The following is a 64085-nucleotide window of genomic DNA, read 5'->3' on the forward strand; positions in this document are numbered from 1 at the left end:
AAATTTTTGTTTTACTAGATATGTATATTCTAATGTTTTCTCATTTGTGCATATATAGATGATGTCGAATAAAATTAATATTATTATTAAAATATATCGTTGTGAAAGAAAAACTGCAAAATATTACACTACTGAATTACTTTACATTATTAAATATTGATTCTATTTTTTTTTTTAAATTATATATATCTAAGTAATCTCAAATAAAGTAGTATTCTCTATAAATAGACAAAGTATCAAAGTTAATTTTATTGTCAAAATGTAAAACATATATAGTATTATATTGTACCATAGGAAAAAAACTATTAAACACACAACGAGTAAAAATGGAAGTTATTTTATATTATTAAATATCGATCATAACTTCATTAAAAATATTTATTTTATCCGAGAAAGATAATTTTAATTAAGAAAATATTTTAATTTCCACGAATGGTAAGTATCCAGATTAATTTCATTAACAAAATATAGAAATACAATATTACACGTGGAAAAACCGTTAAACACGGACTAAAAAGTATTTTTTAGTATTAAATATCCATCATAACTTCTTTAAAAAAAGTATTTCTAACTAATAGGAATATCATAAAGAAATTTTTTGTATTTTCTACAACTAATAAATATTAAAATTTAATACCATCATCAAATTAAAAATTACTAAAAAAGTAAAAATTACTTTAAAATTTATGACTAAAAAAGTAAAAATTACTTTAAAATAATTAATTATCATGACTTTTATTTAGATCACTCTAGTCTAATCTTAAAGAAACAGTACCGGAGGTTGGGGTTTTGTCTAGCGTCACCGATCCACGAGAGTATCGAACACGAAATCTGAACCGTTCAACATATCCGACGTGGCAATTAACTGTATTTAAAATCCGGTTTTGCGTCCGAATCCCTTATAGAAATCGGAGCGTTGGTCTCTTTTTTTATATTCTGATTCGAAAAAAAAAGAAAAAAAAAAAAAAAAAAAAAAAAAAAAAAAAAAGCTCAGTGCTTTGAGAGCCTTTGGATAGAGAGAGAGAGCAGAGCGAGGTAAAATTCCAAAGTCTCCTCCTTTTCGTGTCTATTTGAACACTGTGAGCTTGTTTTGTTTGTTTTTGCTGTTTAATCTTTCGTTTATATTCGCATGTTAGGGTTTTTTTGTTTTTTTTTGGTTGTTGTCTTGCTCCTTGAAGCCGCGTTTTTTAGGGTTTGTGTTTTGCGTTCTTTTTGATTTGTGGATTTTGTGTTTGTTTAGTTGAGAAACATACGAATTTTGAGGTTTCGAGAGAGACTAATCTATATGAGCTCTTGGATTCTTCTTGAGTTACACATCGTGGTTGGTTGTGGTTTGGATCTAAATCTATGGTTTTTTCTTCCCAGAAAAGTTTACAAATTGAGGAAAATTTTTGGTTTTTAGCTTTGGACTGAATCATTAAGAACTTGCTTTGATGTCTATATTATATAAAAATTGGATCTTTTTCTTCATTCCATTCCTCCTTGATAGTGCCTGTTGAAGTTTTATGTAGTTGTATGTTGCTATGAGTTTGTTCCTTCTTTGAATTCTCTTGTTATTCTTGCACATTGAGTTTCTTTGCTGGTGGAACTTGGTTTGGGTTATGTAACCCTTCTTTGGCGTGACTTTTGTTTTATGAATATCTGAAATTGTGTCAAGAGATATTATACAATCTGCCCCTATTGTGTAAGTTTTTAACACTAAGCTTGTATTTTCCACAGCGTGTTTCTGGCTTTAAGATCTGCTGTACATTGGGTTAGCAATGGGGGAAGAAGATACAAAAGTCTCTGTGGAGCCAACAGCAAATGGGACTAGTTCTCTTCAGAAGACATCAGATGCAATCAGTGGAAAAGAAGTGCAGGAGAAAGCTAGTGGCAAGGAAACACAGGAAGATAAGAAAGCTGAGGATATTGGTCCTCAGAAAATGGAGATAGATGATGACATTAAGCAACATGAAGGAAAAAGTGAGACGGAAGATAAAGAGGTGGAGGTTACAGAAAAAGAAGAGAAAGCTGAGACTGAAAAATCACAAGAGAAAGATGTCAACGGAGATAAGGAACCAGTGGAGACGGCTAAGAAGGACGAAGACAAGGAACAACCAGAAGATGATAAAATGGATGAAGACACAGATGACAAAAAGTTGAAAGCTGATGATGGTGTTTCTGGAGGTGCCACTGAGGAGGATATTGTAATGAAGGAAAATGTGGAGTCTGATGGCAAGAAAGATATAAAAGACAACGAAAATCAAAATATGAAGATAGATACAACAGAAGGAGACCAAGAGAAAACTGAGAAAGAATCTAAGGAGGAGAAACTAGAAGGAGGGCAAGTGAATGGAAACGAACAAGGGGGGAATAAGGGAGACATCAAAGAGGAAGAAAAGCTGGTCAGTGGAGACAAGGGGGCCGATGTCAATGAGGATGAAAAGGTGGATAATGTGGATGAAAATAACAAAAAAGAGGCATCGAAGGAAAATAATGAGGGGAAAGAGGGGAAAGAGGAGGAAACAAATAAAGGAGAGGAAGTGAAGGAAGCAAACAAAGAAGAAGAAGAAGTGGAGGCAGACACTGAAGTCGATGTGCCAAACGTGAAAGACAATAAAACAGAGAGTAAGGACGAGAATGAAAATAAAAATGAAGATAAAGAGGATGAGAAGGAAGATGGAAAAGAAGAGAGCATGGATGATAAGGAAGATGAAAAAGAAGAGAGTAATGATGATAAGGAAGACAAAATTGAAGATATCAAGAAGTCTAACAAGCGAGGGAAAGGGAAGACTGAGAAAGCTCGTGGAAAGACAAAGAGTGAGGAAGAAACGAAGGACATAGAACCTAGGACTCCTTTCTCTGATCGCCCTGTTCGTGAGCGAAAATCTGTTGAAAGGCTTGTTGCAGTAATTGATAAAGATTCTTCAAGGGAATTTCATGTTGAAAAGGTTTGCAAATAGTTTCCTTTGTTTGGTTTGTATGTTGTGTTTTATTGTTAGATCTGATTATAATTTGCTTTTGGACAATACAGGGAAAAGGGACACCTCTCAAAGATATCCCCAATGGTATGTTCATATTCTAAATATATATCTTTGAACAGTCTTTTCAGCTTTAGCTTCTCTAAGGATTTGCTTGAGCACATAGTCCTTTTACTATTACTGTAGTGCTCTATCTGACTGCTTAGGCTTGCTTTTTCTTATCTCTAGATTTTTGTTTTTTTCTGGCTTTGTCACTCCTTTTTTTGTGAGATGTTTTTCTTTTGGTTTTGGTGACTAGATTTTCTCATCTGCACTTGATATGAAGTTGATAACAAGATATTTTTCTCTGCAGTTGCTTACAAGATATCAAGGAAGAAGTCTGATGAAGTTTTCAAGCAGATACACCAAATTCTATTCGGTGGGAGGAGAGGAAAAGTGAGCATCTCTTTCATATTTAGCCACTCCATTAGATATTTAAAGTTTTTGTGGTATCCTTAAAATTACAGAGAGTCTGCTAATCATGTTTATATGTGGCTCGATTTTCTTGCTTTGACAGGCTACTCAGGTCAAGACGAACATATTGCGCTTTTCTGGTTATAAATGGCAAGGAGATGAGGTATGCGAGACAACACATTTATTGTTCTACATAAGCTCTTGTCATATTTCTTACATAAATTTCTCAAATGATATTTGGCAGGAAAAGGCAAAATTGAAAGTAAAAGAGAAGCTTGACAAAAACAACAAAGATAAATTGCTGGAGTTTTGTGAAATATTTGACATATCAGTTGCTAAGGCTACAGCTAAGAAGGTTATTATGGCTACTCATTTCATTTCTAAGTTTCGTTTTTTGGAGCTTCTTTTACTGTCATGATTGAATGAGCATCATGTTAATGGTCAAGTCCTCTTTATTTTTCCCATGTAATCAACTTGGCAACTGACTGTTTGGTACTTTTCCTCCAATGTAGGAAGACATTGTTACGAAGCTGCTTGAGTTTTTGGAGAAACCTCATGCGACAAGTGATGTTCTTCTTAATGAGAAAGACAAGGTTACTTTGGTGTTGAAACCCTTTCCGTTCGGCAGTTGAGCCTAAACATTTATTCTGCATACTAAAACTTTTTTTTTTCCTACTGAAAAGGGTGTGAAGCGCAAAAGAACTCCTAAGAAAAGTTCACCTGCAGCTGGAAACTCATCTTCCAAACGATCAGCAAAGGTATCAGGCAATAGCTTAAAACTGGAGGTTTAAATCCTTGTGTTAGAAACTGTGGACTGTGGAAAGAATCTTTGTATTGGTTGATGCATGTGTAGCTGTTTTTCATTTCCCTGTGTTCTTGTGTCTAGTCCAAGTACCGAAAATCTGATTAGTTTTTTTGTGTTCTTTACAGAGCCAAAAAAAGACCGAGGAAGCAACAAGGACTAAGAAAAAGAGTTTACCTCATTCTGATGATGAGTCTGAAGAAGAGAAAGAGGAAGAAGAAGAAGAAGAGAAAGAGCAGGAGGTAGAGGAGGAAGATGAAGTTAAAGATGAGGAGGAGAATGAAAATGGGATTCCTGATAAATCTGAGGACGAGGCGCCTCAGCCTTCTGAAAGTGAGGACAAAGTTGAATCTGAGGAGGAGTCAGAGGAAGAAACTCAAAAGAAGAAACGTGTTTCTAGGACTCCATCTAAAAAGAAAGAATCATCAGGGAAATCGAGAAGCAAGAAAACTGCAGTCTCTGCGAAATCCAGTCCACCAAAGAAAGCTACTCAGAAGCGCTCAGGAGGTAAAAGGAAAAAGAGTGATGACGACAGTGATACAAGTCCAAAGGCATCCTCAAAGAGGAAGAAGACTGAGAAACCAGCGAAGGAGCAGTCCTCGGCGCCTTCAAAATCTGCATCAAAAGAGAAACCAGGTTTGGTCATACCATGCTTTCTAAATCTCTCATTATTAATAAAGCATATATGAGTACATGATTAGTCAGAAGCTTGAGAAATCTTAATGCTTGATTAGTCAGAAGCTTGAGAAATCTTAATGCGTGGTCTTATACTGCAGAAGTTAAACCGATATTTTACAGCCTCTTAGTTTTTGTCTGACACTGTTTTATCCCGTGTTTGTCATTCTTTTTTATCTGCTAATAGGCAAAAGAGGTGGAAAAGGGAAAGACAAAACCAAGGAGCCTAGTGATGAAGAGTTGAAAAATGCAATTATTGATATCTTGAAAGGGGTCGACTTCAACACAGTGAGGATTTTAAACCATGAAAAATCTGTTTCATGAAATTATAGTAATTGAGTTTAGAAGATATCTAATTAATGCTTTCATTTTCTGACAGGCTACATTCACTGACATCCTCAAGCGACTTGGTAAATACCAGATGGGATTGTTTCCTGGCAGTTGTTTTCTTCACTGATGGTCTTGCTTATTCTTGCTGGTTTGTTTGATTAAAGTGCATTGTTTTCACCTGTCTTTCAGATAAAAAGTTCAAAATCGATCTCACCTCAAGAAAATCATCTATTAAGCTGATGATCCAAGATGAGCTCAAAAAGCTAGCAGAAGAGGCCGATAATGAGGAAGGAGAAGAAGAGGATGCCGAGAATGAGGAGGAAGAAGAAGATAAAGTGAAAGAGAAAGCTGGAGGATCTGGTGGTGCAGAGGAGGTTAAAGCCTGATCACAAAGCACATAAATCTAGTCTAGCTGCTATTTTAACCGCATCTCTCTCTCCTCCATTGCCTATCTTCAGTCATTAGGCAAATATATCAGAGAATGTAATATGTTGGTTGTTTTTTGGTCTTGAATTGTGGTTTTTTTTTGTATAACTTATGGTAGAGTCAGAGAGAGAGGAAGACCAGAAGTTAGATGTTATCAGATAAGCAGCTTTGTTTGTGTATACAATTAAAACATAAGCACCTTTAGCATTCATGGCCCATTTAAACACCCTTTTGATTTTTGGGTTACCTTCTAAAGACATTTGTTAACTTCCCTCGATTCTTTAATACTTTGACTATCTCGCTTGATTAAAGAGTAAGGGAGGCCATTGATGCTGATATTAATGATTTTTTTTTTTTCAATCATTCTAAACCAAGCTCGAGTATGTAAACTTGTGATAGATTGCCTAGAAAGAAGGTCCCAAAAGAATAATTTATCCAAACAAACATGAACATAAAGAGAGCATGCATACTCAAAAGAAACCTATTCTAATGAAATTAAGCAATATCTAAAGAGCACAACAGAACAAGGAAGAACCAACTTGGCCAGTGCTAATGAAGAAAATAGGATCTGTATGTCATTGATGAGGATGTGTTAATAGCTCTACACAAACTTCCACAAAAAAGAACATGAACATGGAGAAATATGACTTTCTATTATGTACAAACTTGAACAAGGAGCTGCCAGATTCCCTCTACTACAACAACACAAAAGAATGATCTACTACATCACTTTTGGAAATCACAACAACACAATCCCAAAGGATGCACATCTCTGATGATCCTAAGGCAGATGAAGGGCTTACAATATGATAGATACATACAATACAGCCCAAATGGCTAAAACATGGAGAAACAAGATCAGTAACACTGGCCAGGCTAACTATTTTGGCTGTAACTAATACAACTACAGAACAACAAATTCAGAAACAGTTAAAATAAGAACATCTAAACACAAATGGATGGAAACCCGAAAGGCCAAAACATCACCACAACACACTGGTCTTTAGAAGTTTCACATAACAATGGCAAAAGGTAAGGTGTCTAATAACTTAAAGAAGGCAAACGTTTGCCAAGTTTCTTTCCACTTCTAGGTAACTAAGCTGAGTTGAAGAAGAGATTTCACCAGTGAGAGACTTCTTTCTGTGACAAGAGTCTGCCTTTCCCTGAGGTCTTCTTTCTTCATCCTTTTCTTCCTTTTCTTCCATTATAGTTTCGCAGGAGCTCTCAAAAGTCAATCTACCCATAACGTTATACATATAAGAAGACAGCAGAAACCTTAGTCAGCAAAGAGAACAAAGTATAAACCATTGATCTACTTGAGTATACATTACAGTTTAGACAATGAGACAACGATATGTCCTTCAAGACAGCTAACTATTAGTCAGAAAAACTTAAAGCAAAACATCAAAAAGAATGGTAGAATTTACGATACAAAGGAACGCAAGATACCATTAGAATCAACTACTTACTTTTATCCGAGAATTATTCAGTAGTAAGCCGCCTTCTTTTCCCATAATCAGCATCCCTTGATCTTGAGCGATGGTTATCCTCCCGAGACAACCGTGATTTGCTGTGTCCTCTGGATGACCGACCTCTGTTCCACTCATCATCATGTTCAGGTTCGTCCCTGTGTCTAGTACGATGATCACCACCGTATCGTTGTGACGATCCCTCTCTATGACGATCCCTCTCCCTGTCCCTTTCTCTGTCACGTTCACGTTCTCGCTCACGATCTCTGGAGCGTTCACGATCCTTATGATGATGTTCCCTCTCACGCTCACGACCAGTGTCTCTATCATCACGGTGCCTTCTCTCTGGCATCTCATAACCATGACCAACATCTTTCTCCCTTGGTATGTCCCTTTCATAACCAGCATCTTTATCCTCACGAATCCTTCTATCAGATGAACCAGACCATTCCCTTTCTGAAGCTCTTTCTTTATCTTTCACAGGATTTGGACGACCTCTATCGTGATTAACCTCTCCATACTGATGATCAGATGCAGCTTCCTCTCCATAACTCGATTCCGCAGCTCTTCCACCACCCAAATCTTCACCACTAGCCCATCCTCCACTATTAGGATCCCACATTCCCATATTATGCCCTCCATCAACACCACCATTAGGCATCATTCCCATTCCATTCATCGGCATCCCTCGTCCAAAAAACGCTGGATTCACATGAGGTGCCACTCCAGGTAAACCAACTCCTCCTACAGGAGGGAAAGAAGATAAAAGCCCAGGAAACGGTGGACCTGGAGCCCCAGGGAATCCTCCATAGCCTCCCATTCTGGCCATAGGTCCACCAAAAGCTTGTTCAAACCCTTGCCCCATCATTGGTTGATGCATCATATTCATAGGAGGCCCTGTACCCATGCCCTGACCAAAAGCACCATTACTTATCAAACCTCTTGCCATCCCGTTAGGCCTATTCCTCATTGGACCACCAGGTCCTCTACCACCCGGAGCATTGCCTCTACCCCAATTACCTCTACCAAATCCTCTATTTTCCCCACCTTGGAAATTCCCGCCAATAGCGGCGTTGTTGTTGGCAACGACAGGTTTACTCGGAGGATCAGCAGGCCCTCCTCTCTTAGCTTGTGCAATTACAGATTGTGCCTGTTGGGTCCTATTCACCTGTGCCTCTCCCATTCTCTTAACAGAATACGGAGACGCATACTCAACAACACAAGGCCTGCCGTTGAATGCATAACCGTTCAACCCGTCTTTGCAAGCTGTAGCTGCCATAGGATCAAAGAACTCTACTTGACAATACCCTTTCGACTTCCCACTAGCTTTCTCATCAAAGAACTTAACCTCCTTCACAGCACCATACTTGCACAACTCTGCCTCAAGCTCAGCATCAGTTGTCCACCAATGCAAATCCCCAACGAAAAGAAAAGTCCCATTGCCTCCTCCACCAGTTCCCCCGCCAATAACACCAGGCATAGCTATATTACCTCCGTTCCCAACCATGCTAATACCAGGTCCAGGAAGAGTCCCACCATTAACATGACCCATCACAGGTCTCATCAAATTCTCGTTATTTCCTAACACATGTGGTGGTGGCGGCAAGAGACCCTGAGCAATGTTATTTCCTCTAGGAACCTCAAGATCAGTTGCCCGAGTAGCAGCTGGCCCTAACTCAACTCTAAGCCCTCCTCCAGTACCAGCACCAATTCCATCAGGAATCTCCTGGCTAACATCGCTTACCTTAACCTCTTGAGCTCCATATCCACTAGAAGCGACTACCACATCAGTACCACCACTTCCTCCTCCTGCTTCTCCTTCTCCTTCTTTAACAACGCTCTCACCAACCAAACCCGGTATCGAAACCTCAGCTTCGGGCGTACCCAAACCCGGTTCAACCCTATCTTCCCCATCGATACCAACCTTCGCCTTATCCTCGTCGTTTCTAGATCCCGCTTCGTCGCTCTTTTTCACAGACTGAAGAAACCCTTCTCCAACATTAACGTCGTTGTAAAGATCCTCATAATCATCATCCTCTTCTTCCGCCATAAACCCGTCGTCAGCTACGGCAGATATCGCCTCGTTTTGATGGAATTGATCCATCTGATCTCTCCCATCTCCCTCATCCATCTTTAAACTCTCTCTCTCTCTCTCTCTCTCTCTCTCTCTTTCCAGGTGATGTTAAAAGAAAGCTCCTTTCTTTTTCCGATTCTCAAATCAGAATACCCACAAGCTTTACGCTCTCACTCGAAACATGAACAATCTCAAGAAGACGAGACTTTTGTCCCCCGGAAGCAAGAAACGGAGAGAGGCTTAGAAACCCTAATCCGGCAGATTTGTGAATTTTTCTTATTATTTATTTTTCTCTTTTTACAATTAAATAAAACATTTTATTTCCTTCTCGATGGAATCCAACTAATTTCTCTATCGTGCACCGTGCGTATTGTAGAGCCCTTTTTAAGCGAAGAGAACACGTGTAAATCCAAAACAAATGGGCTAGCTTTTCTTTTTAATGGGCTTAGTTACAAGACCCAGTATGACTTTCGACAACCTTCCAAACAAACATCACGTATAGTCTGACGACCTTTCCCTTCACTAAACTTCATGTCGTCTTTTAGTAACCGGTTACAACCGGTTTAACGGCTACTTCACTTCCTACAGCCGGTAACTACACAGGCGCCGCGCCACCAACGGTCATAATATCACGATTCACGACGTTTCGTTTATTAGTATTATTTTATTCTCTCTGTTATAAATCCATTAACCAAAACTTGCGAACACTCATTTAACTCAGAACAGAGAATCAAACACACACAACAATTTGGATTGTTGCTTTTCATTACCAGAATCAAAACACAAAACAAGATACACGATGCATCGCTTCGTTGTAATTCCTATTTTTGTCTTTTTAATTTCTGTTTATGGTAATGTACAAGCGGAGAATGCACCCGCTCAGTCTCCGAGACTCGCCGTGAAACAACATCCTCCGTCAAAATCTCATCGCTTTATATCTCCGACGAAGTCTCCTTCCCATACGCCTACTTTACATCCTCCCGTAATACAAAACTCTCCAGAGGCGCAATCTCCGACGAAGCAAAGTTTGCCTATGCAGACTCCGGAGAAATCCCCTGTTTTTACTCCGACGACTTCCCCTTCTCAGACCACCGCTCCGTCTCCATCGAAATCCCCAGTTTTTACTCCGGCGACGTCCCCTGTCTCTTCTCGAACCATTGCGACTCCTTTGAGATCCCCTGTTTCATCTCCGGCGACTTCCCCTGTTACATCTCGAACCATTGCGACTCCTTCGAGATCCCCTGTTTCATCTCCGGCGACTTCCCCTGTTACATCTCGAACCATTTCGTCTCCTTTGAAATCTCCTGTTTTATCTCCAGCGACTTCCCCTGTTACATCTCGAACCATTTCGACTCCTTTGAAATCCCCTGTTTTATCTCCGGCGACTTCCCCTGTTTCCACTCCGACTACCGCCACGGCTCCTGTCTCAACTCCCGCAACCTCCCCTCTTTCCCCTCCCGCTACTATTCCAGTGAAGTCTCCAATCTCCCCTCCGACGATTAGTCCCACCACCTCGTTTGTATCTTCCGCCACCGCACCATCAAACCAACCACCAGTCTCAGCCGATGCTCCAGAGACTTCAGCAACACCGCCTGTAACAATCCCTGGTATTCCATCAACACCAGCGAATACGCCGGATATATTTCCTTACGGGCGAGGTCCGGTAAATAGTTCTGCACCGGCGACGGCAAACTTGGCGCCAGAAACTGCTGAAGTTCCCGCAGGAGCCAAGTCGGCTTCTAAATCCATTCAACACGATCTGCTATGCACATTGCTCATCGTAGGAGCCACTTTGGTTCTAACGTAGTAAATTTTTTGTCAGACTGTAACTCTAGTTAGGGAAATTTATATGCTTGTTGTTTTGTATTGACAATTATTGTAGTAGTTCATTGATATCAGTAGAGCCATATATATGGAGTATAATTTTTCCATAAAATTTAATTTTCTTATTCCATTAGAAAATTATGAAAAACCCAAACTAATAGAGAAACTTGAATTACAAAAGTTCATCAAGCACTTGGAATAATCCAGCCAACGTTTAAAAGAAAGTAACAAGATGACATGTCTCACATAGGATGTTTACTTGAATCCTCCAAGTCATTATTTTGTGCAAACCGGAATGGATACTCTGGAAACTGCTTCATGTCGTTGAACATACTGTTTCCTAAACCCCATTGTATTGGCTCCATGTAAGCTGTCCTCTGCACCAGCGGACCGTATGGACTATCTGAACAACTCCCGTAAAAGAATGTTTGCCCGTTAGTTATCATCGGCTCTGCTCCATGTGAGAAGGAAGGTACTTCTGTCTTAGTTGAGGTAACTTGGTTATTGAAAGGGAAAAAAGAGAACTCGTTGTGCTCCATAGTAGGCATCGGAAACAACTGAAACTGTTCAAGACATTGCTGATTGTAACCGGATAAACCAAGTTGCTCTTGAGACCAAGAAGTACTGTCAGGAAATGTTTGATTCTTATTCGTAGCCTCTTGAATCTTGTTTTCCACAGCCATGAAAACCGCGTAGAGTTCGTTTAAAGAACATTTGTCGAGCTGCTTGTCCCATGGTTGATACTTGGTCGCTGTCTTCGAATTCTCCACCTTGGTGTTGTTTTTCTCCAAGCATTCTTGCACGGTGTAAGTCTTGGTGCAGCTGCTTGACGCAATGTCCCTATACTTGGTTATGATTTCACGGACTTTGCTCTCATCCTTTGGCCATAACTCGGGCTCAGCGACCATCTCGTCCCCTGCTCTGCTCGGGCCGTATACAACGAGACAAGTGTCCACGCCGCAGAGTGTTGAGAACTCACTGGCTTTCTTATACAAACATGCTTTCCTCTTCTTGTAAGTCGTTATCCTCGTTTTCTCGTTCGGTATCTTCTCCATCTTTACCATTTTTCGACCCATCCAGTTACCTTGGTTTTAATCTATAGCCAAAAAAAAGGAATAAAAACAACAACAGCTCATAATCATGTAAATTGAAATACTAATATACATATCATCATTCACCAAAATATACAAAAATTGTAAACATTTGCAACGAAAGCACTAGAGTACAAGAATAGTAGCATTTTGTCGTCAATTATAAATTTTAACTCATAGCTTTTAGATTTCAAATTATTAACATTTCATATAGCAGTGTCGGACTTACATGTGTAGTTTGTGAACAAAGATTCATATCATTTTTTAATTTCGTCAAAATTTTCACTAATAGTCATACATTTGGAACTAATTAACAGTAATAAACTACCACCATGTGAATTGTGAACAAGATAACAGCATATGTGAAGAACGCGGTATAAAAATATGGGCTGTACTACGTGAATCAATCGAAGCCACAGAACAAACAGAGCCCTCAAAACTTTTAGTGCTTAATTCCAAATCCAAATACGCTAAAACACGTATAATAAAGTACAGTTATATGGAAACCACATAGCTATATAAAAGTAAAGTAAATAAAAAATGGTTAAAAGAAACGCATAGAAGTACCTTCTCGAATAGCCCTCTCCACTTTCTGAAGTTTCTTGATTTAACAATGGAGTTCCTCTTTCTGTGTTTATATATATTACACACAAACATAAAGAAAGAATATATGGTTTATTCCCAAATATTGTTTCCGGTCCCTAAATTGCGGTAGCAATGCTGATATCTTATTTCTTTCCATTTGTTCCGAGTAGTATTAAAGAGGATGAGGCTATACAAATCTTTAATTTCCATGTTCACAAAAAGGGATAAGAGTTCAATAAAAAGGTAAATTTTATATAATTATTAGCATGATCAAGAAAGAGGATTCTGATTTTTGTGATTTGGGCGAATTAATTAGTGTCTTTCTTAAATATTCTTTTTTATAAAGACGGTTTAGGTTCTTTAATTCATTTCATGCCGGAGAGAGATAAATCAGCTTCTAAATCCATTCGCTTCGATGTTAAGAAAAGAGACATATCTCGTTTCTTTCACGTATGTATATCCTAGCCATGACCATGTATGTTGCTCATGCTAAAACGTGCAAACAAGAACACAGCCCCAACACTAAAAAGTGAAAAATGTCCCATGCAGTTTTAATTCGATGCAGTAAGTAATTTAAACCACCTACATATATATACGTAAAAGTAATTGTTATACATAATATTTTTTTTTTTTTTTGTTTTTACATGTTTGACACTTTGACTGATCCAAATCCAACCCACATGTTTCCAGGGTACTCAAGACTTGCATACCAAAATTTGACAGTCTTTTTAACTCATTACAAACATTATAGTAATGTTTACACATACATACGTATTCGAATAAATCAGCTACGATAAACATAAGTTTTGCCAACTTGATGAGTACAAGAGTGAAACGTGACATATCGTGGACAGTGGACCCATGATTTTAATTTGATCTACTACTCTATATATATGACAATGCATCCGAAAATAATTGTACCTGTGAAGACATTTTCCGATTACCAAAAAAGCCCCAAAACACACCACAATTGGTAAGCAATGTTTGATGATTGCTAGTAGCATGGGATAATGTTGTAATGGATAATTTTTACAATGCTCTTATCCACTTAAGGGTCAAGATGTTTCCACGTCAGAAAATTTGTAAATTCAATATATAGTTTTTTTTCTTCTTCCTTTCTTAAAAGCCTATAGTCAATAAATTTACGATTATAATAAAACTTTTACCATCTTTTGAGTATGTGTGTATATGCATGCTAGTCAAGTCCTCATATTTTGATCATACCCAAAAAAAAGTCCTCATACAATTTTGTTTCAATTCAATGTTATTTAATACTATTTACTTATGGTAATTTTACTGCGGATAACCTATAATTTATTTATAGCCACGTGGTGTCTAATTAAGGAGTACAAATCAAAGTAAAATACTAATGGGGTGGTGCACAAAAAAAAAAAAAAAAAAATACTAATGGGGTACAAATCATAAGTAAAATACTAATGGGGTCAATTACAAAAGCTTTGGAAAACAAATTCACAAAGGAAGGCAGTTAAAGAAAAGTAGAGGGGTCAAAGATGAATTATGAAAAGTTAATATTTTTCTTCATTTATATAAAGAGCCCCAAATAAATCTTGTGTCGTTAAAAAAAAAAAAGAGAAATAAAAATTTTGCGTTTTGAGTACTCCATCTCCGTCTCTTTTTCCTCCGCATCTAAAACCATCTGAGAAATATCTCCGACGAAGGAGAAGAAGAAGAAGAAGAAGAAGACGAAAATGGCGGAGACTGGAGTTATTGGATGTGGCTGTCGCGGAGTATCCGGCCGCAATTTCTTCCATCCCGGAGGATTTTCTTTGAAATCTTGTTTCCTCGAGCAGAGAATGAAGCGTAATCGTAACTTTTTCCGTAGCGTTTCTATGATTCCTCCTTTCAAACGCGGCCGTTTCATCACTAAGCTCCGTTCCGTCAACGGAAACAGCCGAATCTTTAGGTAATTTGTTTCTCTCTCTTTTCTCTCTCACTCGGTCGCTGCTAAATTCAAGGAAAATGGAAGCGATTAGAACCGTGGACGATTCTTTACTGGAATCAGTTTGGGGAAGAAACTAGTTGTTCGCGAGTAGGATTGGATTGGATTTTTTTGAGTGATTCGTTAATCGATTTTTTAGTTGTTGTTGATGAACATGAATAATAGCATGGATGCTAGAGAGAAATCACGATCGTTTGTATTGGTATCATCAAGGCACAAGAGAGTTCCAGTTTTCGTGATGATGCCGATTGATACATTTGGAATTGATGATTCTGGGTGCCCAAAGATTAAAAGGTTATGTTTCTTTATATTACCTTACATGGTATGAAATATAGTAGTATTCCATTTTCAGAACGATACGAGTGTAGTTTCTTCTTTTGGTTCCTTATTTATTTTTCATTCTCTTGATGACAATCAGGTAATGAATTTTTCTATCTGTTTTTTTGTTTCAGGCTCAAGGCTTTAACTGTTTCTCTCAAGGCACTCAAGTTAGCTGGCGTTCATGGAATCGCAGTGGAGGTTTGGTGGGGGATCGTAGAGCGTTTCTGTCCTCTTGAGTTTAAATGGTCACTGTATGAAGAGCTCTTTAGGCTGATTTCTGAGGCAGGGTTGAAGTTACATGTTTCTCTTTGTTTTCACTCAAATATGCACTTGTTTGGTGGGAAAGGAGGTATCAGTCTTCCACTCTGGATCCGAGAGGTTTGTATTGTTAGAATTAAAGGTATTTTAGTTATTTGTCTGCTGTTAACATAGCAAAGGTTGTCTGAGTCGGATTTTACTTCTTTCTTTGAATATTCCTGAGGTTGAGAACTGATAGCTGTCTTTTTTTTTTATGGTGAAAGTTATGGAGAATCTTGATTTCTGTTACATAATCACGGATGCTTACTTGATTATATTGGCGCTGGGATTGCTTTCCGTTGTTAAGAATTTGTACATCTGCTTGTTGCATTAGTAATATACTAATATAGTTTCACTCAGTAGCTTTTCCTTTGATAATTTCCAGATTGGAGACGTCAATAAGGATATATACTATCGAGATAAAAATGGATTTTCCAACAATGACTATCTCACACTTGGAGTCGATCAACTTCCTTTGTTCGGTGGCCGTACTGCTGTCCAATGCTATGAGGACTTTATGCTCAGTTTTTCTACAAAATTTGAAGCGTATATTGGGAATGTGATTGAAGAAATAAGTGTAGGTCTTGGTCCATCGGGAGAGCTTAGGTACTTCTTATTTTCTGTGGACTACCTTACATAAGCCACAATAGCTATAAGAGAAGTTTCTGACATGGAATCTCTGGCAGATATCCTGCACATCCTTCTGGAGATGGGAGATGGAAATTCCCTGGAATTGGTGAATTCCAATGTCATGACAAGTACATGTGAGTGACTCTTTATTCAAAAATATTATTTGCCTGTGCGAAATACACTTACAGATTGCGAACTATACTACTTGGTTTAGGATGGAAGATTTGATGGCAGTGGCATCCCAAGAAGGCAAACCTCAATGGGGAGGCAGAGATCCTCCAGATACTGGCTGCTATAACAGCTTTCCCTCTGGTGTTCCCTTTTTTGAGGAGGGCAATGATAGCTTTCTCTCTGACTATGGTCGTTTCTTTCTAGTATGTTCTCATATCATATTTTGGCAATTCTGTTATCATATCCGCATTATTATGATCTTGAGTATTGTTCAGCAAAAGTGGCTAGTAGGTTGGATTATAAATAACAGCTGTTTTTCATTTATAGGAATGGTACAGTGGGAAGTTGATTTGTCATGCTGATGCTATTCTTGCAAAGGCAGCCGATGTTTTGCGGAGACGTCAGGAAGAAGAGAAAAGCTCTGTAATGCTGGTTGCAAAAATTGGTGGAATATATTGGTGGTATAAGACATCTTCACATCCTGCTGAACTAACTGCAGGTTATTACAATACTGCCCTCAGGGATGGTTATGACCCTGTAGCTTCTGTCTTGTCTCGCCATGGTGCTGCTCTGCATATCCCGTAAGAACCTTCTTCTTAAGGTTTCTTTTACTAATTACATAATTCATCGAAGCTGCATGGTTCTGTGTTGCTGACGGGATGAATCTCTCATATCTTTTCCAGCTGTTTAGATATGGCAGACAGTGAAACACCTGAGAAATATCTTTGCAGCCCTGAAGGATTGCGTAGACAGGTACTTTCTTTCGTTTAACTTTTGATCTAGAATCCAATTATGTTCAATTGTTGATGTGAAGATTTATGTATGTTCCTTGTAGTTAGACCGTTCAGTGTTGTAGCACTATTTACTTCCATTGATACACTCCAAACTGGTCTAGTTTCTCTGTTATATCTATGCTGCAATATTAGCTTCTCCTGATTGAGACAATCAACATGGACTGATCAACATTGTCACTTTTTTCTGCTAGATACACGATGTTTCGAAGAAGTGGACACTACATGTGACTGGCAGAAACACAAGCGAAAGATTTGATGAGGTGAGAGATTTGCACATTCTGTAGTCCTTTTACGATGAGGTCAAAGTGTTTGATTATTAACCGTTGATATTTGAATGAATTCTGCTACAGATGGGACTAAGGCAAATACGAGAGAACTGTGTGCAACCGAATGGGGACACTCTAAGATCGTTTACATTTTGCAGAATGAATGAGAAGATCTTTAGGGTCGAGAACTGGAACAACTTTGTCCCTTTCATTAGACAGATGAGTGCAGATATGTAAAAACAGTCACGAGTGTTGTGTTTGTCTTTTGTTACAGAATTGATCTTTCCTCACCATATTGCTTTTTCAGATATGTGATGAGGAGAACTAATCAAAATCAAGAATTGTTATATGATATCTCTCTTTCTATTCTTTATTTGTCAACTTTCTTGTAGGAACCTTTTTCAATGGATCAAAAAGTTACATTGTATGTTTTGATTATCAGAATCAGATCCAATACAGAGAAAGTTACAATCACAGCATATGTGTTACATACAAAACATATAATTTGTTCTTGCATCAAAGGACTTGCCTATCAGCAGCCTCAGCAACAAGGGGCAACCTGGGGGTGAGACCAAACAAGCAAGCAGAGAATCCATATATCAAAGAGACAAGCAAGAAGAGGAAGACAGTGCTGTCCAAACTCATCACCACATCTAAACCAAGCCCATCTTTTGGATTGAAGCTCCTCTCAAGCAAATCCGGAAAAATCAACAGGACATCAAGCACAATCGCCTGCATCGTGTTGAACCTAACGTACCTGCTGAAATTCTGGTTCCTCACGACGACGAAGTAGAGAGTGATGAAGATAAGAAACCCATTGAAAGGGAAGCTCTTGAAAGCCCTGATGGCAGGAAACAAAGGTTGAATGAGAATCTGGAAAGGTTGGTACTGTGTGATGATGAATTTACCATATTGAATCCCATCGAAGAATGGGTAGAAGTAACAGACGGCTGAGATAATCCGATCTGATGCGTCGACGGAATCATCACCCTTGGATTGGAGTACGAGTGTGGCGGCTCTGTCCTTGGAAAGTCTAGATTTTGGGAATTGGGTAGTAGGGTTTAGAGGGAGTAAAGAACGACGACCGGTTAGGGTTAGAGTTCCGGTGAGAGATGGCAATGGAGCAAAAAGCTGAGATATTGCCATTTTGCTCTGTTTCTGTTTCACTTCACACAAACACGAAGAGAGCTAAACACACATCAGGATGAGAGGATAAAATAAACTAAACTCCACGCTGTTTATATGTTTACGCTTTAAAACGTGTGCCGTCCTCTTACCATTTTAACGGACGAAACAAACGCACGATGAGGCAGCCATGTGTGCTGTTTGAAGACACAGAGTCTAAACTACATGACATGTTACCGATTCTTTAAACGGCACGTAGTTGTGTTAAATGAGGTAAACAATTAAATAGCCTCCGTTATTGTTTTTGTTTTATAAAAATCAAATCCACCAGTATAAAACGGCGTAATGTCTTCGTAATGTATTGGACCCAATCCCTTCAATTTTCACCTAATTTAACTTACCTCCGTATTTATTTTGTAGCGCACTTAAATGTCTCTTGCATATATATTTGAACAAATTATAACCATTACGTTGTTCATAGTGAAATTGTTAACCTCTTTTGTAACACACAACAAATATGTCAATTGTATTAACAATTTTCTTGTTTTTCTTAAAGGTTTCTCATGCGTTTGCGTTTGCGTTTGTGGTTCCTAAACCGCCAATTGTAAGGCAACTATCCACATCAGTGCCGTCAAACTCAACAGCTCCTTGCTCAGCAAATGGAAATGTAATCGACGAGTGCTGGAGATGCGACGAGAAGTGGAAGGACAACCGCAGAAACCTCGCGGATTGCGCGGTTGGATTCGGACGCGATGCAATAGGCGGTAGAGCTGGCGAGTACTACACGGTAACTGATTCAGGAGACGACAATCCTCTAAACCCATCTCCAGGTACGCTACGGTACGGTGCAACACAAGATCAACCTCTATGGATTATTTTTGATCGAGACATGGTAATTAAACTAAAACAAGATCTCCAAGTAGCATCGTATAAAACCATTGACGGTAGAGGAAACAACGTGCAAATAGGTTACGGGCCGTGTTTAACTTTATATAAAGTTAGTAATATAATTATAAACAATCTTTATATACACGATTGTGTACCTACTACGTTGGGAGGATACTCGGATGGAGATGGGATCTCGATATTCGAGTCTCGGGATATTTGGATTGATCATTGTACGTTAGAGAGATGTTACGATGGGCTTATTGATGCGGTGAATGGATCCACGGATATAACGATTTCGAATAGTTACATGTTGAATCATAATGAAGTCATGCTTTTGGGTCATAGTGATGAGTTTTCGGGTGATCAGGATATGCGAGTTACGATCGCCTTTAACTATTTTGGTGAAGGACTTGTCCAGAGAATGCCGAGGTAACTAGTACAACAATCTTATCAAATTTATATAAGTTAAAAATACCAATGTATATTTATGTATATAGAAAGTACTGATTGTAAAATTTAATGGAGCTATAATGTGTGTAGGTGCAGGCATGGATATTTTCACATAGTGAATAACATTTATAGGGAGTGGAAGATGTATGCTATTGGTGGAAGTGCTAATCCAACCATCTTTAGCCAAGGAAATGTTTTCATAGCTTCAGATAATCAGTTCACCAAGGAGGTACGTACACGTTCGTGACATGTGCTCCACAAAACTATGAGCGTTTTTAACATAACAATTAGTATAATTTAACCATATCAACTGATTTTTTAAAAATTAATTCAACTGTTTGCTTTAATTATCAACCATATTCAACTGTTCAACTTAATATTAATGTTTCAGAATTGTTATTACCACTTGTTATGGTTTGAGGAGTTTTATTTCAAAATTAATTTGATTTTTATGTGTTTTTTTGTTCCTCGTATGGACTAGTTCTAACCAAAATGTTTACCACTACATACTTCTAAAACTCACATGTCCTCCTATACACAGGTTACAAAGCGAGAGAGTGTAAATGGAGACGATGAATGGATGGAATGGAATTGGAAATCAGAAGGAGATGAAATGGTTAACGGCGCTTTCTTTACACCGTCAGGGAACGAGGATTCTCCAACCTATGCGAAAATGTCGAGTATAGTAGCTCGACCAGCTTCACTTCTCAAGGCCATACATCCATCAGTAGGTGTTCTTAGTTGCGTAACTGACCAACCTTGTTAAAACACAAACATAAGGTTGTGACCAAATTCTAGTATTGTCCCTTCTTCTTTATTTTTTTTACCTTCTTGTTGTGGTTATTATTCTAGCTCATAGGATTTGTATTGAATTCGATTGTCAATTTTTTTACCAAATTCAAAAGTTGGTAAATGTGCGTGTATTAAGTGTTAACACAAGCTATTGGATATGCTATTTTCCACTGTTACAAGGTCTAATCTTCAATGGAGCAAAGCAAAACACTAAGTTGCAGACATATTAGATTATAGGATGGAATGTGACACATCCAAATTAGACTTCCAAGAGAGTATCATTATAGAAGATAAAGAGTATTAAGTTTTCCCCAACACCCATTCGTTACATCATAAACTAAACAAACACGTGAAACAAGAACACACAAAATATATAAACTACCGACTAAATTTAATTCGACAACCAATTTTTAAAATTAAAAAAGAAGAAGAAAAAAAAACTCAATAATTGGGGGGAAATAAATAATCCTCATTTACTTCCCCCAAAAGCCATAAATAAAGATTCACAAAAGAACATAGAAGAAACAAGAAGTGGAACTATAGAAGCCAAGAAGAAGCAAACAAGCAGAGCAAGCTCACCACCAAACCAGCCTTAGCTCCTCCGATGATCCTAACCGCACCAGCATCATCAGCGGTCGCATCATCAGCCTCTCCATCAGGCCCTTCCGCAGGCGAATCCGAGTCACCAAAACCCGACTCATCAGGCGACGGTGCAGCCTTCTTCTTCTTCCCTTTCCCTTTACCTTTAGCTGGTTTTGGAGAATCCGCAACATCACCGTCCTCTGGTGCTGGAGCAGGAGCCGGAGCTTCAACAGCCGAAGCCTTAAAAAGCTCTTTAGGCAACAAAACCTTATCCGTGGCATAAATAGCCAAAGGCTGCTCGTCGATGAGAGTATCAACGATCTTGACAGTGTTGATCCTTGTCTTGAGCGTAACTTTCTCTCCATCGTTCTGTACAGTAAGCTCAAACTTGTTAGCTCCATCTGTGGCAAGTGTGTTCATTGGACCGTTGTTGGATTTGAGCATCGCCATTGAGTAATATGTTGGGACGGCGAGGAAATCGAGGAAAGCTTCTTTCTTTGGAGCTGTCAAGTTCTTGTATTTGGGCAAGAAACCTTTCATTGCGTCATCTCCTGGACAGAACACTGTCATGCCTCCTTCTAAACTCTCCTGTTACAACAATAAACACAAATCCAAAACCCATTATATTTTTCTACCTGATGCATTATGTCAGATATCTCTTCAGATCTTGAAGTTGACTTAATTTAGATAGTGGAGTTTGAAACTTTAGTAGCTACTCTCAATTATAATGGCTAGTGACTAGTGAGTTAGTAGGACAAATTATTGCTACTTTTTCATATTTGAAAAGATGAACCATTTAAAGAAAATATATATAGGTTATAGAATTAGGTTTCATAATTTGAAAATGAATTGGAAAAGTAACCAAATAATGTTGCGATAATTGAGGTAATCAAGACTATGACTATATTTGCTCATTATTAGTCATTCGAATTAATTAACCAAACAGTTCAAACACCTTTTGACTTTTTTTTTTTTTTTTTTTTGTTTCAAAACCAATATTGCTATTGGACTACAAGCCAACAGAACAATCACATGCATCTCTGTTTAGTTCCTGTTTCTAGTACACATCACTTACTAATTAATCAGGGGTTAATTACTGTAAGTAACTGAGTCTTTTTGTTTAACTATTGTTTTTTTACATTTTATAAAGCCACATGCATTGATTAACTGATTACTTAATTTATAATTCGTCAACAGAAAATTACAACATTAGTAATTAATTACTGTCAATATTTTTCCAATTAGTTTCTACATTTATAAAGCGACATGCATCTGTTTAATGTTCAATAAAACAGACAATTACCTAATTATTGGAATTAATTATTGTAATTAGTAAGTAAGTAATGAGGGTTTTAAGTAAAAGTACCTGATAGGTTTTTGAAGCTGCAGGGTTAGTGAGAAGAGTCTCAGCAAACACTTTACAGCCATGAGCCGACATTATTCCAGTGAGGTTCATCTCCGCCGGAGCCGGAGTCGGAGCCGCCGCAGTCTCGGACGGTAAAACTCTACTGATCTGAATGATAGAGATGTTGTAAGGAACCTCTTCAATAGATTTAACAAAGAAAGAAGACAGATCTCCGCCGTCAGGACCGAACCCGACTTTACCACCTCTCAGATCCGTAATGTTAACGAATCCGGTGGTTCCAGGAGCAGCTCCGGTGGCTTGGAACATAGTAGCGGCGAGAGCAGAGCCGTCACGGATCTGGTGGAGTTTTTTGGTTCCGAAGTAATCAAGAAGGACGTGAAGCGAGAGGATGTTCTTGAGAGTTGAGATTGTGTAGCCTTTTGAGGTTAACGCTGCCATGGCGGCGTTGTCGACGGCGCATACGGTTATGGTTGTTCTCCGGTTGATTTCGTCCGCGAGGTGGGTTTGTGTTAGGTAATGGCTGAAGGAGGAGAATGACGGGTGGTTTGCCAGGAGGCGTGTGACGTTGTGTGCGTGGGTTTGGATTATCAGGAGGAGGATGATGTTGAAGATGATGAGTGAACTCATCTTCTTCGCCATTGTTTCAAGAGAGAGATGAAGTGTTTGGTTGCTTGAGAGAGAGAGTGAGTGAGTGAGTAAAGAAGAGCTTAAATTGAAGGGAACTAGAAGATCAAGAAGATGGTGTTTAGTTAAATACTTAAATGGACGTGGATTGTGAATGAAATTACGATTGTGCCATTGAGTTTTTTTTCATTTATTTATTGTGATGACATGATTTTAAATGTATTTATTGTGAATTTAAGCTTATGGGTTTTGCAAAGTTTGTGATGATATCATAATGATGTTCTTTCCAGCCTTCAACGGTTCCATTCCACCTACTACTTTGTAACCTGTATAAACTTGTTACCGACGGAATTTAATATTAGATTAGAGGGAACAGGTGACACATAATGATGATCTAAAGTGGAAAAAATGTTAGGTTTATATGATTTTTAAAAGTGCTATATTTGTATTATTGTGGTCTAATACGATTGTCTTCCATTTTTTAATTAATATGACGTAGTAAATATAAAATAAAAATAAAATGTAGATAGAGAATTGAGGTTTAAAAAAAGGTATGGGGGGAATTGGGACAACGCATTTGAGCTTCAAAGCAAATTTATATAACAGCCTAACGAAAATTAAATTGGTGGGAGGCAACATGGCCTCCAACTTATCTAACCTACTTCTAAAGAGTCTTTTAAGTATCACATTTAATTTGGCTAATTAAACGATATTTATGATTTCTTCTTCATTGTTGAGAAGATCACAACAATCATGTGATTAAGATGGTGTTCACTTGTATGTGTAGCTAAAAATAGAAATACTTTTTTTAGACTATAGAAAAACATACAAAATTTTATGGGAAAATTATAAATAAAAGATCTTTTTTCAAAAATTTGGCCATCTACACTTTTTTTTGAAAAGTTTGGTTATATAGGGTTTTGGATATAAAAATAGCCAATTATACCCTTAGTTATATTTTCAGATAAAATTTGTTGTTTTTTTTGTCTCCTGAAATTTTAAAATCAGTAAAAATCGAAATAAGGAAAATTGAGAAAATAAGTCTAGTGGGCCTAATTTTTCGTAATGGGTCTTGAGAAAATAATGAAATTGTGACTTTGTCTCGACAAATTAAGAAAACAAAAGGGATCGAGAAATTGAGAAAAAACCCTTCAAAATATTCACCCTTTTTTACCATTGAATCTTCCAACTTTAAACAGCAGCATCACCAAGATTAGCATCAGTACGCTTTTCTAATACATCATTAGTCAGCTTAGGTGAATTCCTTGAAATAATACCTACTGATTTTCCTACATCAACTTCCACATTACAACCATCACTACTATCAGCTGGGAACTTATTCAGATCGAACTGGACTTTACTCCTATCACCATCAACTACTCTTTTGAATGTAACAAACAACCGAATCATGTTTATCTTTTTCAGATATGCAAGAAAATTTTTCATACCTCTATCATTTGTAAATACAACAGGAGGACAATCAACTTTAACCTCTGTGAGTAGATAACTGAATTCCACATCAAACATATTTTGCTCTATTTCATAGTCTTCTGAAACCATAACCTTCAACTCTTCAAGAGATGTAGTGGGTTGCAAAGTCAGTAATCTAGCACGTTTTTCTTCATCATCAATAAATCTCCACTCCTTCTTGGCATCCAGTGTCCATACACCACAAGTAACATAGATTTGCATCATAAACAGGTAAGTGAAAGCTTTTGTGGAAGGTGGAAGAGATGGTGACCGATCACGTTAAGGTATAATGTCGATTTTTCTTAATTTGTTTATCTTCTAAATAATTTAGAATACGCATTCTAAAATGTATTAGAACAAATCTAAACAATAATTACGAAATCTTAACCATAAATTAAGAATATTTAAAAAATATTTAAAAATATTCACTTTCCTTATTTAATTTATTTTCTTTCTATTTTTAGGGTATTCTAAGGTTTACAGATTACAAATTCTAAAAATTTCTATGATATATCTTCTACTTGTTTTAGTATATAGGGTAAAACGTAGAAAACGAATTCTGAATTGATGTAGAATGAAGAAAAACATAGAATGCATATTCTTAATTTTGTAGAACATACAAAATTCAGGTTCTGAAATTTTTAGAACAAATTTTCCGTCTAAACTTTGTAGAACATTTACAAACTGTAGAATGAACAATCTAAATGTTTCAGAAAGAGAAAAAATCGTAGAAAGTCTATTCTAAACAATTTAGACCATAAATTAGCAATTTACAAACTGATTTTTAACACCCAAAACATTTTTTTTTCAAATTTTTTTTTCACAGTTGCATACTAACATGGATTTTCTGTTTGTTTATTGGTTCAAACTCCTAAAAATTTCACTATTTCTATTAGTAAGGGTATTTTCGTCACAATTGACAATCTTCTAAAAAAAGTGTAGATGGCCAAATTTTTAGAAAAAAATCCTTTATTTATAATATTCCGAAATTTTATTGTTATATCACGTCCACAAAAAAAAAAGAACAAAAATCAAACATGGTCACGTGGGAGTTGGAAGAGTATCTCCTCTTCATAAATTAAGGTATCAGAAACTCATTAAACCCATTATTATTAATATATTTTTAAGCCCATTTCACAAGCATAGAATCTTCTTCTATTTCCTTTAATTTTTATTCATTTAACGAATAATCAATTAAAATCCTAAGTATTAATACTTAATAGTAAACTTGTCACAATATTGTTAACAAAACATCTTGTTTGTTCCTTTGTAAAAGTTAGATTAGACGGAAACTGAGTTCTTTTGACTGTGGTCACGTACTAACTACTAAGTGTCGGTGAAGACAAAGCAAAAGCTTTAAAAACGCATGAATGCGTGATCGTTACGGTCAGCGAAAACCGGAGATGAGGCCTGAAACTGGTGGCACAGGGGCCAAGAGTATCAACTACAAATACATCCCACGTGGATGGTTGTGATCTGTCTTCAGATTCTCCACCGACAATCGGTCGGTCCTTGTACTAGCTGGATATATAGTAGTAGTACTGTCTGAGTCAGTAAAGTAAACTAGTAGTTTTGTCTGAAGCTCTGACGCAACGGTTTGTTGTTCCTTTTCACTTACGATACGATGGTAGTTTCTTTCGTAGTATACGATGGATGGTAAACATATATTCAACTATTGAGATTGTGAATATACATACTAATTTATAATATCTCGTACACTGATACACATAATATCATTTGACATCAGAACGCATATCATATAGTAACAATGCCAAAATCCTTTGTATCTCATTGTTCCTAATGTGTGTCTTGTCATTGGCAACAAACGCATGGACACCTTCTTCTTCTCCTTTAATCTGAATCCAACTGCACCCAGGTTTTTTCTTCAAACCTTTAGCTTTCATCATCTCTCTCATCTTCGCAACTTCATTCCAACTTCCTTCGACCGCATAAGCATTCGATATCGTCACATAGTTACCAGAGTTTTCAGGTTCAGTTTCAAGCAGATGCCTTGATAAGTAGTCCACAAGCTCAGTCTTTTGCTGCTTGTTGCAAGAAGCAACCAAAGATTGGATCATTCTTGCGTCTGGCTTGTATGGCATTTCCTCGATTAACCTTAAGGCCTTGCCTGTTTCTCCAGCTGATGCAAGAAGATCTACCATTAGTCCATAATGTTCCAAGCATGGATACATGCCATGTTTTGAAACCATATCAGTGAAAATCTCTATAGCTTGGTTAATATCCCCAGCATGGTTACACGCAGATAAAAGGCTTGTGAATGTTATACTATCTGGTTTAATCCCCATATCTTCCAAGCTCCTGTACAGAGCCATTGCTTCTTTCACGTTACCATATAATGCATACGCCGCGATCATGGCATTGTAGAGGGGCAATTCGCTGTATAACTTACTTCCAAATACCCTCCCTGCTTTGTTTATATCTCCACATTTAGCATACATGTCAACCAAAGAGGTTTCAATAGAAACCGAAGAGGAATGCTGTAGATTTCTTATGATGTATCCGTGGATTGATCTTCCGAAATGCAATGATGCTAGATTTGCGCTTGCAGAGAGAGCTACAGTGATGCTAAATGTATTTGGTCTCAGCCCGGATTCTTGCATCTCTCTAAGAAAAACAATCGCCTCCTCACTGCAACCATTTTGTACCATACCATTCATCATAGTCGTCCACGAGATTATATTTGGAGATATCCCTGAGGATTGCATCTGCAAGAACATTTCCTTGGCCTCATTTACCTCACCATTCCTTAGAAGACTAAGAATGATCAAATTCCATGTTATCACATTTGGTGGTACACTCTCTAGCTGCATCTCATAAAACAATCTCAAAGCCTCTCCACTAAAACCAGACTCTGCATAGGCTGCAAGTAACGTATTCCACAGTATCAAGTCTTTCTCTACTGTGGAATCAAACACTCTCCTAGCATCAACAATGCTGCCACATTTACCATACATATCCATCGTAGTGCTGGCCAAAACGATATCAGATTCAAGACTGTGTCTAATGCCATAACACTGCACCTCTTTCCCGAATTTCAAATTCTCAGTACGTGCAGCTGCCGACATTAACGTCGCTAAAGTGACACAATCATATTTCAGCTTCTCTCGTCTCATTAACTGACACATGTATATAGCATCTTCAACTAAACCTTGTTGAACATACCCAGATATAATCAGATTCCATGTTACCACATCCTTATCAAACATCCGATCAAAAACCATCTCAGCATACTCGATTAACCCAACTTTGCAATAGAAGTTCAATAAAGATGTCCCCAGGATATTATCCAGCTTAAGTCCATTAACAATAGCAATGGCATGAGACTGTTTCCCCTCTTCAACACCACCCATATTTGCAGAAGCAGATAAACAAGTCGAGACAGTGACACGAGTAGGCTCAACACCTTCCTTCCTCATATCAGATAAAAGCCTAATCGCTTCCTCATTCATCCCATTTTGAACATAACCAACCATCAACGCATTCCAAGCAACCACATTTCTCTCAGGAATTTCATCGAACACCTTCCGTGCATCATCCAAAACACCGCATTTCCCATACATATCAGCTAAACTACTAGCCACAAACACACAATCCTCAAGACCAGATTTTACCACATACCCATGAACCCCTCTCCCAAACCCACTCCACCGCAACGCACCACACGCTTTACAAACATTCGGAACCACGAAATTATCAGGAAAAATATCATTTTCAAGCATTTCAACAAAACCCATCAAAGCTCCTTCACACAACCCAATCCTACACTTCACACCAATAAGAGCTGCCCAAGAGAAAACATTACGAACCCTCAATTTCGAGAAGAGCACTTCAGCAATCTCCAAAGCATCGCACTTTGCGTAGAAGATCACCAATTTGGTCTCGATGTACTCGTTCCTCGCGTAGAAGTCACCCTTCTTCAAAATCCGAGCATGAATCTGCTTCCCCGTACTCAAATCTCTCTCGTAAACGCATCCTTGGAGGATTTCGCCGTATATCTCTGGACCAATGCGTAGGTTTCTCAAACCCATCTCCGTAACTAAACTCAGAGCTTCTTTGATCTCACCGCTCTTACATAGAGACGAAACGCGGTGAAAGTAAGACGTGGAAGAAGGAGAATGATGAGCTTGTTGTTCATCGTGATGTTTAGAAGGAGGCTTTGTTGAGACTGAGTACGGAAGCTTAATTGGGATAGTGTTGAAAGGAAGAGAAGCCATTCATGCCTCTCCCTCTCTGGTAACGTCTCTGAAGAAGAAGAAGAAGAAGATAAAACAGAGTTTGTTTCCCTGAACGAATCACCACCGTTGATTAGTTTTATCTGGTATTACCACGTGGACGGTTGTGATCTGTTTCCTGATCGTTGCTCAAATTGTGAATATGCGATTTTCGATTTTATCTCGGTTAATTATTATGTGTTTCGTACTTTCGTTCGATTTTTTATAAACAGTAACGATGAGAATATATTAAATTTTTTTTATTTGAATTTACTTTAAAATTATACAAACAAAAAAATTCGAGATAATAACAGAAAAGGAAAGTGGCTTTGATAATAATATTTTTATGCATGCTCGGCCCTAAAAGACAACATAAGCATAAGATAACACAAACATCAAAACATGAAGCGGTACGGAAGAGGAATAGTAAGACACTGCAGCTCCGGTTCCTTGGCCGCCACCTGATCCTGATCCTCCTCCTCCTTGACCGCCATCGTTTTGTCCTCCGCCTATAGTACCGTAAGGATAAGGAGGAGTATAAAAGTAAGGATAGGGAGGAGAGTACGTCGTCGTGGAAGGTGGTGGTTGGTTGCAACAGCCTGACGCTGGAACAGGAGGGCAGTGAGAACGTGACGATGGAGGTGGTTGTGAAGACGACGGTGATGAAGGCTGTGATGGCGGTGGAGGAGGAGGATTACCGTATGGAGAGTAGCCTGTAGAAGAAGGCGGTTGAGGCGGTTGGTTACATGGGTAAGGAGTGCATAAACCAGTGTTTGATGAATCCGAAGCTGAGTTTAGACTGACACAGTTGAGAAGTGATATATAAAAGGTGATAAGAGAAATATAGAGAGAAGCTTGGTGAAGAGACAACATGATATGATGCCTTAGAGAAGATGATGATGAGTTTGGTCTTAGTTTTGAGAGATTTATAATAAAAAAGATATGAAATATTTTCCTCAGTTTCGTATTATCTGCCGCATGGCATAACACATGTCGTAAGTGTTGGCGAATTTCTGAAGAAAACGTTTGTGTCTTTTCAACGGGTGTAGACAAAATCTATTCATGTAATGACAAATTAAAACGCATTTGTATTATTTTGGAATTTATATAGCGGTACCATATATATTCATGAAAAGATGTCCTAAAAAATACATGTTATGGGTAACATGAGTTTCAAAATGATCGTGTGAAAATTTAGTCTGAATATTTTGTTATGGCCTACGGGAAATATAAAGAACGGATCGATTGTTTAAGTAATCGAATAAAGAAGACTCATCTTAACGTACGTTGAAGAAATATCTTACCATTTGTCTTTTTTTGTTTTTGTTTTCTGGTGACAAAAATGGGTTTAATTAATAAAAATTATGTTATTTCCCTTTAGAGTTAATTAGGTGATATTACATGCTACTATGTATGGTACCATTTTTTCAAAAAAATTTGTGAAGATTGTTGCATTATTAATTTTGATCATTTTAAGGTGTGCATGAATTAGGTTATCGTCTTTGTCTGTTCCTTAGCTTTCTCTGGAGATGATTGTTAGGGTGTAAATGAACGGTACCACTAAAGAGACGGTTAACCTCACTTAAAGACACAAGTGTAAATGTGTGATGCTTTATATATGAAGACCACGTGAAGTGTTACACGGTTGTTTGGAGTATTTTAAGACGTTGGTTGAGAATCAACGTTTTGAAAATGTTGTAAATCTTCTTTATGAGGTGTCATTGCGATATTATTGAGTTTATTCAATCTGGATATGGGTATTGAAAATACCGAGTTATGTGGTTAGGAGTGACCGTCCAATTATCAATATATTATGCGTGAGTCTTGTATTGTTCGACGCGAGTATATATTATGCGTAATACACGTTACAAACATATTTTAGTTAGCTAGCGAAATGATTGATGAGTGTAGCGCATAACTTTTCCCATCACTAGTTGTTTCTGCATGATAGTGAAATGACAAACTTTTCTGTTGCTTTTAATGACGATGAATTGTGTTAATACCATATATTGACCCAAAAAGACGACGAGTCTTCCCTAAACCTTTAACTTGAAACCCAACTGTATCTTGTAACTGGCTGATGTATAATAGATAACAAATTCCTCCAAGATTCCAACAAATGATTTTGTTAAATTTCTTTGATGTAACTGGCTGATGTATAATTGCAATAATGATCGGTAATATATAAGTTGGGTGCATAATATGTAACGTTAATTAACTTGAAAAAATGCAATAGTAGAACGAACACTCGAAGTCAATATACATATATGTATATATATATGTTCACATAGGACAAGAAAAGAAGCAAAGTTTAGGACAGATGCAAACCTTTTGAATCATCTTAGCAAGTTCTTCGATCTGCATGCATTTTCCCAAAACCAAAATCAGACAAACACCAAAGTTAGCACAACACATTTCACCAATAAAAGGGTTTAACTTGAATACTTGATCAATCTAATTCTATCATCACTTTAGGTTCTGACATTTTTACAATTAGGGATACATTAGTCTTATAATATATATATAGAAAAGATGTAAAAGTTAGTCTTATATATAGAAAAGATAGAATTATATATAGAAAAGATTTTGGTGAAATGTAAAAATGTTCCAATGATAACATCAACTTAATTTAGCTATGCTGTTTTAGGGTTAATGTATTTTTATTATTTTTCTTTTCTTAGATCAAATCTTTTGGTTAGACAATACTTTTTATATATAAAAGATGCCATAAAAAACAAATTTTAAATCCAAATATATTTTAACTCTGCTTTTTGTTTTAATTTTATTTATTAATATCACAAACTTCTTTATCAATAGTTTATAAATTTTAAAATCTTTATCTTTTATTATTGTTAAGAATAAGCTATTTCTGAAAATTGTCCAAAAAATATTATTCCAGATTTATAATAAAAAATAATTTAAAAGAACGAAATAATATAGAGATTCTTCTAAAATAGAAGAAGTCACTGCCCAAGTCTACAAGAAAGAGAGAGAGAGAGATCCCCCTCTGTTTTTTTATGTACATCGAGAAGAAGGTTGTTCTTGTAAGAGTTTATAGAAGTGATGATTTCTATTATCTGAATGAGAGTAGCTTATACACAGAACTACATAGCTAGGGTATTATAATCGACATTTATGAGAATATACTTATGAACATATATAGATAGTTAATCAACGCAATCATATCAATCACAGATATGATATGATCTGTAATAGCTCTTGTCCAAAGGATAAGACAAAAAATCTAATGTCTTTAGGTTACGCAGAGAAATTGTCCCTCATTGAAGATGTTGGTGAAGTCGTCATGGCCGAGTTCTTCGACCCTTCTCATGTTCTAAAATATGGAAAATCATTTTTTGGTTTACACATCAACTGTAATTAGGAATGTCGGAGTTGCAAAGTACAAAAAAAGACCTGCTCAACAATCCAGTAGTTGCTAATAAATTTTAAGTTGGAAAATCGTAGTGGTGGACAAGTTTGATGATCAAGATGAGATGTTTAGTTTGTTATATAGGACATGATTTTAGAAGACGAAAAAATTGTGTTATGTTTTAATACATTTTCCTGTCAACGTTCTAATTAGTCCATTTAATACGATATGAAACTCTTTGACCAATAGCCGCGCAATGTCCTATTATGCTATAGTTCGATTTTTGGGGATTACCTTTACATGGAAAGACCAAAAGCAGGTCTAATCATATAATTTTTTGCTTTGATAAAGACCCATTTGGTCTCTTTCATTAGATAAAACGGCCGGCCAAAGTGATTTTTCTTTTTTTTGTTCTTCTCAAATAAAGTTTTGAATGTAACAAAAATATATCATCAATGAATTAATGATCTTTCCAAATACTTATAAATACACACACATGAAATATTTCTACCTGAGCTTATTTTTATTTTATTTTTTTAGTTCAATTTTTGAAAAGCTACAAAAATATATTTGCGTTAAACCAAACATATCAAATAATAATATCAAACTGAACCGAATTGAATTAATCAATATGTACCCAAAAAAATTCGAATAGCTCCCAAAGTTTTAACAAATTTTGATTCATTTATCTTCGCTAAAGTTTGGATTGTTTTATTTATTGACATTCATCCAATTTTGATTTGGTGTCGTTTTCCATCTTATACCTCATCGATCATCTCTTCCAAGTATTCATCTTGATAATTGATTGCTATGTACTCTCTCAGCCTGCTTCTCTTGTTATTTTTTGTACTTATTGTAAATTTTGATAAAATAATGATTTAAAATTTGTTTTATACATTTTATACATGTGAATATCTTTCAAAATTAATTATCTTACTAAGATTCAGCACACCTAGATTCATATATCTTGTTAACATTGTTCTCTTATCGTCATTGAATCGATTTTTGTATTTACAACAAAATTATTATTTGAAAAATTTGGTTGATTCATGGTAGGCATTATTTTTGAATTTCATACTATATAGTTAAAAGACTAAAATAAAGTTCCACTTGAAATGTGAATTAACAATGTTAGTTATTTCAAGTTTTGACTTTCCCGTGCGGTTGCCGCACGGGTCGATATCCTATTTTTATTAAAAGAAATTATTTTGAGAAGTCAATCAATTTCCTTTAGTCAAAATCGATTGAGTGGAAAATCTTCTTTTCTCTCTTTATCACTGAGATGAGGTCATTGAGAGTATGGGAAGCCTGAAAAACTAGTTATTAACTCTCTTAAGATCAAAACGGAAATGTGTTCAGAGTCATCGGAAACAAGTTCTATCAAAGATTTCTAAATATGTATGTGGTTCTACTCTTTTCTCTCCTCACAAAGAAACCCTTATGTTTTGTTCACTTAAACATCAATGGCATCAATGGCGTCTTCTCTTTTGTTCTCCTAAAACCCAAAACCATTTGCTTTGTTCTCCAGACCACAAAACGCTTATCCTTTGTTCTCTTCAGAGCCAAAGGCATCTGGTTTACTCACTTCACTACAACCAGCCTTCTTTGACACATTTGTTGAAGCTTTGCTCTCAAATGTGTACATACCTACGGCCTACCCATATGGTTAAGTATAACCATTGGGTTGATTTGGCTGCCCAATGTTTGAGGGAGCTTGAAATTTATTTTCAAGAAGACGTGAGTGAAGAGAGGAGGGAGAATAAAAGCTGTGTTTCACTATTTATTAGATTATATGTTTAATTTTCATAGACAAAAAAAACAATATACTTTAAAACCTCTATAAATTAATAATTTTGGGACTATGACATTTTATTAATTTATCTATAAATCAATATTTATTATTTTATAGTATAAATTAATAATTATTAATTTATTGAGATATATTTTTATTATTTAATTAAAAATTATTAATTAAGACAATTTTAACAAAAACAAATAGACTATCAGATGTTATAATTTTATTATTTTAGTATTGAATTTGTAATATTTAGAAAAATTATTGACCATACACAAAATAAAAAATTATTGACTATCACTTATACACACGACATACACAAATTCAAATTTATGGATAATAATATCAGTTTCATATTTTAATAGCCTATAAAACTATCAAAATAAAAAATTAGCTATTTTTATGATATGTTATAGAGTATTTTATATCATTATAGTTTGAAAATACAACATAACAATTGTTTTATATTTATGAGCTTTACGAAAAAATTTAAAAATTTAAAGCATACATTATTATATATATCAACACACACACATATATATATATATATATATATATATATATGTAAAATTACATAATTATTAATTTATGATATTATTGGGACCATATATTACAAGAAAATTTCAAAAGAATTATTATCTTATTATTTTATCAAATTTTGCTATTTTTTATACTGGTCCGACTTGGGACCAGCAAAATTTATTAATTTATAGTGTTTATTAATTTATAGAGTATTAATTTATAGAGGTTTTACTGTATACTACATTGAACAAAATATATATGGGATTGGATATTTTAAGAAGAAATGTTTCTCATTAACAATTTCTTCAAACTACAAGCTTAAAAGAATTATTAATTTGAGCTTTGAGCTGAGATTTAAATTAATATATCTATTAGATGACTGCTTAATTTCCTTTACTTCAATCAAAAAATTATATACAAACTGACCTACTATTTATGAAAAGAACCATATACAGAACAAAATATGGGTGTATAATTTCTTCAAATTCAATTCTTAGCAATAACATTCATTTTGAAACAAAAACAATAATTCTAAAACATAAATCAACATGACTTACGTTACTCAAAAAAACAAAAATGACATATAAGAATTTTTAAAAAAATACATATGAATCGAATCAAATAAATACTAACAAATTTAGCCAAGAATGGACCCACAGTTCGTCAATAAATAACGACTCCTTGCGAGGGGGTAAGTACAACACAACACAAGCTTTTTTCCAAGTCTAGAAAACAAAATTCAAAGCTTTATTTTCTCACTTCATAGTCTCGACATGGCTTACGAAAGTAACCTAGTTGTGAAGCAAATCATCGACTTATACAACCAAATCTAAAACCTCGAGAGCTTAAAACCATCCAAGAATATCGATGTCGGACAACTCGTGTGTCCACGAGTTTACCAACGGACACAAACATCGATGTCGTCACAGAAATACGATGAAAAAGTCAAAGACCCGAGATCTCATCTCATCAAGCTTTGTGGTGAAGCCGAAGGTTATTTAGAGGAACACTTCTCAACAGTCTTAGGTTCTTTTGAAGACAACACACTAAACCATTTACACATCTTTTCCCTATTATACAACAACTATCTCAAACTAGGCAAACTCAAATTCGATGATTCGATCTCTATCTCAACACACAACCCACGTCCCTACCAAGGTTGCCTTTATCGGTTCGGGTCCGATGCCACTTACATCCATCGTCTTGGCCAAGTTCCACCTCCCCAACACAACGTTCCACAACTTTGACATCAACTCACAGGCCAACAAACTCGCGTCAAGCCTCATTTCTCGATGGAGGTGGTTGTGAAGACGACGGTGATGTAGGCTGTGATGGCGGTGGAGGAGGAGGATTACCGTATGGAGAGTAGCCTTAGACAACATGATATGATATGATGACTTAGAGAAGATGGTGATGAGTTTGGTCTTAGTTTTGAGATTTATAATAAAAAGATATGAAATATTTTCCTCAGTTTCGTATTATCTGCCGCATGGCATAACACATGTCGTAAGTGTTGGCAAATTTCTGAAGAAAATGTTTGTGTCTTTTCAACGGATGTAGACAATATATAATATTTTCATGTAATGACAAATTAAAACGCATTTGTATTACTTTGGAATTTATATAGCGGTACGTACCATATATACTCATGAAAAGATGTCCTAAAAAATACATGTTAAGGGTAACATGAGTTCAAGATGATCGTGTGAAAATTTAGTCTGAATCTTTTGTTATGGCCTACGGGAAATATTAAAAACTACGGATCGATTGTTTAAGTAATCGAATAAAGAAGACTCATCTTAACGTACGTTGAAGAAATATCATTACCGTTTATCTTTTTTTGTTTTTGTTTTCTGGTGACAAACTTGGGTTTAATTAATAAAAATTATGTTATTTCCCTTTAGAGTTAATTAGGTGATATTACATGCTACTATGTATGGCACCATTTTTAAAATTTTTTTGGGAAGATTGTTGGATAATTAATTTTTGATCATTTTAAGGTGTAAAAGAATTTGGTTATCGTCTTTGTCTGTTCCTTAGTTTTCTCGGGAGATGATTGTTAGGGTGTAAATGAACGGTACCACTGAAGACATGGTTAACCTCACTTAAGACACAAGTGTGACTGTGTGATGCCTTATGAAGACCGCGTGAAGTGATACGCGTTTGTTTGGAGTATTTAGACGTTGGTTGAGAATCAACGTCTCTTGAAAATGTTGTCAATCTTCTTTATGAGGTGTCGATTGCATATTATTTAGTTTATTCAAACTGGATATGGGTAGTGAAAATACCGAGTTATGTGGTTTGGAGTGACCGTCCAATTATCAATATATTATGCGTGAGTCTCGTATTGTTCGACTTCGACGCGAGTAGCCCGCGTAGTACACGTTACAAACATATTTTAGTTGTAGCTAGCAAACTGATTGATGAGTGTAGCGCATAACTTTTCCATACCCTTTTTAATAAAACGGAAATAAACGATTTCAAATTGGTAGACTATATAATATTAATATAAATTATAAGTAAAATTAATTATTTGATAGGTTATATGAATTAATTATTTGATAGGGTATATAGATTTAGGATTATGATCCTCTTAAAAAGGATATTCCAAAGAATAAAATAAAATCTCAAAAAATATTTAACTAACCATATATTGACACAAAAAAATCTTTGAAATTAATCACTCTTCTGTAGATTACAAGTGATTTCCGATTATACTAAAAAATAAAATCTTACCTAACTTTATCAGAAAATTTTGACTAAGTAATGAGTCAAAATTTAAATATTTAAATTTATTTCATATATTTCTTTTGTTGAATTGTATAGTTTTATATACTATAATAAACTTTTTAAATAATTTAATTTGGAATCTTTAAAAATTGTTTAATTTGATATTTTTTAAAATATCATAAATATATGATAGATCAATAAGTTAAAAATTATAAACACTCTAATTTAATTTGTTATAGCACAGATCAATAATATGTCACTATAATATGAAAAAATTTCAAGAAATATGATTTCTTGCTAGAGCACGGGTTAAAATTTCAAAATATGATTTCTCGGATTAAATTTAAGTTTGGAATAATGTTGTTTGGTAGGCTTTCTCAGTCACGATAAATTTGACAAACATATGTTATATATTTGGTCCTAAAATTAATATGCGCTATACTATATGTTAAGTCATAGAATTAACAATTAAAATATAATATATAATTTTAAACACTAAACAAATCAAATAAAATTAACAAACAAAAATTAATATTTTTATCACACAACTTAATTAGTATTATACCGCGGGTCAAAATCTAGATATACTAGAATATATCTTACAAAATAGATGTTATTTTCATAAGTCATATTCAGTATATGATTTCATGCTATAGTATTCCATAAAAAAAACCTTTTAAAATAAATAAAATAATCACATATATGATGTTTTAAATAAAAGTTACCAAATACACAAAAAAGAAATTTCAACCTGTACTAGAGTACGGTCATATTCTAGTACAATATTATTAAATTAAACACATAAATCTATAATCAAAATACCACACGTGTATGTACAAGAGAATCTATAATCGAAATAAGCATGTGATTAAAGCCATAGCTAATTTAATACTTATATATACTTGCATGGAAATTTGTTGCATATTCAGGGAATTGAAAAAATGATTTCTAAATCAATATGAGATTGTAAATAATAAAAATCAAAACAAATGGATTTTGAAATAATATGTTTTATTATTAGATTTGAATCATTATATTTTACATTTTCAAACAGTGGTGGAGCTAGGAAATCAGCACATCAGGTTTTTAAAAAAAAAAATTATTGGGGTCAATTATGTTATTTAAATTTTTTACAAGGGTCAATTGTGTAATTTAATAAGGGTTAATTTGATTTGTTTTTTTCTAAAATTTTAAGTAATTAAAAAAATTCACCACGGTCAATTGACCCACATGGTTATACCCTATTTAAAACATAACATGAATTTTGAAATCCAAAAAAAAATCATTAAATGAGTAACATGAAATTTTAACAAGTATTTGTAAATCATAGAACCAATAACACATAATTTTGATAAGTATTTAAAATCAATGATTGAATAACACATGATTTTTGTTTGGATTTTCAAATTCATTAAAATCAACTAATAACCCCCTCTTAAATTATTAGGCTTACACAAAACATAGACATAACAATACATTTGTATTAGATAAAATAAAGAACCATAAAACTATATTTGTGTCGGAACTCGGAACAAATTAGGTATTTCTAGTATATAGTTGTATATTATAAATACATTTGTATTATGGTATTCCTAGTATATAGTTTTATATTATAAATACATTTGTATTATATTATACAGTTTTATATTATAAATAAAGACAGTTTTATAGTATACAATTTTATATTATAAATTAAGAACCATAAAACTGTCCTTATTGTGTACATGCCTCACCATGGGTCATACTTCCTCCTCTTTACAAGAAACACAATGTTCCCCTTGTAACACCCGCGAACCAATTTTTGGTAATTTGGTAAGGGTGTCGATCGACACCTTCTAGTGAGGCATCGATCGACACCTGCTGTGGCCGGTTTGGTCGGTTCAATTTTAATTGTCCGGTTTGCGTGGTTGGTTTAGGGAATTCCTAAAATCGAGTTTTAGAGATAGAAAACGACCTATGGTCGTGTTATTTTGTGTTATTCGCCGTTTTTGAGAGAAAATCAAAAGAGAGAGTGTTCTTGAGCTTTTGGGAAGAGATTGAGAGATTCCTTGCTGTTCTTGGGAGATCTAAGGCTGGGAAGGTGTTAGAAGCTTGCTAGGAGTGAAGGAATTCGTTCTTATTGGTCAGAATCTTCTTGAAAGAGGTGAGTGCATGACCATGGCTTATCTAAGCTAAGATCTCTAGATTCTATGTGATTTGGTGCTTATGTGATTGTTTCTGTGAGTTCTCTATGGTATTTCGTCACTGTCTGGACTGGGTTTGGCTTCTGGGAGTGCATGGAGCGGATTGGAGAAGATAGGAGGCGAGATTCAGAGTTTCTGATAGAGGGAAATCGCTGCTCGGCATCGGTGTCGGTCGACACCAGTTGGGGTGTCGGTCGACACCAACGCGAGGACGGCTCGGGACTTTGACGAGTGTCGATCGATGCCATGTGGAGGTGTCGGTCGACACAAACTAGGGTTTTCGGGAGTGTCGGGCAGGGTGTCGGTCGACACCAGTTTGGTGTCGGTCGACACCAGATAGTCAGTGTCGATCGACACCCCTCTTCCAGTCACGATGGATGCTGCGTGCTTTGTTTATTGCCTGGTTTGTTTTTATTGATTGTTGGTTGTGGCATGTAGAGATCTTATTGCTTGTGTGTATAGCCTAGTAGATGGGAAGATTGCCTCACTGAGTGTTTATCAAATACTCATGCATCTCAATTTGTGTTTGTGGTGCAGGTAAAGGCAAAGTGTGATCGTGGAATCAAGGCAATGAAGAGGAGGATGTTCTAGGGACTCGGTTGGATGTTGTCTGGCATTGTTAGGTTGCTAGAGTTGAGTCTTAGAGCATTGTTAGGATTGTTGGTTATTTGATTTATGCTGTTTGGATTTAATACTGGATATTGGTTATTTGGTTATTGGATTATTGGTTTATCGGTTATTTATTGGTATGTTATTCCGCTGTTGGTTGTGAATGTGGTTAGGTGACTAGTGGGTATGGGACCACTAGTTGTAGTTTATTTATATATTTATATTATTTATTATTTATTAAAAAAAAAAAAAGGTCGGTCGTTTCATTTTGGTATCAGAGCCCTTACGGTTCTAGGTTTGGGTTCACTAGGCTTGTGCTGTAGATGTTTGGGATTTGCATGCTTTGATTGATTATGTGAGTTAGTCAATTGTGTGTGGCATGGAGTCCTAGAACATCCTCTTCGAGCCTTCAATGAGATTCCACGGTGAGTTATTGTTATGTTTCTTTGTGTGGTATTGTTTTGTTTTATGCTTGTTAGCCTCTGTTCTTGTAAGATCAGTGGTTAAGGTGTTTGAGTTGTTGGTCGTGGACGGGGACGTGGTCGTGGTCATGGTTGGGTGAGTCCCGAGGCCAGTGAGTGTGTGGTCCAGAGTTCCACGGGGAGGTACGTCAGAGGGTCGCAAGCGTATCAGGAAGGACTAGAGTGTTAGCCGGTGAGTGTGCCGGGAACCCAGTTTTGGGGTTGCAGCGGGTGGAGCCCAGGGTCGAGATGATCGCTTGGCGGATCTGTTGGCGTGCTGTTGGAGTAGTTACCGAGAGGGGTACCAGTGTAGGCTCCAGTTGTGGCGCTTGTGGCGGGGTTGCCGCCGAGGGCTGCGGATGTTGAGGACTTTCCACCTTATGTTAAGAGGATGGAGCGGTTGTAGATGACCGGTATGAGATTATTCTCAAGGGGTATCGGGCCTAGAGAGGCGTATAGGTGGACATATGCAGTTGGAGCAGATATTTCTCTGCTTGGTGGTTAATCCAGTTGGATATTAGAAGTTGAGTGGGCAGGTGTAACATTGCAATGTTATACTTGGACCACAGGAGGTACTTGTGTCGAGAGATGTTTATATTCGTTAAGGATTGTTGCTCCCGAGGGGATGGTGATTCCCCTGAATACCGATAGCTCGAGGGGTTGAGGGCTCCGAGAGTTGCAGAGGGGATGTTGTTCTCCTGAGGGGATGAGTAGTTCCCCTGATATCGAGATCTTGAGGATTGTGGTCCAAGAGTGAGACGGTATAACTGGAAGACGCTGGTCTGAGAGTGAGATCGGTATAACTCGAAGGTTGCGACCTAAGAGTGGAAGAGTTGGGAGCAAGCAATGTATAGAACGTGAGTGTAAACATAACAACGGAATGTAGGCCTCGAGAGTGATGGTGTTTTAATCTTGGATTTTAGGATTATGTTGGCCGGTGGGCCAGGGTTTTATGACCGGTGCGGTCAAGAATGTGTGGCTGATGTGCCGGGATTGTGTGGCCGGTGGTGCCGGAGTCACAGAAAGGGGAGTTGCAGCAGGTATGAGCCGGAAAAGGCATGTTTGCCAGATACATAAGATTCACAAGAAGCCTTCATGGCAGGATCAACTAATTGTTCCGACGATGGTGGATGAAGTTCATTGGAGATGGACAGGGTTGCTAGATTCAAGGATTTGGTAAGCTTGTTGGAGGGAATAAGTCAAGTGGTTGGAGTTAGCGGCCTGCAAAGCATTTGAAGTGGTGAATCAGAATATGCGAACGTATGGTACTTGTTTGTTTTATTACGCTCGTATTGATGATTTGTCATGGATAATTGCCAAGCGGAAAGCTATTTCTAGAATAAGCTATCTTGTGGAAGTTTCCCTAACTGGCAAGCTACTAGAGGTTCTTGGACGAACAAGAGGTTTGATATTCAGGTGGCGGCGAGTTGATGTCGGCATACTTGAGTATTTGTTTAGGTGAGTTGAGGAAGTAACTAGAGGATTTATGGAGCAAGGGATTCATACGTTCTAGTGTATCACAGTGGAGTGCACCGGTGTTGTTTGTTAAAAAGAAGGACGGAAGTCTCCGCTTGTGTATAGATTAATGGGGTTTGAACTGGGTTACTATGAAGAACAAGTACCCTCTTCCCAGGATTTATGAGTTGTTGGATCAGTTGAGGGGTGCTACTTGGTTCTCGAAGGTAGATCTGGCGTCGGGTTATCATCGGATACCAATAGATGAGGCAGATGTGAGGAAGACTGCTTTCAGGACGATGTATGGGCATTGCGAGTTTATGGTGATGCCTTTTGGGTTGACTAACGCGCTAGCAGCGTTTATGAGATTGATGAACAGTGTATTTCAGGAGTTCCTGGATGTATCTGTCATCATTTTCATAGACGATATCCTGGTTTATTCTAAGAGTCATGAGGAGCATGCAATGAATTTGAGGGCAGTTCTGGAGAAGCTACGGGAGCAGAAGTTGTTTGCTAAGTTGAACAAGTGTAGTTTTTGGCAGCGTGAGATGTTTTCTCTGGGTCACATTGTTTCTGCATAGTGAGTTTCTGTAGATCCGGAGAAGATTCAGGCTATCAGGGATTGGCCTAGACTACAGAATGTCACTGAGATCAGGAGTTTCCTTGGTTTGGCAGGTTACTACAGGACTAGGAGTTGAAGTCTCTGGTAGGAGAGATCAGTGCGTTGAGCTTATGTGCGGTTTCTCGAGAACCATTGGGTTAGGAGGCGGCTTATAGAGCGAATATTCTGAGCAGAGTGTGGTTGGCTCAGGAGAAGGATTTGGGGCTGGTGAATGTCTCTAAGGATGTTGATTCAAAATATCAGGTCTCAGATAATGATACTATCTTGGTGCATGGTCGGGTTTGTGTGCCCAAGGATGAGGAGTTGAGACAGGAGATCCTGAGAGAGGCTCATGCGAGCAGGATTTCTATTCATCCAGGAGCGACTAAGATGTACTGTGATCTCAAGAGATACTATCATTGGGTCGGGATGAAGAAGGATGTGGCTAGTTGGGTCTCAAGGTGCGATGAGTGTCAGCTAGTGAAGGCTGAGCATCAGGTTCTTGGCGGTTTACTGAAGAGTCTACCCATTCCTGAGTGGAAGTGGGATATGATCACTATGGATTTTGTGGTAGGATTGTCAGTGTCACGGACTTTTGATGCTATTTGGTTCATTATGGACCGGTTGACTAAGTCAGCACATTTTCTAGCCATTAAGAAGACTGATGGAGCAGCATCTTGGCTAAGAATTATGTAAGAGAGATAGTCAGATTGCATGGGATGCCAGCGAGTATTGTGTCTGACAGGGATTCTAAGTCCACTTCGGTATTCTGGAAGGCATTTCAGGCAGAGATGGGCACTAAGGTGCATATGAGTACAGCTTATCATCCCCAGACTGATGGACAGTCAGAGAGGACGATCCAGACGCTGGAAAATTTGCTGAGGATATGTGTGTTGGATTGGGGTGGCCATTGGGCAGATCACCTGAACCTGGTAGAGTTTGCTTACAACAACAGCTATCAGGCGAGTATTAAGATGGCTCCTTATGAGGCTTTGTATGGGAGGCCATGTCGTACACATTATGCTGGACTCAGGTGGGGGAGAGGAGCATGTTTGTTGCTAGTTTTGTTCAGGAGACCTCAGAGAAGATTCGGGTTCTCAAGCTGAACATGAAGGAGGCTCAGGATAGGCAGAGGAGTTATGCAGATAGGAGGAGGAGAGATCTTGAGTTTCAGGTAAGAGACAGAGTGTACCTCAAGATGGCCATGTTGCGGGGTCCGAACAGGTCATTGTCAGAGACCAAGTTGAGTCCGAGGTATATGGGTCCATTCAGAGTGATTGAGTGGGTTGGACCAGTGGCATATAGATTGGAGTTGCCTGAGGTGATGCGTGCATTCCATAAGGTTTTCCATGTGTCTATGTTGCGGAAGTGTCTCCGTGAGGGAGAGGAGGTGTTGGCTAAGATCCCTGAGGATCTTCAGCCTAACATGACATTGGAGGCGAGACCAGTGAGGGTTCTCGAGAGGAGGATCAAGGAACTTCGGAAGAAAAAGATTCCTTTGATGAGAGTCCTGTGGGACTGTGATGGTGTTGAGGAGCAGACTTGGGAGCCTGAGGCAAAGATGAAGGCAAGGTTCAAGAAGTGGTATGAGAAGCAAGCCGCAACTTGAGCTTGTTTAGCCTGGTCCCATCTGTAATCCGTGGCTGGAGCGGGAATGGAGTATTCCAGCCCATCTCTCTTGTTACTCGGTCGCTTGGGGTGGTTGGTTGTGCGACTCAGTAACAAGATGAGGTGGTGTTCGGGGTACAAAGTTTCCGTGAGGCGGGGTTTTGAAAGAAGTTTCCTGAAATAGAAGTTTCCAAAATTGGAAAGTTTCCAAAAATGGAAAGTGCTAAATATGGAAAGTTTTCCGGGAGTTGGAATTTGTCCATTTTAGCGGTGGAGAGCCTTGGAGGGGCTTGTGTGGCCTTAGTGGCGGACTTTTGAGTCAGTGTGCCAGTGTGTGGCGGTATTTCTTTTGTTATTGTGTGGCCTTTGTGGCAGGCTGTTTAGCCAGAGTGCCTGTTAAGGCGGTCCTTCGGGACAGACGGTCTTTCGGGACTGATGGTCCTTCGGGACAGACGGTCTTTCGGGACTGATGGTCCTTCGGGACAGACGGTCCTTCGGGACTGATGGTTCTTTGGGACAGACGGTCTTTCGGGACTGATGGTCCTTCGGGACAGACGGTCCTTCGGGACTGATGGTCCTTCGGGACAGACGGTCTTTCGGGACTGATGATCCTTCGGGACAGACGGTCTTTCGGGACTGATGGTCCTTCGGGATAGACGGTCCTTCGGGACTGATGGTCCTTCGGGACAGACGGTCTTTCGAGACTGATGGTCCTTCGGGACAGACGGTCTTTCGGGACTGATGGTCCTTCGGGACAGACGGTCCTTCGGGACAGATGACCTTTGTGGCGTGAATATGATCCTTGTGTGGTCATGGGGTATCCCGGTGAGGGGATATGTGGTTGGTAGGACATTGAGATGTTTTACGCGAGCCACAGGAAGGAAACCTGGATAGGGATAGGACTCAGACGTGTTCAGAATCGTTTGCTCGCGACTCTTGGGGGACTTAGGTTCTCCTAGTACTGCCATATTCAGAGACTTTGTGGCTCGAGGGTATGGTTGGTATATCGACTTCGGATGACGATCCGGGGGCGCGCTGTAGGGTGGCAACCCGAGAGACGAGTTTGGACTTTTCCTTATATATTTTGGCATGCAGACTTAGGTCTGATGAGGAGCCAATAAAAACTCAAGGTTTAGGCCTAGGAGTAAAGGAAAGTCCAAAAAGTCAAGAGCAAATGACGCCTGGAACGTGAGTCTATCGCCTAGAGGTGACCTTCTGTAGCTCGGTCGGAGGAGTGCGGGCCGTGGAGACGGTTGCACGGGAGTCCTTGACTGATGGTTGTTCGAGATTCGAGGATGAATCAAGATTGGTGGGGGAGAATTGTAACACCCGTGAACCAATTTTTGGTAATTTGGTAAGGGTGTCGATCGACACCTTCTAGTGAGGCATCGATCGACACCAGCTGTGGCCGGTTTGGTCGGTTCAATTTTAATTGTCCGGTTTGCGTGGTTGGTTTAGGGAATCCCTAAAATCGAGTTTTAGAGGTAGAAAACAACCTAGGGTCGTGTTATTTTGTGTTATTCGCCGTTTTTGAGAGAAAATCAAAAGAGAGAGTGTTCTTGAGCTTTTGGGAAGAGATTGAGAGATTCCTTGCTGTTCTTGGGAGATCTAAGGCTGGGAAGATGTTAGAAGCTTGCTAGGAGTGAGGGAATTCGTTCTTGTTGGTCAGAATCTTCTTGAAAGAGGTGAGTGCATGACCATGGCTTATCTAAGCTAAGATCTCTAGATTCTATGTGATTTGGTGCTTATGTGGTTGTTTCTGTGAGTTCTCTATGGTATTTCGTCACTGTCTGGACTGGGTTTGGCTTCTGGGAGTGCATGGAGCGGATTGGAGAAGATTGGAGGCGAGATTCGGAGTTTCTGATCGAGGGAAATCGCTGCTCTGCATCGGTGTCGGTCGACACCAGTTGGGGTGTCGGTCGACACCAACGCGAGGACGGCTCGGGACTTTGGCGAGTGTCGATCGATGCCATGTGGAGGTGTCGGTCGACACAAACTAGGGTTTTCGGGAGTGTCGGGCAGGGTGTCGGTCGACACCAGTTTGGTGTCGGTAGACACCAGATAGTCAGTGTCGATCGACACTATCTGGTGTCGGTCGACACCCCTCTTCCAGTCACGATGGATGTTGCATGCTTTGTTTATTGCCTGGTTTGTTTTTATTGATTGTTGGTTGTGGCATGTAGAGATCTTATTGCTTGTGTGTATAGCCCAGTAGATGGGAAGATTGCCTCACTGAGTGTTTATCAAATACTCATGCATCTCAATTTGTGTTTGTGGTGCAGGTAAAGGCAAAGTGTGATCGTGGAATCAAGGCAATGAAGAGGAGGATGTTCTAGGGACTCGGTTGGATGTTGTCTGGCATTGTTAGGTTGCTAGAGTTGAGTCTTAGAGCATTGTTAGGATTGTTGGTTATTTGATTTATGCTGTTTGGATTTAATACTGGATATTGGTTATTTGGTTATTGGATTATTGGTTTATCGGTTATTTATTGGTATGTTATTCCGCTGTTGGTTGTGAATGTGGTTAGGTGACTAGTGGATATGGGACCACTAGTTGTAGTTTATTTATATATTTATATTATTTATTATTTATTAAAAAAAAAAAAGGTCGGTCGTTTCACCTCTTCTCTATGGAGGTGAATCAGTTGTCCTAAGCTTGGATCAAGAGGAAGTTGCAACCATGTATGCTTCTGTGTTGAAGACACATCCACACTTGGTTGAGAAACAAGTCTTCAAAGACAATTTCTGGAGAGATTGGGGAGTCTTCCTCGAAGGAAGTGTGGTGACGGATCTCAAGTTGTGTTATTTCAAACTAATCACTGAGTGGGTCGAAAAGGGAAAAAAAGTAGATGAGAAACCATAAAGTAAGTATTTTTTATAATTCATTTAATCAATATGTTAGGTTAGATTGTGAGAGATTTAAGGGCATGATATATATGGAAATTAAGATGATTGTTTAGAATATAATTGATATGGATTGATATAAATTCAGATTTAGATTCAAGTTTAGAGTATAAATAGGAATAGTGTAGGATTGTGAAGAGCATGATCTTGCGTGAGAAACTCTGTTAGAGAGGATAAAGAGTTTGAGTTAACTCTATCAATTGGTGCGTCGTGGCTGTAAAAAAAATGAGGATGATGCTTGAGAACGAACAATCGATACAACAACTCATCAAGAAGCAAAGAAACGATGTAACCATTGATTTTTTTAGTAAATATGATCATTTTGTTAATTTATTTATAGAACATATACGAGGAATGGATAACACTGAAATACATAAAAATATATATTTTTTTCCAACATCATAAAAGTATATTTTTATACATGGTCAACTCCCAAAATTATTTATATAGACAAATTATATTTTATTATTATGAAAAGAGAATGATTACCATATATTCATAAAGGGAAGATGAATTCAGTTTTTGTATTGCAAAAGTAAATATGTGTAATTTATAGGGAATATGCAGTGGATAGCATAATAATCAAACTTATTAAAAAAACTACCACAACTGTCACTGTACATGTCAGATGGGGCATATGTAATTACTTTGCTGACCTTCCTCTCCTTCCTCTCTCTCCCTCTCTCTCCCTCTCTCCCTTCCTCTCTCTCCTTCCTCTCTCTCCCTCCGCCTCTCTCCCTTCCTCTCTCTCCCTCCGCCTCTCTCTCCTTCCTCTCTCTCCCCATCTCTCCTTCCTCTCTCTCCCCATCTCTCCCTACGCCTCTCTCTCCTTCCTCTTTCTCCCTCCTCTCTCTCCCTTCCCCTCTCTCCCTCCCACCATTAAATCTAAAAAAGTAAAAATTCCGTTATTTTGTAATGTAACATGCTATTTCGTTATGTTACACGTTATGTCTACTGCAGCTATCTCCTCCCTAAGGTTTTGAGGGCAAACAAGTAAAAATACCTCTTAGAAAAGTGGTATTTACCCAACTTTTCTGACATAGTGGTAGTTCCTTAATTATGCTCCAAATTTGTGGTATCTACTAATAATACCCTAATTTATAATGGTATGGTAAGAAGAATTGTAGATGTATAGTAGTGATAATGACATAACACATGTCGTAAGTGTTGGAGAACTTCTGAAGAAAACGTTTGTGTCTTTTCAACGGATGTAGACAAAATCTCTACTCATAATGACAAATTAAAATGCATTTGTATTACTTTGGAATTTATATAGCGGTACCATATATACTCATAAAAAGATGTCCTAAAGAATACATGTTATGGGTAACATGAGTTTCAAGATGATCGTATGAAAATTTAGTCTGAATCTTATGACCTACGGGAAATATAAAGAACTATGGATCGATTGTTTAAGCAATCGAGTAAAGAAGACCCATCTTAACCTTGAAGAAAGATATTATTTTCTGTTGACAAACTTGGGTTTAATTAATAAAATTATGTAATTTCCCTTTAGAGTTAATTAGTAATATTACATGCTACTATGTATGGTATAAAATTTTTAAAATTTAAGAAGGTTGTTGGATTATTAATTTTTGATTATTTTAAGGTATGCAGAAATTTGGTTATCGTCTTTATCTGTTCCTTAGCTTTCTTGGAAGACGATTGTTAGGGTGTAAATTAACAGTACCACTAAAGAGACGGTTAGCCTCACTTAAGAGTTAAGACACAAGTGTGAATGTGTGATGCCTTATGAAGACCACGTGAAGTGATACGCGTTTGTTTGGAGTATTTTAAGACGTTGGTCGAGAATCAATGTCTCTTGAAAATGTTGTCAATCTTCTTTATGAGGTGTCGATTGTGATATTATTGAGTTTATTCAATCTGGATATGGGTATAATTGAATATACCGAGTTATGTGGTTTGGAGTGACCGCCCAATTATCAATATATATTATGCGTGAGTCTCATATTGTTCGACGCGAGTAGCCCGCGTAGTACACGTTACAAACATATTTTAGTTAGCCAGCGAAATGATTGATGAGCGTAGCGCATAACTTTTCTCATCACTAGTTGTTTCTGCATGATAGTGAAATGACAAAGTCCTTTGCTTTTAATGACGATGATTTGTGTTACCATCCAAATACTGACCCAAAAAGACGACGACGAGCCTTCCTTAAACCTCTAATACTCGAAATAAACCCAACAATATATCTTGTAACTGGCTAATGTATAATTGATAACCATTCTCCAAGATTCCAACAAATGATATTGTTAAATTTCCTTGATGGGTGCATAACATGTAACGTGAACTTGTAAAAATGCAATAGTAGAACGAACACTCGAAGTCAATATGTTCACATCTTTGCAGGCATATAAATAGGCAACAAGAAAAAAAACAAAAAAAAAACTTCTTCCCATCATCGCATTTATTTGAATGTGTTGAAAAACGCCCAACACATTTCACCAGTAAATGGGTTAAACTTGATCAATCTATCATCACTTTAGGTTTTGATACTTTTACAATTAGGGATAAAATAATCTTATAAATTCTATATATTAAAGATTTGGTGAAATGTAAAAAAAAAGTTGCAATGATAACATCAACTTAATTTAGCTTTGCTGTTTGCTGTTTTAGGGTTAATCTATTTATTTATTTATTTATTTTTCTTAGATCACAACTTGTGTTTAGCCAAAATATTTTTTTATACAAAAAAGTACCATAAAAACATATTTTAAATCCAAATAAATTTTCTCTTAACTCTGTTATTTTGTTTTTATTTATTAATATCACAAAATTCTTAATCAAGGGTTTACAATAATTTAGTTAAAGTTTTAAAATCTGAAGTCTTTTATATTCTTAAAAAAACTATTTCTGAAAATTGTTTAATAATTATTATTCCAGATTTATAATAAAGAAATAATAATTAAAAAGAAGGAAATAATATAAGAGAGATTCTTCTAAAATAGAAGAAGAAGTCACTGCCCAAGTCTCTATAAGAGAGAGAGAGAGAGAGAGAGAGAGATCCCCTCAGCCTTTTTTTTAATACACATCGAGAAGAAGGGAGCTTGTTGTTCTTGGTCCAAAAGAGAAGACAAAAAATCTAATGTCTTTAGGTTACGCAGAGAAATTGTCCTTCATTGAAGATGTTGGTCAAGTCGGCATGGCCGAGTTCTTCGACCCTTCTCATGTTCTACAATGCAAGGTTCTTCTTCTTGGGTTTCTTTATTTTTTTCCCCTCTCTGGGTTTTTGTGGGTTTACTCGTTTTTTTCTCCAGAATCTTATATGTAATTTCACGTTTCATTGATTGTTGTCTCTTGATTGATCGCTTAGCAGTTTAGATTTCTTACAGTTGATCCTTCGTGTGTTCTGTCCTAGTGTTTGATTTTGGATCGCATGTTCATATTAAGCCCTTTAACGCTTTATCATCTTGTCCTTTTAGATGGGTTGTGATGGTTATTGAAGAGTTGAAGTATTACTTAATGATTCGTATATTTTAGGTTTTACCGTACTTATTTTTGGGACTTGCATTGTGTTGTGTTAATTGGAAGAATTGGAATTGGGTTATGTCAAGCATCTTAAGATGAGCTAGGTCTCTTCACTTCTTGTGGGTCTCTTAATAATAAACAATGTGAATGGTTTTTATTTACTGATTATACAAAAGCCTTTGTCTGAATTTGTGTGTAGAATCTAACAAGCCAAATGTTTGGAAAATGAGGTCTGATTAAGAAGTTTGGTTGCTAGAATCTTGGCGTGTTTATTGTCTATTTCACCATAGTACTAACTCTTCGTGTGTTTGTCTGATTTTGGTTTTGGGAAAATGCAGATTGAAGAACTTGCTAAGATGATTCAAAAGGTTTTGGATCTGTGTCCTCTTTTCATATTCTTCTTGGTGCTTTTGCATATATTTTTCTGTTTCTTTGTTATTATGTAAGTATCTTCAAGAAGGATGGTTTTATTATGTTTTGCAGAGTAAGCATCTAGTAGTCTTCACAGGTGCTGGCATTTCAACTTCTTGTGGTATTCCTGATTTCCGAGGTCCTAAAGGAATTTGGACGTTACAGGTCTGAGCCAAGGCTTTTTACTCATCATTGATTGACTTGATGGCATTTCCTTGGACTGTCTGGTTATATTACCTAACTTTTTTCATAAAGCATCATCTCCTGCAAGTTAACATTTGTGAGCCGTGTTTATTGGTATCAGCGTGAGGGCAAAGATTTACCCAAAGCTTCTCTGCCGTTTCATCGTGCAATGCCTAGCATGACTCATATGGCTTTGGTTGAGTTAGAAAGAGCTGGCATTTTAAAATTTGTCATCAGTCAGGTAATCCTCTTTCTCCTTACAGAGTTACTTTTTTAATGTCCGTGCTTGGTCTCTACGAGGATCTTGTCTCCATGGTTACATCTCTAATATTAAATTATATGCTGCTTTGTAAATGATCAGAATGTGGATGGCTTACATCTTCGATCTGGAATACCAAGAGAGAAGCTTTCTGAACTGCATGGAGACTCTTTTATGGAGATGTGTCCATCATGTGGAGCTGAGTAAGGCAGAAATATATGTTATGAGAGCTGTCATTATCTATCACTATGGTCATTGGACCATAATTAGTAACAACTTTTCTTGAAATTTCAAAGGTACCTACGTGATTTCGAGGTGGAAACTATTGGATTGAAGGAGACATCAAGAAGGTGTTCTGTTCAAAAGTGTGGAGCTAAACTTAAAGATTCGGTCTTGGATTGGGAGGTAACACGAAAGCGTTGCCTTTTAATCAGAGTGCACCGGTTTTACTTTAAGAAAAGTAAAAATGAATCTTTGTGTGACTCTTATACTGCAGGATGCTTTGCCTCCAAAAGAAATTGATCCTGCAGAGAAGCACTGCAAAATGGGTGATCTTGTACTCTGTTTGGGTACCAGGTAATCTCATGTTTGTTTCCTTAAGAACTCATAAGAACTCTCATGTTTGTTTCCTTAACACTTTGATCATTTAGCCAAGCACCTCCCTTCCCTGAATTATCTCTTGTATTTTAATTGTTTTATGAGCCTAACCTCTTTATGCAGTTTGCAGATAACACCTGCTTGCAATTTGCCTCTCAAGTGTCTTAGAGGTGGAGGCAAGATCGTGATAGTTAATCTTCAGGTAATTGTCATCTACACGAGTTTTTTCATGAGTTCTCTGGACATATCTCGCTGTTTACTATAAGCCTTGACATTTTCTTTGGAATATATATGGAAGAATGTGTTTTTCTGGATTGTGTACGTTTTCATGGGGAATTTTTCACTGATTAGATTCGTCCTTGCAGAAAACCCCGAAGGACAAGAAAGCAAATGTGGTGATTCATGGTCTTGTTGATAAGGTAAGACTTTACCTCTTGTTGTTTCTACATTTCTGGACAAAGCCTTAGTGATGTTTAACAGATTACTTTCAGCACTGCAACTAAATGGACTCTTATAGATTTTTTTTCATTCACTGTGCTGATGTGCAGGTGGTTGCAGGGGTCATGGAATCTCTCAACATGAAGATCCCTCCATATGTCAGAATCGATCTTTTCCAGATAATCCTAACTCAATCTTTAAGCGGAGGTAGCTTTTCCTGAATCTTACATGGGTTTATGTGGCGTATATGTCTTGGCCTACACTGTAACTGGGTGTGTGGATCCTGTTTTTGTATGTTAGGCACTTAGGCTTATTAGCTCTCACTCACATGTTTTTTTTCATTTCTGTTACAGATCAGAGGTTTATTAATTGGACCCTGCGTGTTGCAAGTGTTCATGGATTGACTTCTCAGTTACCATTCATCGAATCGATTGAGGTAATCTCTAGAAACTACTAAACCAATGCCAAAAAAATCAAAGTCCTTTCTGATCTTTTTTCATTTGCAATCCAGGTTTCATTCTCAGATGACCAGAAGTATAAAGATGCAGTTCTTGATAAGCAGCCATTTCTTATGAAAAGGTGAAACTAAACTCCTCCTTAGAAGTCCGTTCTTGTCCTATGTCTTACTCTTCTTATACATTCATACATTCTCATCCTCTTTCAGGAGAACAGCACGAAACGAAACTTTTAATATATTCTTGAAAGTTAACTACAGTGACGGTTGTGACAGTGTCTCCACTCAGCTTAGCCTCCCATTTGAATTCAAGGTTTATTAAGACTAGTACTATCGATTAAATGCACTTAAATATCTTGACTCATGAGCATTTTTCTCACAACGTTTTAAAAAAAAAACTATGTAGGTCTCAACAGAAGAGCGAGGTGAGATTATTGACAAGGAGACTGTGCTACAAAGCCTGAGAGAGAAAGCGGTTGAAGAGTCCAGTTGCGGGCAAAGCGGTGTGGTTGAGAGACGACTGGTTTCTGAACCGAGAAGTGAGGCTATTGTGTATGCCACTGTGACCAGTCTCAGGACTTTCAATTGTCAACAGTCTCTGCTTGGTAATGGAGACCTCAAATGGAAGCTGGAAGGTTCTGGAACGTCACGTAAACGTTCTAGAACAGGCAAACGAAAATCAAGGGCACTGGAAGAAGAAACAAAAGCATAGGAAGAAAAAGAAAAAAAAAAAAAAAAGCTTTTGGTGTATATAAAAACAAACAATAGGCTAACCGGAATTAATAGGGAATATGGAAGTTATCGGCGGCGTTAGGAAGGGCTGAGTGAATTTTGTTTTTGGTCCACACTCGGTTCTCTTAAAACACAAGTTAACCAGGAATTGAAGCAGATCATATGGGTTCGGTTTGGTTAAGTATCGGTCAAACTTTTGTAGAAGCTATTGTATTTGTAGCTTCAACTTACCCTATCTGTTTGAATATCATAAAAAATTACAGCAGAGCAGCGATGCCATATAAAGAAAAGAACTTGGATTTTTTAAATGTGCACGATGAATGAGAGATATTAAAGAACTTCTGATATTAATTATAATTATGTTTACCATCTGGGATGTTCTGCGTGAATTTAGGACATGTTCAACGACTTTCATTTACATAAAGACTAGAGACTAGAGAGAGTCGAAATCAATAATAATTAACGACTTTGTATAATAAGATAATATAAAAAGACCAGTTCCTACTTCTAGCTGTATCTTGATCGAATTTTCAATATAATATGCCACCAAAAAAAAAGTCAACCAAAATTAGCGGTATATTCATAGTTCTTAAAACAACTTAAACTGTTAGCGGTATAGGTTGACATATTTTTGTTTTGGTACTAATGGCGAAGTTGAAATTCGGATAGTAACCACAATATGATACTAATACAAAATTACAAACCATTTATACGTTAGGTTAGAATCCGCTTTGATGTGTGGATTTTTTTTTCCGTCTATTACAACATCGTTAAAATATTTGATCTAATTCTATTATATATATAATATAATATAAAATTAGTTATGTTAATGATGAACAGATCTTACAAACAATTCTACGGTACAACTCTTTCCGTAACACACAACTTTTTAAGTATGCGACAATCGAGACCTCCTAATAAGTTTTGCATTATTGCATAATTAACTAGATTTTAACCGTACACCGCGTTCATGTAATTTTTTTTATTATTTATATTTTATGTTGTATTTGTTTATTAAATATTAGATATTTTGTAAATAGAGGAATAACTAAAATTTCCGACAGTTTGTACGGCTAAATGTTTAGATTAATTTTTTAACCCGCTACTTCATGACCATTTGTTTGTTATATTTAGTTTGTTCTGTTTAGTGTTTGAGATTCTATTTTGATTTTAAATTATTATAATAAAATAAATAAGGGATCTAAATACATAGTAAATCATTTATACGCTACAGTTAAGTCACATTGTTTCTAATGATTTAATTATTTTACACAATTTTAGTTAAATCAACTTGATTTTATATGTCAAATATTATAATATTAATAGTATTAGAAAATAATAAAAAGAGGATTTAACCCGTGTTAGCACAAATTTAATGATATTTTACTAATTCTAACATGTCCTCTTTATAACTCATCTAATATATAACCATATTATATAGTATTTTAAACTTTTTAATTTTACATATTCGTAATATTTTAAATTTTTATTAAGTTTATATATAATAATTATAATATTTAAATAAATGTGAATCTAAGTTCTTGCACGTATTGGAAAACAAAATGAGAAACAAATTGTTGTGTTTTTTTTGTTTGCAAATGATTCAGAGATAAAATATCTTCAAAACACAATAGAAGATGTGGTTAAATATATCATAGTTTCCGTTTCCATATTGATGTTGCTGTAATTTTTTTTAGTTGGAATGTAACATAAAATATTAGGAGGGGTTAATGTTGTAAATAAATTTTTAAATAAGCAAAACTAAAAGGGCATAACACAAAATGTACTTCAAAAATGTTAATATAGATTAGCAAACAGCTGGCGTTCATTGTAAGTCGAACCTTATACTTGGTGACGAAATATTTATACCAAGAAAATTCTCGAAAAAATATAGTATTAATTATTTTGTTGTAAGCAAAAGCTACTTTAGGAAGTAACTAAAATTTTTTTTTCGGTAGAGTTTATTGATCGTATATTATATTTGGTGATACATATTCGTTCAAAATTGTGTTAGAATATATATATATATATATATACTAGATTAGGACCCGCCCGATGTGCAGGTTTAGATTTTTTAAAATAAAATAAAATTTAAAAGAATATAAAGTAAATATTTTAGTAATCTATCTATAAAAGTAAATAGATACACCGAGGTATCCAATGTGACATTTGGTGTAAAAGGTGCGATTCTGCAGTTGAGACTATTAATCACGTTTTCTTTGAATATTCTAGCTCGTGTGAAGTTTGAAGATTTATCTCCGACTTTGCTCTCGTCAGAGAGTTTTACATATGACTCGGTGTAATCGAATTTGGATTTTATTTTCTGGAAGGGTGCCTCTCAAAAGGGTGATCCTGATCAACTTCTTCAATTACCATGAATTTTATGGGCAATCTGGAAAGCTATAAACGAAAAAGTTTTTTAAGGTTTAGAGATTGAGGCAAATGATATAATTGCTAAGGCTTTGGGCGATAATTTAGTCTGGGAAGAGGCGCTCTCTTTTACGGCGGTCATGTCAGCTCCATCTCAGTCTTCGCATGTCCATGTTTTTCACCTCGTGTCTAAGATGGAGCCTCTCCCACCTACATTTGGAGTTAGAAGAGTTGTTGTGGACCATAGAGCGGATATGTGCTGTAGGAATCACTTATCAACATTTTAAGACTGACTGTGCTGAGTTACTTACTATGGTGCAGTCCAAGATTGCCCATCTTTCTCCAACCTGCTCAATGAGTTTAACTCGCTGGAGTCCTTCCCACTATTCTCCATCTCTTGGATCCCGCATGCGGCAAATACGAAGGCAGAGTATCTTGCATGTGCTTCGCGTTCTCTTATCTCTGAAGTTTCTTTTGTAAACCTCTTCCCTCCGGCTTGGGCAACTACCGAGAAATTTCCTTTTAATTTATGGTTTGGTTGAAAAAAAAAAGTAAATAGATACACTTTTAGTTAAAGAAAATAGTTGTAGATTAGTTCAAAGTTATTAAAATAAAATGAAATTTAACAAAAATATATATCTAATTCTTTTCGTAAGTAAAAACAATGTATAAAAGTAAAGAGATAAACTTTTAGTTATAGAAAATAGTTGTTTTTTTTTTTGCTATAATACACTAATGTATATCCATTTACAAATATACTATCTACATAACCACTAAAAATGTATTTGTACACACAAAAATATTTTACTTGCAAAATATACTCTTTAGTCTTTACACTTTACTACAACCAACAAATTTTATTTATGAACACATTAAATAACCTATTATATATCTCTTTACTTTAATATTTTATAGTTAAAATAACACATACGTTAATCTTACATACTCATATCTTATATATATTACAATAGCAGTCTTTTTGGATAAATTATTTGATTGGTGAAAAAAATATGAGACGATTTATTATTATTTTTTCTACTTCAACAATCTTTTTCTTTTTGTAAAGGTGAGTATTTACATTTTTTTAAAACAGTAATTAATTGTATAATTTTCACAATCATTTATTTATCTTATAAAAACAATAATCATTTTTCTTGTAAAATTAGCAACTTAAAATTAAAATAAATAAACAATATTATAATTTCGAATTTTATGATATATATATATATATATATATATATATATATATATATATATATATATATAATTTCCTTATAATGATTTTTGTCTAAAATTTTAAAGCTGTTTAAATTTTATAATTTTCTTACAAAGGTTTTTTTTTCTTTAAAAGATTTTTTTAAAAATTAGGTTTTATTTTCTCTATTTTATTTTAATATAAAATCTTTTAATGGTAAGTTTTGAATTTTTACATTTTGATTTTTGAAATTTTTAATAAATTTAGAATTGACACGTGTCACATCTGAATGATACCAATTAAATCATATTAAAATAAAATCTTTTTATGGTAGGTTTTAAATTTTTACATTTTTATTTTTAATTTTTTTAATAAATTTACAATTGACACATGTCAACATCTAAATGATACAATTGACACTTGTCACGATCTTGTTAATTAGTAATTTTGACATCAAACTTTATATAATAAGATTTTTACTTCCGCTCACAACTCTTACTCTTAGTTTTAGTTTTAGATAATTGTGTAACAATTTTCAATATTTTTTTGAAAATTACATTTATTTATGGTAGTTCTTCATTTTATTTATGCTAGAGCACGGGTTGAAATTCATTTTATTTATTTTGTAATTTTTATATAAAATATAATTCATGTGATTTTTTTTAAAAGTTTTTTTGGATAAAACATTATGCAATAAAATCATATGCTAAATATGATTGCTTGAAAAAAGACACTTATTTTATAAAATTTATATTGTTAATGATTCTAGATAAGTACCTGTGCTATAACACTGGTTAAATTTTATTTTATAATTTTTTTTGTATATTTTATATTTTAAAATAAAATTTTAATATGTTGTACTAGGTTATATATGTGAAGTTATTTTAACAATGTATATTCTACATCATGACTTGAATGTCATTATAAGACATAATTTTGTAAATTTGAATTTAAATATTCAAATTTTGACCCTTTACTCAATAAATTTTTTAATTTAGTATATATTATTTCTAAAGAATAATATTACTAAAAATTGAATATTTTATAGATTGAACAATTTATATTTGTTTTTAAAAAATCAACTTATGGTGTATCGAGAAATAAAACTATTTTTTAATTATAATAAATAATATGATAATTTATTTGTTTCACAACATAGACTCATATATAAAAATGAGAGTTGAAGTATAATGATAATTAATAAATTAATATATTAAGTTAGATATCAAAAGATTTTATTTGATGAATAATTTAATAAAGAAAATTAATATGGTAAGTTAGATGATATGATTCTTTAGAATATTCTCTTTAAATGTTTTGGTATAACCTATTTGTAACCAATTAATCTATCATTAATGTATAACCTATTTATAACCAACTTATTAAAATTATATAGTCTACAAAACAATGTTGTGTACTTCCGTTTTATTATAAAGGGGAGTAGATCACTATACAATTTTATTGTTAACAAAATATATTAAAATATTTCATAATATAATACATCAGTATTAATTTTCTTTGAAATGTTTCTAGTGAATATATTATAAGAGATTGGACAGCTATTCGAAAACAATAATGTACGACTTTTTCTTGGAGTAAAGAATATTATATAAAGGACCAAGCTTAGCTGTATTCACAAGCTTTTAACACTCCCTCCGTTTCACAAAGAGTGTCATTTAGACATATTTCACACAAATTAAGAAAACATTAAAATATACAAATATACTCATTTAATAAGTATTTAATGAGTTTATTTAGTTATATATTAAGGGTAAAACTAGGAAATCTAATGTTAAATATTCATTGAAAATATAAAATAATGCATTGGAATTGTAGAGTGACACTCTTTGTGAAACAAAGAAAAATCTTCAGAATGACACTCTTTGTGAAACGGAGGGAGTATTAGATTAGATGGCTGGGTAAATCTTATAATTATATATGCAAGGGGGGAGAAGGAGATGAAGAGTATCACAGAAATCCAAATCTCCCTAATATTATTGTAGCAGTCATGAGTTCCGTGGGTGTGTTTCGCAAGGTGGAAATGGATGAAAAATCATATTGGCTATACACATTAACACATCCCGATGAAGCACTAGCCATGGATCCTTTTTTTCTTTGTCCTCTTGCGCGTCTCAAATTCCTAAAGCTCAAACTAAATATGCACGTTAGTGATGATGATGATGACGACGACGACGATGGTGGTGGTGGTGACGATGACGATGAAGGCAGTGGCAAAGAAGAAGACGGCGACGATGATGATGATGGCAAAGTAGATGGCGATGAAGATGGTGGCAAAGTAGATGACGATGACGATGATGATCCAAAAGACGATGAGAAAGATGCTCACGAAAATGGTGGCAAAGTACCTAACGATGACGATGACGATGACGATGACTTTGACAATGACGATGAAGATGAATATGTCGATGATGATGATGATGATGATGATGATGATGATGAGGATGATAGTGATGATGATGATGATGATGATGAAGAAGATGAAGCATTCCGTAAGTATTTTGGTTTTGATGATACTATTCATGAGTTGTCCCCATACAATTCATCCCCTCACTTCTCCACCAAAGGAAATGGTGATCAGCAAGACAAATCTTTGCTTGATTGTGACCACCCTGGAATCTGTAAACTCCCTGTAGTGCCTCTTTTTTGGTGCAACAGTGAAGAACCTGATCATGAAGAATTCGAGTGCGGTGCATGCGAAATGGCTATGCCCAGCGCAAGCTATTTTGCATGCCTCCAATGTAGAAAAAAGTTTCATAAAGAATGTGTTGAAACTCCACTTGAAATCAAACACCCTTCCCACCCTTATCATTTTCTTCGCCTTTACAGTTTTTCAAGCGCTGAAATGATTTGCAACCGTTGTAAGGAAGCTGTCTATGACATGTTTTATCACTGTACTACATGTGATTTGAGTATGCATCCTGTGTGTGCGATGAAGACGGTACCCTTTGTTTTGTCGTGATAAGAATAAGCGGTCGATGTGAAATTTCGAGAAGCTGTGAGAGGCGATGGGTCCAACTTCTGGACCGATCGGTCCACTTTAAACCAGCCAAAGTACTAGACTGTATCAGACCGATCGGTCCAACATCTGACAGAGATCGGTATATTTCCTTGACGGACCAGTTCGATTTTTCTTAGCCCGTTTTGTTTTTCGTATGTCTGTAATAAACGACTTATGCTTTATGTTTTTTGAGTTTTTGAAGCATGGAGACTTTTGTAATTTATCTTTTGCAGATTTGAGATTCATTCATTTTTCTTCACAATTGGTGAAGAATTCTAAACTCTTTTACTCTTTATTTCATCAATCCAATCTCTTTAATTTGTGTTGTTTCTTTTGCTATGTCTAAGTAGTTTCTCAACTGGGATTTGGGTTTCTAAGTAGGGGATTCAATGATTTGATTGTTGTTAGGGATTTTAAACTCTTATATTTCTTTTGATTTACATGTTCTTAATGCTATAATATAATTGATATATTACCTTCTATTAGATTTTAAGTTTTTCTTTGCATCAAAAATGTTCAATGTGAATTGAGCAATGTATTTCTAATTAACGAAAGTTGATATTAGAATGCACTGTGAACTAAATATACTTGTTTGATAATGCAAAATTGACTAGAAGATTGCAAATGAAAGTTTAGCGAATGAGTAATCAACTTTAGTGACTAATTCCTTAAGGAGGGTTAGTTTAATTTTGTGCCCATGTTTGTGAACGGTTCTTTGTGGTTGAATTCCTATTTCGTTACTTTATTTGTTGTTGATCTCTGAATTACCATGTAACCCAATGTTTGCTATTATACAAGTTTAGTCGTTTATTCCCTACGCATTTTTATTAAAGAACATAAAAACCAAACAAATATCTTTCGCTTTAGCTAATTAAAACTCTCATAAATCTTTAGTGTACCACTAGTTCTTGTGGATCAACTCTGAATCGACTACCTTGCGATTAAGTGTATCTGGTAAATATTCGAGCAATCACATTAATGTTGTTGATTTTGGATCTCATGTACGCTTTATCTTGTCTTTTAGATAGTTGTGATGGTACTACTTAATGATTCAATTAATAGGGTTTTTTTCTTCTTAATTTTGTTAAGAGGAGTGGACACAATTGTCTCCCACCATTTATTACTGTAAACAAAAAAAATTGCATCCTAACATTCTGCGGGATCGCAGTCCCATTTGCATCATCAACTAATAATTAAAGAGTAACATCCGTACAAGAATCAAATAAATGCAAACCCACATCTAATGAAATCGTATAGTCGCTAACCCATATGCTAGACGATTAGCCACCCTATACATATGAGCTATATAGACTAACCATTCCCTTGAAAAAAGCATTGGCACAAAGCACCAAGAAAGGCAGGGGATGAGAATCCCTAACCCCAAACTTCAGAAAAACCAACAACCAGCTCCAAATCCACCTCCAACTCCACCAGTCTGAACCTCCGATCCCATGCAGTCAGTCCCATAGTATACACCCCATAGTTCTACCAAATGGGTTGTGAAAATCCCTATATGTACCACAAACCCACAAAGCCAAGATTCACCATATTCCCTAATAGCATTATCACCAGAGGTTAGACCTGAGTTCCCATGAGATGCACCATCTGTGGTGACTTTAACCCACCAATCACTTGGTTTCATCCAAAAAATTAACCTCTCTACTCGAACCTCTGGTGTGTCTCTTACTCCTACTCATGAGTGAGTCCTCGTGACATTTGTTGCCAGATCTTTGAGAAAATGCATCCTATCCCAACAGTTGCCTCTGTCGTCGAAAACATATCCGCATCTCAATCTTCAACCCCAGCACACTGTCATGCTAAAAATAGTTGGCCACTCAGCCCTAGTATTATCAAATAACCTTTGCAAAAATGAGTTATCAAAAAAAGTTTACCCAGGATGAAACTGTTTTTTGAGCCAGGCGAATCAACTTAGAAATAACCATCATCTTTGAAACTGTTCTTAAGCCTAAACACCATCATCTTTGTGATCACATTAAACAAAACATTACACAAGCTTATTGGCCTAAATTGGGTTATCCTCTCGGGCTTTGCCACTTTTGCCAAAAAAACTAGTAACACATCATTTGTTGACCTCTTAAAACACCTGACTCAAAAGAAATCAGTACAAACCTTGTTATCAAATTCCCCACAACCTTCCAGCACTTTTGATAAAACACCGGTTGAAAACCATTAGGTCGTGGGACTTTAAAACTACCATACTCTTCACTGCGATCTCAACTTCAGATTTCATATATTGTTTATCTAAAGCAGCCTTCTCATCTCTACTCAAAGCCATGAAGCCATGAAACCTCTTTTGACATAATCTCCCTGTTTGTACTAACCCCATCCAGCGAGTATATTTCCCTGTAATAATGCCAATTTCTCCAACACACCATTGTCCACCACCTACCGGTCATCCTCATGGTTTAGGCACTCTATTATATTTCTCTTTCTCCAAATAATAGTAGAAGTGTGAAAACGATGTATTCCTATCCCCTAGAGCAATCATATTTTCTCTTGATTTCTAAAATCATAATGTCTCTTCCTGTTCTAACAACACATCAAAGTACCTCAGAAATTGTTCTTCCTTGGCAATCAAGGCAACTTTGTCCAACAAAAAAAGAAGAAGCAATCAAGGCATCTGTTTGAGCCGTAACTCTTGTACGACTCTTAACTCTACAACCAATTTTCCCTTCCGTGTATGGAAATCACCAAAAACTTCTTTATTCCACTTTTTAACTTCCACTTTAGTCGATTAAGTGATTCTAGTGTTCATAACCCGGAATCCCACAAAGTATGACGTAATTAAGTCTTTGAAACCTTCATGATGCAACCAAGCCGCTTCAAAGCAAAATGGCCTCTGTTAAGCAGTTGAGTTATCGCAAGCATCTTCTGTTGAGCTAGGTTTCTTTATTTCTGTTGGTCTCTTAAACATAATCCATAGAGAATGTGAATGGTCTCTTAAACATAAGTCGTTTCTGAAATCAGTTATGTGTGGAAAATTTGACTATTTATTTTTCATTGTTTTCCACACATTTGACTATTTATCAGACCTCATTTTTCAAACATTTGGTTATGTGTGGAAAATTTGGCCAAATGTTTGAAAAATGAGGTCTGATAAAGGATTTTGTTGCTAGAATCTTGGCGTGTTTGTTTTGTCTATTTCACCATTGTGCTAACTTTGGCGTTTGTCTGATTTTGATTTTGGGAAACACAGATCGAAGAACTTGCGAAGATGATTCAATAGGTTTGGATCACTCAACTATAACCAATTTTTTTTGAGTTGAAAGCTTATATTATGATTTGGTATCAAAGCCCATATATTCAATCTAATCTACGACTGACCTGGCCTAATAGTTGGTCTGTCATCATGCCCGAACATATTGTGATCGATATCTACAAAAGCCATCATCTCGAGGGAGCGTATTAGATATACAATATCTTACATTAAAAGTTGAATAGAATTTTAAATGATATAAGATATGGTTCCTCCACTCATTTCCAATTATTTTTGAATTGGAAGTCTATATTCTAATTGCGGTGGTCTCTCTACTCAACTTAGCGTCCCATCTGTATTGAAGGTTTAATAAGACTAATATTATCATTAAAATGTTCTCTCCTATCTTGACTCATGAGCATGTTTTCACAACATTTTGAATAAATCTTTGTGGGAGTACTCAACATAAGAGAATGAAGAGATTATTGCCATTCATCCCGCGCACACCACCTGATTCTTTTTTATTTACGAACAATTTCAGTTAATCCGAACCTAAGATGCATGTCTAACGATTTGATTTAAAATTATAATTGTGTATATTAAAAAGCATATTTTCAATCCTAAGCAATCTATATATAATAGCAAACCCACTTTTTTGTGTCAACTTTTAATCCAACGGATGAGATTAGTTCCAGTTTTAATCCAACGGTTTAAAATTATTAATCGTGCCTTTTCGTCGCATCCCCATCTTTCAAAAATCACATCTCTTAGTCTTTGCATCTCTTTGTTGTACCTCTTGGTTTCAAAAATCATATCCATTAAGTTTT

At 36.3% G+C, this 64085-nt stretch overlaps 8 protein-coding genes and 3 pseudogenes across 17 annotated transcripts; 5 read left to right on the top strand and 6 right to left on the bottom strand.

Moving 5' to 3' along the window:
- The first annotated feature begins 741 nt into the window (after window positions 1–741).
- LOC104755381 (DEK domain-containing chromatin-associated protein 4) lies at window positions 742–5901 on the top strand. 3 transcript variants are annotated; one of them, XM_087489045.1, is made up of 12 exons: window positions 742–1035; window positions 1720–2930; window positions 3014–3047; window positions 3313–3395; window positions 3517–3576; window positions 3658–3768; window positions 3926–4006; window positions 4097–4171; window positions 4344–4851; window positions 5078–5178; window positions 5270–5300; window positions 5410–5901. In XM_087489045.1, exons 2-12 carry the CDS (start codon window positions 1761–1763, stop codon window positions 5604–5606), a joined length of 2451 nt encoding a protein of 816 aa, XP_087345171.1. In that variant the 5' UTR covers window positions 742–1035; window positions 1720–1760; the 3' UTR covers window positions 5607–5901. The 3 variants fall into 3 exon arrangements, with proteins under 3 accessions (XP_087345171.1, XP_087345174.1, XP_087345177.1); XM_087489048.1 differs by having other exon boundaries at window positions 934–1079; XM_087489051.1 differs by lacking the exon at window positions 742–1035 and adding an exon at window positions 1069–1192.
- A 379-nt stretch (window positions 5902–6280) lies between these two features.
- Window positions 6281–9570, bottom strand: LOC104732196 (uncharacterized). Its single transcript, XM_010451734.3, has 2 exons — window positions 7116–9570; window positions 6281–6882 (listed from the first exon to the last, which is right to left on the bottom strand). The coding sequence occupies exon 1, from the start codon at window positions 9244–9246 to the stop codon at window positions 7129–7131; it is 2118 nt and encodes a 705-aa protein (XP_010450036.2). The 5' UTR covers window positions 9247–9570; the 3' UTR covers window positions 6281–6882; window positions 7116–7128.
- Window positions 9571–11238: 1668 nt separating this feature from the next.
- Window positions 11239–12103, bottom strand: LOC104755400 (agamous-like MADS-box protein AGL82). Its single transcript, XM_010477777.2, has one exon. It carries the CDS (start codon window positions 12087–12089, stop codon window positions 11256–11258), a length of 834 nt encoding a protein of 277 aa, XP_010476079.1. The 5' UTR covers window positions 12090–12103; the 3' UTR covers window positions 11239–11255.
- A 2040-nt stretch (window positions 12104–14143) lies between these two features.
- Window positions 14144–18308, top strand: LOC104732249 (inactive beta-amylase 4, chloroplastic). Of its 5 annotated transcripts, none has more exons than XM_087489065.1 (10): window positions 14144–14613; window positions 14815–14943; window positions 15102–15348; window positions 15653–15873; window positions 15954–16031; window positions 16112–16271; window positions 16396–16649; window positions 16752–16821; window positions 17054–17122; window positions 17213–18308. In XM_087489065.1, the coding sequence occupies exons 1-10, from the start codon at window positions 14399–14401 to the stop codon at window positions 17363–17365; spliced, it is 1596 nt and encodes a 531-aa protein (XP_087345191.1). In that variant the 5' UTR covers window positions 14144–14398; the 3' UTR covers window positions 17366–18308. The 5 variants fall into 5 exon arrangements, with proteins under 5 accessions (XP_087345191.1, XP_087345197.1, XP_087345200.1 ...); XM_087489071.1 differs by having other exon boundaries at window positions 14260–14613; window positions 14789–14943; XM_087489074.1 differs by having other exon boundaries at window positions 14260–14613; window positions 15102–15370.
- On the bottom strand, window positions 17498–18274 carry LOC104732232 (protein TIC 20-v, chloroplastic pseudogene; annotated as a pseudogene). Its single transcript, XR_015582554.1, has one exon. The product of XR_015582554.1 is annotated as a protein TIC 20-v, chloroplastic pseudogene (transcript).
- Window positions 18309–18616: 308 nt separating the features above from the next.
- Window positions 18617–20555, top strand: LOC104732214 (putative pectate lyase 21). Of its 2 annotated transcripts, XM_087489091.1 has the most exons (4): window positions 18617–19083; window positions 19509–19570; window positions 19682–19820; window positions 20133–20555. In XM_087489091.1, exons 2-4 carry the CDS (start codon window positions 19512–19514, stop codon window positions 20355–20357), a joined length of 423 nt encoding a protein of 140 aa, XP_087345217.1. In that variant the 5' UTR covers window positions 18617–19083; window positions 19509–19511; the 3' UTR covers window positions 20358–20555. The 2 variants fall into 2 exon arrangements, with proteins under 2 accessions (XP_087345217.1, XP_010450056.2); XM_010451754.3 differs by having other exon boundaries at window positions 18617–19570.
- Window positions 20556–20642: 87 nt separating this feature from the next.
- On the bottom strand, window positions 20643–23197 carry LOC104732264 (fasciclin-like arabinogalactan protein 1). The gene is made up of 2 exons (XM_087489083.1): window positions 22332–23197; window positions 20643–21553 (listed from the first exon to the last, which is right to left on the bottom strand). Exons 1-2 carry the CDS (start codon window positions 22968–22970, stop codon window positions 20921–20923), a joined length of 1272 nt encoding a protein of 423 aa, XP_087345209.1. The 5' UTR covers window positions 22971–23197; the 3' UTR covers window positions 20643–20920.
- Window positions 23198–26077: 2880 nt separating this feature from the next.
- Window positions 26078–28877, bottom strand: LOC104732275 (pentatricopeptide repeat-containing protein At5g55740, chloroplastic pseudogene; annotated as a pseudogene). The gene has a single exon (XR_015582443.1). The product of XR_015582443.1 is annotated as a pentatricopeptide repeat-containing protein At5g55740, chloroplastic pseudogene (transcript).
- Window positions 28878–28904: 27 nt separating this feature from the next.
- LOC104732297 (uncharacterized) lies at window positions 28905–29572 on the bottom strand. The gene has a single exon (XM_010451833.3). It carries the CDS (start codon window positions 29528–29530, stop codon window positions 29018–29020), a length of 513 nt encoding a protein of 170 aa, XP_010450135.1. The 5' UTR covers window positions 29531–29572; the 3' UTR covers window positions 28905–29017.
- Window positions 29573–34914: 5342 nt separating this feature from the next.
- On the top strand, window positions 34915–35652 carry LOC104732287 (nicotianamine synthase 2 pseudogene; annotated as a pseudogene).
- A 14199-nt stretch (window positions 35653–49851) lies between these two features.
- Window positions 49852–53759, top strand: LOC104732308 (NAD-dependent protein deacetylase SRT1). Its single transcript, XM_010451842.3, has 14 exons — window positions 49852–50099; window positions 50722–50751; window positions 50867–50959; window positions 51099–51218; window positions 51339–51439; window positions 51533–51641; window positions 51733–51812; window positions 51957–52035; window positions 52199–52252; window positions 52382–52478; window positions 52625–52707; window positions 52783–52850; window positions 52936–53038; window positions 53132–53759. Exons 1-14 carry the CDS (start codon window positions 50001–50003, stop codon window positions 53435–53437), a joined length of 1422 nt encoding a protein of 473 aa, XP_010450144.2. The 5' UTR covers window positions 49852–50000; the 3' UTR covers window positions 53438–53759.
- The last annotated feature ends 10326 nt before the right edge of the window (window positions 53760–64085 follow it).

This window comes from Camelina sativa, chromosome 2 (genome assembly GCF_030686135.1).
Source record: "Camelina sativa cultivar CO46 ecotype springtype chromosome 2, ASM3068613v1".
In the NCBI taxonomy this organism is placed as follows: Eukaryota; Viridiplantae; Streptophyta; class Magnoliopsida; order Brassicales; family Brassicaceae; genus Camelina; species Camelina sativa.

What these genes read in the sequence shown, in the direction of transcription:
- LOC104732214 (XM_010451754.3), top strand. Translation starts at nt 18,771, where the DNA reads ATGTCAATTGTATTAACAATTTTCTTGTTTTTCTTAAAGGTTTCTCAT. An exon ending in CTTGTCCAGAGAATGCCGAG is followed by an intron (nt 19,571 to 19,681) that starts GTAACTAGTACA and finishes TAATGTGTGTAG; the next exon opens with GTGCAGGCATGGATATTTTC. An exon ending in ATAATCAGTTCACCAAGGAG is followed by an intron (nt 19,821 to 20,132) that starts GTACGTACACGT and finishes TCCTATACACAG; the next exon opens with GTTACAAAGCGAGAGAGTGT.
- LOC104755381 (XM_087489045.1), top strand. Translation starts at nt 1,761, where the DNA reads ATGGGGGAAGAAGATACAAAAGTCTCTGTGGAGCCAACAGCAAATGGG. An exon ending in TGCATCAAAAGAGAAACCAG is followed by an intron (nt 4,852 to 5,077) that starts GTTTGGTCATAC and finishes ATCTGCTAATAG; the next exon opens with GCAAAAGAGGTGGAAAAGGG. An exon ending in AAGGGGTCGACTTCAACACA is followed by an intron (nt 5,179 to 5,269) that starts GTGAGGATTTTA and finishes ATTTTCTGACAG; the next exon opens with GCTACATTCACTGACATCCT.
- LOC104732308 (XM_010451842.3), top strand. Translation starts at nt 50,001, where the DNA reads ATGTCTTTAGGTTACGCAGAGAAATTGTCCTTCATTGAAGATGTTGGT. An exon ending in GTACTCTGTTTGGGTACCAG is followed by an intron (nt 51,813 to 51,956) that starts GTAATCTCATGT and finishes CTCTTTATGCAG; the next exon opens with TTTGCAGATAACACCTGCTT. An exon ending in GCCTCCCATTTGAATTCAAG is followed by an intron (nt 53,039 to 53,131) that starts GTTTATTAAGAC and finishes AAAACTATGTAG; the next exon opens with GTCTCAACAGAAGAGCGAGG.
- LOC104755400 (XM_010477777.2), bottom strand. Translation starts at nt 12,089, where the DNA reads ATGGGTCGAAAAATGGTAAAGATGGAGAAGATACCGAACGAGAAAACG.
- LOC104732264 (XM_087489083.1), bottom strand. Translation starts at nt 22,970, where the DNA reads ATGGCGAAGAAGATGAGTTCACTCATCATCTTCAACATCATCCTCCTC. An exon ending in CAGCTTCAAAAACCTATCAG is followed by an intron (nt 21,554 to 22,331) that starts GTACTTTTACTT and finishes TTGTTGTAACAG; the next exon opens with GAGAGTTTAGAAGGAGGCAT.
- LOC104732196 (XM_010451734.3), bottom strand. Translation starts at nt 9,246, where the DNA reads ATGGATGAGGGAGATGGGAGAGATCAGATGGATCAATTCCATCAAAAC.
- LOC104732249 (XM_087489065.1), top strand. Translation starts at nt 14,399, where the DNA reads ATGGCGGAGACTGGAGTTATTGGATGTGGCTGTCGCGGAGTATCCGGC. An exon ending in ACTATGGTCGTTTCTTTCTA is followed by an intron (nt 16,272 to 16,395) that starts GTATGTTCTCAT and finishes TTTCATTTATAG; the next exon opens with GAATGGTACAGTGGGAAGTT. An exon ending in GGTGCTGCTCTGCATATCCC is followed by an intron (nt 16,650 to 16,751) that starts GTAAGAACCTTC and finishes TATCTTTTCCAG; the next exon opens with CTGTTTAGATATGGCAGACA.
- LOC104732297 (XM_010451833.3), bottom strand. Translation starts at nt 29,530, where the DNA reads ATGTTGTCTCTTCACCAAGCTTCTCTCTATATTTCTCTTATCACCTTT.